General features: G+C 34.6%; 2 protein-coding genes across 5 annotated transcripts; both read left to right on the top strand.

The window, feature by feature from the left end:
• The first annotated feature begins 4,382 nt into the window (after nucleotides 1-4,382).
• Nucleotides 4,383-8,518, top strand: LOC128180721 (IgGFc-binding protein-like). Its single transcript, XM_052848859.1, has 9 exons — nucleotides 4,383-4,459; nucleotides 4,575-4,625; nucleotides 5,063-6,336; nucleotides 6,477-6,570; nucleotides 6,846-6,896; nucleotides 6,994-7,191; nucleotides 7,281-7,480; nucleotides 7,638-7,815; nucleotides 8,013-8,518. Exons 1-9 carry the CDS (start codon nucleotides 4,450-4,452, stop codon nucleotides 8,081-8,083), a joined length of 2,127 nt encoding a protein of 708 aa, XP_052704819.1. The 5' UTR covers nucleotides 4,383-4,449; the 3' UTR covers nucleotides 8,084-8,518.
• A 16,567-nt stretch (nucleotides 8,519-25,085) lies between these two features.
• On the top strand, nucleotides 25,086-45,791 carry LOC128180718 (uncharacterized). 4 transcript variants are annotated; one of them, XM_052848850.1, is made up of 12 exons: nucleotides 25,086-25,451; nucleotides 32,970-35,862; nucleotides 36,507-36,572; nucleotides 37,307-37,373; nucleotides 38,292-38,399; nucleotides 39,605-40,113; nucleotides 40,202-40,345; nucleotides 41,184-41,350; nucleotides 41,461-41,606; nucleotides 42,122-42,196; nucleotides 43,611-43,743; nucleotides 43,927-45,791. In XM_052848850.1, the coding sequence occupies exons 2-12, from the start codon at nucleotides 33,010-33,012 to the stop codon at nucleotides 44,648-44,650; spliced, it is 4,992 nt and encodes a 1,663-aa protein (XP_052704810.1). In that variant the 5' UTR covers nucleotides 25,086-25,451; nucleotides 32,970-33,009; the 3' UTR covers nucleotides 44,651-45,791. The 4 variants fall into 4 exon arrangements, with proteins under 4 accessions (XP_052704810.1, XP_052704814.1, XP_052704811.1 ...); XM_052848851.1 differs by lacking the exon at nucleotides 25,086-25,451 and adding an exon at nucleotides 25,504-26,396; XM_052848853.1 differs by lacking the exon at nucleotides 25,086-25,451 and adding an exon at nucleotides 31,583-31,773.
• The last annotated feature ends 6,479 nt before the right edge of the window (nucleotides 45,792-52,270 follow it).

Genomic DNA, 52,270 nt, shown 5'->3' with positions numbered 1-52,270 from the left:
TTTTTGTAGTGACACAATAACTACATATGATGTATATAGTGTTTTTTTATATATTGATTTGTAGGTTTATCTAGATTTCAAAATACATGTACATCAGCTTTTTCCCTAAATTGTTAATTTCTACAATACAATTGAGTTATTTTGAATTTACTTGGTCTTTCACAGTAGTTTTCAAAGAACTTATATCTCATGTCAACGGAAAAAATGGACAAATTAATAAAAGAATGACACTCACCTTAAAGCCTATTACGGTTACATAAATAACAATTTTTTTTTTAAAACTTCTTAGTAAATTGCCATAGCTCCCGGTTTCATTTTAAATTATGTTAAGAGAGATAAACATAATTAAGTAAAATTTAAAGTTCAACACTAAAATGCTTTCTTTTGCGATTCATGCGTGATATGAAGGTTGCGATATTGCAGAAAAAATTATGTAACCCGCGTTATTCGTAATACGTGTTGAACCACAAGATGATCGACAGATTCCTTACTTTAAAATCATTAAAATTGTACCAGTTTATGATTGTAAATGATAGATTATTTTGAAACCCAAATGGGAAGGGGTGATTTTGATTTTAATAAAAAATTAACTTGCAACAACCACAAAATTATATCTATATTTAACCTGCAAATTTATACAATGGTATATAATTTCAGTGTTGTGAGGAGAATTAAGATTTCCGGTCGTTTTACAACCAAAGAAATGAAATAATAAAAATCTTGAAATTAATGAGAATGGAAAATTGGAAATACACATTATCTATAAAGATTTTTGGTCCCTTTTCTTGTTTTGCTTTTGGATTCAGGAATACCGATTCCATGCATGGCTTAGTCAAACAGCACGGTTACATCCCTCAAATCTGTACTCCAATTATTTTTTCTTTATCGAATTAAGAAGAAAGTCGATTTAAACATGTTTACTTGATGAAATATTCCATGGTGTGAAAAAATAAAATAACTTGAGCAAACAGATCTGTCAACGATCGAATCTATCTAGCCATGGGTACACTATTAAAAGACTTCAATGGTTTTCACTTGGTGTCAATTTAAAGTTAAAGAAAATCTCATTTTGTAAAATAAGTTTATTAAAAGTGGACATTTAAACAAGCGAAATACATTTTTGATTTATATTAATCGCTTGTGGTAAGAACTAGGGGTACGTGTCAACAAGTACTCGAGTACTCGACCATCGCTCGATTACTAGAATTTACCGATAATCGGCTAATTCTTTTATAGTCGATCACTCTTCATTAAGTTATTTTGCAAAATTGGAAACATTTTATTTATTTCTTTTTATTGTAGTTCAAGACGTTTTGCACAAAACATTATATCATATGCTTGATTATCATAAATTTTTTTATAGCAATAAACAGTTGATCAGAAATGGGTCAATGAAACCCTTGAAACAAGACAATTTTGAGAGGCCTTTTGCATGAACATGAAGATCTATACGCGAGTATTCAGTGACGGTAATTTATTATTAAGGTGGAATAACACACATGGAAAAGGTCACTCAAATTAACAGTAAATTATTTGATTATGAAAAATATTTTGATAAATAAACTGTACATACGTCAAATAAGCGAAAAATTTGCACTTTGGGGATAAAAAATTAATTTATCAGAGGTACTAGAACACATGTTATATGTTTTGGTTTTATATATTTAAACCTGTAGCCATTGGCTACTATTTATAGCGTATAACCTGTAGAACAGGTATTCAAGTTAAGCACGATTTTCACTCATTCGAACTTTTCTTTGCCGCATTTGCACAATCCCCACGCGCCCACCCACTTATTTAGTGACATTTAAAATCAAGGGCTGTGCACTATGTAAAATGTTTTGTTTAAGTTTGAAGAATCTTTATATGTATTTGTACGTGTAAATAAATGCAGCAAAATAAGCGCTTCCTTCACTAATCATGTGTTTTGTTATTATTGTAAATAATTTATGTTCGGTTGAGTGGAACGAATAAGAACATAAATGAATATCTAAAAAATTCAATTCAGTAAGTCACAGCAAATGGATTCGAACTCGGGATGTACGGATCCCAAGTCCAACACTTTAACCACCCGGCTATGAAGTAGGGTACATTTTGACGTCGATAAAATCCTTTTAATATAACGAAATGTCGTTTCGATCAGAGGTCAGCCATTTTGTGACGATGTGTTATTCCACCTTAAAATAGATATTGAAGTCAAACAAATTTCGTAAAGACATTATACATATTTTTATATATTGTTAGTGACGGTCGTATCATTAGTCTGTTAAGGAAACCAAATACAGTTGAACAACTTCGATATCTCAAACAAACGAATGCAATTGATATGTAGAAGTGATTGTAAGTCCCAACCACTTACTTTTTTAAGTATTTGATATCCTCGGTATCTCGAATACTCAGATATCTCGAAGTTTTAAACAGTCACATTTAGTTCGAGATAACGAAGTTTCACTGTAGTATACAATAAAAGTATAGCATTTAGGCACATGGGCCAAGCCCGTTTTAACATTAATTTCAATGTAACCACACTTTTTTAATGGTTACATTGAAATTAGTGTTAAAACGGGCATGGTCCCTGTGCATTGAGTGTTTCGTCTCGAGAATGCTCTAGGAGAACTGGAATCTTGCTGACTCCCTCAATGCGATACTTGAACTGTGTTATTTCACCGATACAAAAATCAGTCAGAAAAGGTTTAATTTTATATAATTTGATTTTTTTTTATATACACAACAAGTTATAAAGAAATCAATTAAGTTAAATTGCACGCGTGTCTTATTGTGACAAATTATGTTAAACATTACGTAGATGAAATCGTAGAGCCAAACAAAAAAAGGTGTTGCAGTTAAAAACAAAATAGCCATAATTTTATCCAGGATGTTTCGGAACTTTTCCTTGGTTAACAGAAATTATCTAGTGTTCCGAATAGGTGTGTATCAGTTATCAGTTCGTCGAGCTGAAGAACCTTTTGCACGGAGTCAGTCTGTTTCCGTCGATTTTCAGGGAATCAGCGAAACATATCGAATTACTCTTAGAACCATTTTAACAAGACCTTTGACTTTCGATAGGACGTAACTATCTATTTGTTGCGTCAAACCAAGTTTAAATGACGCTGGTTTCAAGGGAAATATACACAGATTTCGTATTCTTAGCTCAAAAGCCAGACAAATCTTGTTGATTTCAGAGAGCCTTGGCTGAGTGGCCAGCGATGAAATAAACAGGCCTACGTCACATTGTTGTTTGACCCAACTACCCAAAGCCCAAGCTCTTGTTAAAATGGTTCTATATAGTGAGGAATTAGTATGGACAAAATAATTTCAAATAAATCAACGAGTATAGGACTATTGCTTGACCAAAACTCCCAAATATCGACTAGACTCCCCGAGTAAAATTGAATCCCTAGTTAGAAACTTTGAATAAAAATCATACCATGTATAAAAATCTAATCAAAATTAGAACTTCCATCTGCTCACCGGTTTCGATACGTCGCGTGGAATATCTTATATGGGATAAGGTAAATAGAGGTTTGGCTGTAGTCAAATTGCTTCTATCAGTTTTTAATGAACATTAAAACATGAAAAATCAACTGAGTTCTCTGTTTTTTGGTGTTCTTTTTTTTGTTTTTTTTTTTAGAAAAGATCATGGTGGAAATTATATAATAAGAACGCTGTTTTTAATTGCAGTTGTAAATATTCTTTGTAAAGATCACATCTTTTTAAAACCACTGACAACCTTCTGTACTAAAATAGGTCTTATCCTTGGACATTTCACACCGATGACAAGTGTTAAATATTTGTAAAAATCTAAAACCAGGTAGCCTTTTTAATGATGGTCGCAAAAGGTCACATATTTAAATTTAAAACATCTTCAAGTAAATATTTGATGTTTCTTACAAACAGGGAACAATACGGACACCTGAGTAATCTGATTAAAACACCATCGGTTGTAAAAACAAAACTTACAGCAGGAGCGCCTTTTCAGTTTCTGTGTCATAAGCCATTTAAACATGCTAGCCCGTGTGCCACATCGCTCGCCTGCTCCATCGAAGCAAATCAAAGGCAAATAGAGACTTATGCGCTTGTACCGGTGTCTCACGGTGTCTCACAAAATTAAATCATCTTCTCAAATATAACAAGTGGCTTACCGTAATTAGTATTTTAAGGGGTAAAATTGGCATTACATGAATAAATTAACGCTCGCTTGTTCTCGAAAATTCACACTAGCTATCATTTTAAGTTTCTTTGGGTCTGGTTGGCTAAAACGGAGATAACAATACTATGACGAAGTAAGAAAAAAATATTGCAGACTCTGGTAAAGAGATAATCTACTAAGAAAACAGTCGAATTCTCTAATTTAATCCTTGTAATATTAAATAAAGGGTGTTAGGAAATACACACGCCAGTTGAAAAGAGTTGCACGAAGGAGAAACACTGTTCTATACTTCTACAATCATGGGAAGGGGTAAGCTAGGCGTCCTACATTGAAACATTCTGAGGTTGTTTGGTGGATAAAAAATAGTTTGTGGTTATCAGTTGTGTTGATTGAGATATCTGTATGATTAATGATTTTTTTACAGGACTATGTTTAGCAGTTTTGATCCTTGGTGTCATGAGCCAATCCATTAATGGTAAGAAAATGAAATTGTCGCAATACTTAACTGATTGGTTTTGTATCTAACATTTATTTTTTATTTTCTGTACGACATATTGAGAACAATTTAGAATAATTCATGTGTTAAAACTGATATCTATATTGTACGTAAAATTAATTCCAATTAGACTGATACCCTGCACCGGTAACAGTTCATGATAAGTGTAAAAAATATATTAGATTTTTTTTTAGTTAAAGTTTTAAGAAAACTTTTTACTCTAATATATTTAAACTGTATATTATCTCTATTATTACTTATTGAAAATTGTTATACAAGACAGACTGAAGGCTCCTGATTTTCCTATATAAAATAATGAAAGAATTATACGACGATAAGCTTGGTTTCATTTCTCTCTTCTTCTATTTTTTTAACTTTATTTATTGCAAATAAATATTTGGAACTCCTTTATAAAGGAGGAGCACCAAACAACCGCGGGAATGAGTTTATCGTTGGTTTCATGGAGAACCAGGGTACCTCTATTGACGTGGAAATCTTCGTCACCACCATGCGAACCGTCACAGTCAACGTCAACGTGACGGCCCCTAGATACTCCTCCTCCATCAACGAACAGTTCAGCGTCAAGGCCGGTGAGGTCAAGCAGCTCTTTTTCCCGCCTGCAATCAGACCAACCGGTACTCAGAAAGTGCCCAACGGCATCCACGTGTTAGCCGACGATGACGTAGTAATATATGCCGTCAATAAAGAAAAGTATTCCAACGATGCATACTTGGGTGTTCCGGTGGATGTTTTGGGGAAAGAATACTACGCAGTCACATATTATCCACCATCCCAGCAATGTGAGCTGTTGATAGTTGGAGTCGAAGATAGCACAACGGTCACGATCAAATTTCCCGCCATAATGCAACAAACAGTCACGTGGAACGGCCAGACGTACGCCGCTGGCAGCACCTTAACTGGGACCGTGGATCGCTTTGATACTTGGCAGCTGACCTCAAAAGGTGACTTAACGGGAGCTTACATCACTTCCGACAAAAATGTCGGCGTTATTTCTGGCAACAAAAAGACAAAGATTGGATTAGGAGGCTCTTCCGATCATTTATGCGAAATGATGATCCCAGTCGGTCGGTGGGGAAAAAATTTCATCTCCGTACCCATTCCAGACAGAACCGTCGGGGACATTTTCAGATTCATCGCTAGTGAAGCTAGTACCACTGTCACTATTACAGGAGGCCATACCGAGACCTTCACCATCGCTAACGCTGGAGACATGGCCGAGAAAGAGATTCCCTCTGGATCCTACTGCTCCATCAAGTCAGACAAAGCTGTAATGGTCGTACAGTTAGTTCTCAGTCAGCAGTCCAGCGCAGAGCCCTCTGATCCTGCCATGATGGTGCTTCCACCTATCGAACAGTTTGCGGCTGACTACACCTTCACCACGCCTAAGTACTCACTCCCTCCTGCGACATACACTAGTTATTTCATGTTTGTAATCAAGGATTCCGACAAAGATGGCCTCAAGATCGGCGGAACTCCTTTCTCCACCACCTATAACACCGTCACGCACAATGGCGTCGACTACGCAGCAGGCTACATCCACGTCTCCGAGGGAACACACACCGTCCGTCATGACTCACCAATCAAAGTGTTCGGTGGATACCTCTACGGAAGAGCGAATTACGAAACTTACGCTTTTACGACCGGAACTCGACTTGCTCCCATCAACGAAGTAAGTTACCATGGTAACGGTCATCTCGTCTTGTTAATATTTAACTATGTTAAACGCTTTGTTTGTTGTGAAGTAACAAAGTGACACTGAAAAGAAAAAAGTGATAATATTTGTCTTATAAATTAGTCTTTTTTTACCAGCCTTGTACACCTACGGCATCAGCAGTGGGAGATGGTATTGACAATGACTGTGACGGTTTGATAGACGAGGAAGCTTGCTGGGACAGCAACACAGGTGAGGAGGGGAGAATCAAAATAAAGAACAATACCCCTATGACAAGAGATAACCCTTGCTTTGTAAAAAAAAAATTTTAAATGTCATGTTAATGAATCATAAATCGATATCAAGTTGATGGTGTAATTGTAAAATATAAGTGGTATCATAGATGAAATTATGACAATAAAAGCGGGAGTATTATATTTTATCCAAAAGTTGCAATAAAAAAAAAATACATCGCTACGTTTACCAAAGGAATGACTCAACTTAATTGCACTTATGTCATTGTTTAGATGATGATGGAGATTCCAGACAAGATGAAGATTGCGCCACTCCCCCGCCAGGTGAGAGATACATGTACATTGTTTACGTATTACCTTACAAATTCGACATTTTAAAAATCAGGAACTTCCTTCTAAACAATCGCACTGTTTATCACAGTTGACGGACAATGGGCGGACTGGGCGCAGTGGACGGCGTGCTCCGTGACCTGTTTTTCTACCACTGGCGCCAGCAACAACGGATCTCGTTCTCGCGAGAGGACTTGCACAAATCCCGCCCCCGCATACGATGGAAAGCAGTGTGTTGGCGACCCCACCGAGGTCGAGGCTTGTTCTATCACCAACGTGTTCTGTCCAGGTAATTAATGTATAGATAGATACTAATAATCGATTTTCAATTTTGATTGCGTGGTGATAAACGTAAGCTATGATGTCATTACTCAACAGTTGACGGGGCTTGGACGTCTTGGGAAAATTGGGGCAGTTGCACCGTTACTTGTGGAAGCGGATCTCAGTCACGCGCACGCACGTGCACTGATCCCTCCCCTCAATATGGCGGAGCAGACTGTGCTGGAGACACAAGCGAGTTCAAACAAGGGTGTAACCCATCGGTGTGTCCCACCGCCAGCGTCAACAATTACGTTCAGGTATGACATTACAATTCAGTGACACTGAATTTTTCCAATAGTATCAAAGTATACTGTATGCTAAATTTTTATTACTTCTTAATGATTCTGTAACTGAATTCCAAGTTTTTTGTACATCGCGTAGCTATGTTTCATTGGTAATTTTTTTCAAACACAGCACTGTATATCCGGGTATTTTACCTGTCTGAATTCCACAAACAAATGCATCGAAGAATCCAAAAAGTGCGACTGCAACCCAGATTGTTCGGACGGCAGCGATGAACTGGCCAGCTACGCGGGGTGTGCCCAGGCCACTCTGGACTACTGTCTGGCCAGCTTGCCAGCAGGTGCTCAAGGTACGTTGATTTGATATGTGTCCAAACATTTGTTTCCTATTTTAATATTTATTTTAACATTCATTTACAGCCTTCAACAATAAACGATAGTTGATGCAGCATTTTTATGATAATTTTTCTGCCATCTTTAACAAGTAAGATCTGAAGGAGATTGTTGTTTCTCTGAGTTTTGACTGTAAGTGTTTTGTACATTGTAGGTGTGGCATTCAGCAGTGCTATGGTTGCCTTCTCTGCTTTCCTGGCCCTATTCTTGCGCCTCCTTAACTAACCAGGACAAACAACGACTGATGAAAGATGACTTACACTGTAATCAGTATAAAACAACAACCATCATAATTCGTAGGCATTCATTTTATGATTAAACGTTTGTTAAAAAAAACCCCTCCAAAACAACATAAAAAAAACCAGAGATGAAAGTCCAATTGTGACAAATAAATGTCTCCAGATTCCAACGTGCCACGAACATTGATGTGCTTGCTCGTATTCTAACTTTTTGTATATTCAAGTTTTATGACATCATTTATTTATTTATTTATTTATTTATTTAGAGTATTTGTCTGTCAATATATTTATTCCTTTACTGAGTAATAATTTATTTGTTGATATGTTCGTTAATCTTTTTTTATTGAAACAATTTTTAATTTGTTAATTTTATTTATTTATTTGTTATTTTTCTTAATTGGTGAATAAATTAATCAATTTTTTTGGCTTCATTTAATGTGTTATTTCCAATAATAATTCTTGAAACGTATTTAGTGCACCTATTGATTTATTTTGTATTTGTTAGTGCTATTTTGTTATATTTGATGATTTTAGAACTTAGCCATCATTGTTAATTATATTTCATTTAGTACTTTGTTGTTTCATGTCAACTTTGTTGTTGTCTGCATTAAATCCTCAAAAAAAATTATTTCAACGTTTCCTATGTATTAACTTAGATTTTTGTTAATGCGCATGTTGCATAGGCGGATATAGATTATTTTAGAAGGGGGGGGGATGTCGACGGCCTTTTTCGGAAAATTGTGAATTTGATAAATTTTGTTCGGACCCCTCCCCCCCCCCCCCCTCTTTTTTTTTAGCTTATCTGAAGAAAAAAGCTCAACATCACTCACCATTTCTTTAAAATAAACCTGTTAAGATTAGATTTATTTCAGTTAGTCTTACTTCACTTGAAACAAACAAAAAATAAATAAATAAATAAAATGTTCGAGCCAAACTGTTACAAAAAATGTCAAATTACTCAGCTTAGTTCTCAACTTAAACCTTTAAGAGAAAAGTGCAAAAATTTACGTTATTAACTCAGATTTGAGGCTGAGGAAGGATGGTGAGGGTGGAGCCAGGCATATATTTTTTTTTATCTCACTCTCTTCTACATGTTTTCTTATGCAAGAAAAATGTATGTCCAAAGATATTTATGCAGCACAATTAGATGATTTTAAATAAAATGCAGAAGAACAATTGAAATATAATCATTGACCTACTATCATTACTCGGTAAAATTCCCATGAACGAAAACAAATTTCTTGCAGGAGATTTAGTAACATATATCGAAAATTCTAATACAATAATATGAAGCATGCATCGGTTTTCCAAAAGTAAAATCATATTTCAAAAGAGACACAGTCCATCTTACGTAAATGTTTGTGATAAGGTGGTCTTATATTGTTGATGTTTATGGATTGAAGGGAGATAACTTGATTAATTCTGTTATAACCGTCCACCAAGCCGATTGTCTCTTTCTGCCAGCATTTAAACAGGTGTATAGAAGGTATGACATGCACTGTGGCAGAGCACTTTGAAAAAATTACGCACTTTCAATAAATTCTTTTTTCAAAGTGCGTAATTTTTTCAATTTGCGTTGTAACAATGCACAGTCCCGAGTTTTCTCACATTCAATAATAGATATGAAAATTGAACATGATTGAGCGTATTTGATGCGCTTTCGGCGCATATGGAAGTGAAAATAATTTCACCGAATCATAATATTCTAAATCCTAATCTAGCTCATGGGAAAGAAAATAATTGATATTATTGATTAGCTTTGAAAAAGCAATGGAGTAAAGCGGAACATATTTGTGCAACAAATAATTTTTTTACACCTTTTTTTTGGTATGTTTTATTTTTTGCTTGTTTGGAGTTTTTTTTTGGTCATTGCTTCACATAGTTTAACGTATTAATGACCACAAATCAAACACAATGTATGAAAAAATAAACAATTTATAGAATATGTACTTTTTAAAATCTTTAGTTTCGCCTATGATTTGAGTTATACTCTGTACAAACAACATTTTTTCACTTCATGATCAGATTGAAAACAAAATCGAACAAAAAAATTAAAAGATACTATAATGGGAATACCGGTATGGGGTCAAAGGGTAGGCAAATGGAGATTATCACGATTCAAATGTGGTCTTATTAAACATGTAATTTTCAATTATCATATATGTTAACTTTAAGATAGTACATCTTATTAATTCTGACGAGTTTAATTCTCTAAAACTTGCATCAACTGAATAGCTTTTACGTGGGGAGGGGGCATTGCTTAATTAGGCTGTCTTGAATATAGCAATGCTAAAGTTTGGTGATGGAAACATTGATATAAAAACTATTTATCAATAAAATTATACATACAAATCATATGTTGGCGTTCATTACTTAAATATGTATAAAAACAAAACTATATCAAGTGCATGCTTCTTTTGATGCCCTGTCAATTTGTACATTGTAAGTAAAAAATACACGTTTAACTTCGATATGCAAGAGTTTTATATACATCCTCGGTTTCTTGTATAGTACATACAATACCAAAAAACGATGCTGACTTTAAAAGCGCTATCTAAGCATTTTACGCGATTCATGTCATAAAAAAAAATCACACTTGAATGTTACGGATAATGTTCATTTTGATTAAAAACACAATTCTTAGAAAGAACTGCGAACGCTAACGCCCGTTTCCCGCCTAAATTTTACATCCAAATATTTTGGAATTCCTGTCAGATATTCAAAAACTAAGTTTTCTACTAAAAAGTATAATCAAATCCTAATCAATTTATATCAAAATAAAATTTGTAATCAAATTATTCATTTTCAAACAAAAGTTTTGCTAACACGGGGTCTAAAAAAATTTCATTGAAATCAGTCTGTATGAGTGAGGAAAATATTATTTAGCGGCCAATATGTACATAAAAACTTAATAATAACATATTTACGATCGATATTAAAGTAAAATTTCATATTAATTCCTATCTGTTAGTTTTCAAAAATTTACAAAGCAAAATTCTTTTTTGGAATGTATTGCAGTCTGTAGACATATGTCCCCCCCATGAAACAACAAACCCTTTGGTAAAAATATGCTACATAACAATAATTAAAACCCCTCAAAAGGAATTTTTGTTTCACGGGGGGGGGGGGGGGGGGGGGGAGGGGAGATGTTTTAAAAAACATTTCCGTTTCCCGTTATTTTCTTTTATGAAATGAACTATTTTAACCCAAAATACAAAGTTATCTCTCTTTGTTTGACCAAATCATTTATAAATATTAAATGAAAATATACATAAATGTTTACATTATTATAAAAAATTAACTTTAATTAGACAACTTTCAAAAGGTGAATTTTAGTTAGGCGGCTAGACAATGCTATCGTTCGCAGTCCTTTATTCTTTGCACCAACGGCAGATGTGTGTTTTACTAATTAACAATTTTTAATAATGACTAAGTCATGGACTGATCACTGACAGTTAAAAATTGTTAATTAGTAAAGGCAGGTGTGGGCAAAGTCGCGCGCACTCGATGTATACTCGGGTCTTTACCCTCTTCGGTGGTGGACCAAAATATAGGCGATGTTAAAGTTGGACTTATGACGTGTTTAAAAAGTCTTTAAAAGTGTTACTATGGGAGCGGGGAAAATGTCGAGGAAAGCGCACGTCTTATGTAGCTATAGTCTGCAACACCAATAATTTTGCGTAACAGTACATGTGTTGTTGAAAACAATACCATATCCATAACAATTAAAACGAAGGTGCTGTTTTAATTTAAGCCTTGGTGTCTATTAGCCATCGCCTGATACCTGGCGTATTTGATAATGAAAAGTCTAGACTGGCTCACATGTGAAGATAAATTCGTCCACAAAACAACACAGGTACAGTTGAACTCTTTAAAACTAGTGACTATGTAGGATTTGTCAAAATAAAGCACTTAATAATATATTCAGGTACATTCTAAATATTTGTTTATTCTACAGTCGACTTTTCTTTATTATAAGATATATGAAAACACTTCAAACGAATTTACACTGATAACATACTAGTATCAGTTCGTTTATAGATCGAATAGTTTTAACAACTTAAAGATTAAACAAATTAATCACACGTGTTCATTGTGGAAGAAAATTACATTGCTTGGTATTGCAGGTTGTGTATTTTCTCTTCAGGGCCCGCTCTCTATTCCCAGGTGAAGCACCAAATAAAACATTTGATTGCTTAACTGTGCATAATATTTATGAACAAATTTTTTACTGACCATGCAGCAGATGATGGTCTTACATGTAAATTTAAGGCACGGATGCAAACGTTTTCATTACTGAATATATATACAAAATTTTAAGAGCTTATCTTTAGTTACAACAAAGGAATGATTGGTTTTATAAAATGTGCAGAGAAAAATAGACAGGTGAACAGACCAACAGGTAGAACAAAAGGAAAGTCCGGGATCTTAAGGACGCGGAAATGTACAAGTTAGAACAATTGTGCATTCATTTCATATTGTTATTCTACATAGCAAGGGGTTATAGTTCAATAAACACCTAAACTTTTCTTGACATCGTATTTTATATTCCCTACGACTGTATGCTATTGTGGATACACGTATCTGAAAAAAAACAAAACATAACCAAATAAAACACCTAAAAGCCAAAAACATAACCCCCCCCCCCAAAAAAAAAAAAGAAAGAAAGAAAACATCCCAAAACAAAAACTAAAAGCACGAGAGTTAAAGACAATTTGGGATGCTTCATTTTCACATTTAAAGGACATTGACGGCAAACTTCAGATGACGAAAATTGCTTTAAAACAACAAAATAAATTAACAGAGGGACCGGGACAATTCGTTTCAGTTTACATCATTCGGTGGTTTCTTGCGTAAATAAAATCTTGGGGAAAAACTCTGATCTTACAGATCATACGTGGTACACCTTCCTGTAATAAAAAAAATGGCGTCTTTTAATTAAAAGAAATCAATACACACGCGCCAACATACAGCGTGAACCTAAATGTACACAGGGTATGATTTATGATGATTTCTTTTGTCTCGTATAGTTAGGGTATCTTTCAAACAGCTGCGAAGCATATTCCTAAGAAAGCGGTATTGTAAAAAAAAATACTTTGTCATCCAGCATTTTATTCTGCAAACCCCTGGCATTAATCGAATAAAGGTAACCCAATAAACCAAAGCTATATTTGGTCAATGCCCCAATATAACCCCGTGCATTTAGTTCAGATGTATTGTGTAGTCATCTGTCTTGGCACCATGGCTCTAAATGCAGATATACAACATAATTTGTTTATAAAAGCTCGTTTGAGGAGTAAAATTTGATATTATGTTGCAGGATAAACAAAATACATAACTGTCTTGAAAACTGTCTCGTCCAAATATACCTTATATTTCAAAACAGTAACCATGTATTTTATATGTATACACTGATACTGTCATGTCGTAATTTCATAAACTACAATTCTGTAATTTAATCTAGATGAAAGCCTACTGATAATGACACTACTAGAACTGCAGATTTTTTTCGTTCATCAATTTTTCATCCATTGAAAATAATTTTAAGTTCTTTGTCTTAAGAATACCTATTGACAACTCGACGATAGAAACAGGTAGTAATTAGTTCATATTGTTGTACTTTTTGTATGTAAATGTATATGAAAACTGGCATTATTGCTACTATCTTTTAAACTAAGCCTATATAACTTCAATTGTTACAGCACATAAAGTTTTGTACTTTCATTCATTGTATTTCAATTTCAATTTCAATCACCATTGTACAATGGTACACAGAGATTATAATGATACAATATGTGGTATTTCTTACTAATTAACAATGCATGAGAGAGAGAGAGAGAGAGAGAGAGAGAGAGAGAAACATATACAAGATCAACTCTGACTCGTTAATACAAATGTGAAGTATAGGGGTTCTAACCTGGGGAGTATTTTTTATTCATTTTTCTAATCAAAGCACACAATTTGTAAAATGTCATCATACATGTATTCTACACAATTGCTCAAAACAAATAACCGACAATTTGTTAGCATATTTCCAGTTGCAATTATTTACAGCTATGAAGAACCCTATTTAAAGATTGCATCTTGAAATATCTATGTATAGAAATTTTGAGTAGTAGGTACATGTGTATGTTCATGTAGGTGTGTAACATAAGCACGTTTGTACAATTTATTTTTCCTTAAAAACAAAAATGATGAAAACCTGATTATCATAATTAACAACCTTGATCAGTTCCGAACGGTATTAAATCGTGAGTCATTGTTTTGCAGAGATATTAAGGTCTCTCGGCGGAAGCCAAGCCCTAGAACTAATATTTCTACATTGTGACTACTATGCAGAGTTGCTTTGTTTCAAGATTTTTTTTCTAGAAAAGGTCGACAACGACTACTTGATTCAAGCAAATGATTTGATATAAGCTTAAAATGCCCTCTATTTGTAGCATTTTTAAAAAATTATTCACGTATATTCAATTTCTTCCTTATTATTTTTTTTTGAAATAGTCACTGGCAACATATGACGCCAGAAGTGGTGCAATTTTTTAAAATTCTATCAAAATTGGTCAAAGATTAACATTTTTATTATTTCTTTATGAATGGGTATTATATAGAACGACGCTTTGAATATGACCAATTTTTATGCCACTAAGAAGGTTTGGATAAGCACATCTTTGATGAAAATATTTTGTCTGTTCATGCAATCGCTCAATTTTTTCTGAAAGTAAAACTGCTCGAAAACAAACTATTTCATGCTAAAAATGCAAATAAATGTGGTGAAAGGTTTACCTTATGATGTCATATTTCAAAATTGTTGCCAATTTGGATCAAAAATGAAAATAATGAAAAAAAACTTCACATGTATATCTATACAAAGAAAGGAAAGGACTACAGTATGTATGTATGGCGATGTATATTTTAGGGGACCACATAAGACCCATATCATTTATAGTCCTTTGATCAGGAAATTTAAGTTCAATGGAGTTTACATGTATATCTTAGCTTAAGATCAACCCATCTGTTAAAGGAAAGGGCTCAAATAGGCAGATTGCCTGCTGCCCAATCCAATTATGTAACATTTTTTACATAATAAAATATTGTTTAAAAAATAACCCGTTTGGTTTTTCGATCACCTGGTGTTGAGACCGTGCGACAAGAGCGCTATTTAATTCTTACTACTAATGAACACATGGTTACACAACAAGAACACCAATATAGCCTTTCGTATTTTTTCATCTAAATATTTTTTATAAATGCTAGACGTCATGAACTATTTAGAAATTTCGTACGTTGTATACTCATACTAGTATATCTGTTATGAAAGTCACTCACTTCTATGGGGAGAAGAATCATGTAAACATGTTGACATTTAACAACATATTTTTTTCCTACGCTCATAAGTTCATAAGAGATCCTGGAAGGTTTACTGTAATTACTACTTACCAACGTGGCTTATTTAAATATTTGACCTTTGATTTATGTATATAGGCATTCATTTTTTAAATTAACTCTTGTTATTGTGAAATATTATGTTTATATATGTATCAAAGACACATATATTGTAAACAAGGTGAGAATTCGAAAATTGAAAGAACTTAAAGAAAAAAAACACTTTTGTATCATAAGTATCTATACAATAAAATATGTTCAGAACTCATCACTTTCTACTTCTGCACAAACAAAATGTGGTAGTTTTTACAAAGCTTCATTAATTTTCTTTATTTATGATCTTAAAAACCAAAATTCACAAAATCTACAAATCTAAATAAAGCATAAGATAATAAGACATTTTAAGCCAATCCTTGCATAATTTCGTACTAATTTTAACATGATGGCGGCATATGCTTTTATTGATAAATAATATCTGCAGAGAAGGTGTTTACAGAAACGTAACTGTATATCCCTTATTTTACGCTAGTACTTAATTCTGCGATTCACTCTTTTTGCATAAAATCGCGAACGCCGATTAATGTTCAAAAAGGGGCGACATTTAAAAATCCGCGAAATGTGCTTGTCGCAATATTCCGTGGATGTATATTCTTCGCGTTAAATTAGGATTTAACAGTGTATAGGAGGGCACAGATATCAAGGGCGATTTTTTTTATAGTGGCAATGGAATTATAAATACGTGGATCTATGAAAAATTAAAGCTCTATCATCTCGTACACATCTTATAAGACAATGCTACATGTAATCAAAGGTCATCTTTGAAAACTTTACTTTGTCTTCTTCTTCTTTTACATATGTCGTGTGTACCATGATTGAAATCGTTGGTTGAATAACTTGAATTAGTAAGTCACTCAAATGTTGATTCTATGGGAAAATCAAATCGAAGTATATTTTGATAAAAAAAAAAAAGGAGAAACAGCTCTGGAAATATGTACATGCAAATAGATTGCTGACTTAAATAAAATGTTGTTGCTATATATTATGCCTCTGTGAATAATGTCTTTGTAAAATTACAAAGTATAAACTTGCTATTCTATCTAAACTACCTATGGTGAATATTTTTTTCGGTATAGTGAAATACTTATTTACTAACTATTGGACGATAGCATGCTTATTGGTCCCCCTTGACAGCAGTTATTTTCCACAGCTTCCCCTCGTGAAATGGTTGTTGCGTCGGGGGACAATAAACTTGCTATCGTCCTCATAGCCAGTAAATAAAAATGTATTATAACGTTTTGATATAAATCTTCCCGCAAAATATTCCATTCGCAATCTGACTTCTACATCTATTTCATCTTTTTTGTTGTTGATTTATTGGCCGGATGAGAAAATTAAAAACAGTTACAAAAACAGAAAAAAACCGTTGACGGAAATATGATAAGCACGTGACCGTTGACTTATATTATACAATATAAAAATGGAGACATGAAACACGTGCACGAAGCTTAATTACACAAATAAGAACATATTTTTTCGTTAATCCTTCGATGGACTTGCCAGATTTGATCAACAGGTAGTAAAAAATTGTTTTATAATTGTAAAAGCTGACAACTATATAGATAAATACTAGTATTTCTATTACGTCTAAAAGTTGGATATTAAATTGAACTGCTTGTACATGTAATGTGATTCAAACAATGAACTATGTACTAGTACACGCAACAACTTTAATCAGTAGATTAACCAAAGCGCTATGCAATAACTAAATGGTTAAAGGCAATAGATGTCATTACATGCACTTGTCAAACAAGTATGCATGAAAATGATTATGAGATCTTAACAGGTCCAGTACAATATTTAGTTTAGCTAAATAGCTTGATTCATTGTTTTTTTTAATGTATACATAACGGTTTTCCTACAAAATATAAGAGTTCACATTTATACATGTTTTAAAAAACCCTGAATTTCCATTCATTCATATAAAACAAGTCATAAATATACAGACACATGACATACAACACATATCATGTACGTGTCACACAGTCACATGTAAGTCATGTACAGTCATGTTGATGCACAGGAAAATATTCGCCCTCGTTTTATTTTCGCCCCTTTTGCCCTCGTTGTCATCGGACGAATCGACCAGACAAATTTATCTCTCTTTAAACACAAATATGAGTCTGGGCGAATTCAAAACAGAGCGAAACTGTTTGCAAGTGTAGAAGGGCGAAAATAACACAGGGATTTAAAAGTCCCGTATACAGTACATTATTTTGTTCGATTTATAATTTAAGAACAGCGTTTGTTGCAGCATAGAATTTTATATCGTAGTAGAATTTAAGCTAGTCGTATCGCGTTGTAATACCCTTTATTTACTTACCGTAACAACTAAGTAAAAACCCAACAGACGAATCTCATGTACATGGAAGAGTTAGTCTATGATTCAGATTTAATTGTGGTAAAAAGAGAACCATTATCAGTTCTCTACGTAGCCTTGTTTTTTGTTCTTGTTTTTTTTTAGGGGGGGGGGTTAAGAAGGCTAGATGGTCAATTTACCATTTAAGATAAAGTTTTTAGAGAGAAACTATTATTTAGGAAAGAAAAAAATCCAAATATCTAACATTTGACATTGAGTATTATCCAATATTTTTTATCGAGCGCTTTTTCTATAGAAGATCGAAACAGTCTAAAAATGGCTACGACCATCGAGTCCTCATAAATAAAACAGTGTTAAGATACCACCTGGAAACGTGACAAACAGGCATGTGGCGGCAATTCATTGCCTCGCGTTCTATTAATTATTTTTAAATTTTCAAGTAAATTAATGACATTTATGGAATTGTTGATACCTAAATTAATTTTGATAGTATCTAAATTTCGGTATCAACAATTTCATAAATGTCATTAATTTACCTTCTAACATTTGAACATTTTCTGTCTTTCCGTAGATTTTTCGTAATTTTATAGCATGTCTTATTACTTGCAGATCAATCATCGTATATAAAAGGCTAAAAAACCAAGAAACAAACAAGGTCAAACAACTAAACAATGCAAGATTATTGATGATGAGTATTAAATCAGATATCGATGAATAATTTCCTTTACAACATGTTTAATAAACAACAATTGATTGTCATACTAGTAACCACTAGTGCTCACTACGCAATAAACTGACGACGTTCAACGACAAAATATACCTATTAATGGGACACCGGTATCAAGATTGAGGACATCGTAGAAAAAACACTAAATCTACGTCGGTAAGTTAATTAACTATCATTATGGTATCTGAAATAAGTGTATTAATTTTATAAATCAACAACATTACATTTTTTTCTATCTTGGTTCCATACTATAGTCTGTCCAAAGTTATTGCTTCCATCAATTTTTGATGATTTTTAATAAAAATACACATACCTGTGAAAGAAATACAATTGAAATCGATGAAAGGGAATATATCCAAGATATCTTCAACGAAGAATTATCCTTTTTCACTCATAAAATTTCACAGGAACGAAAACAATTTTCTTACGGAGATTTCTCCATTCGGAATACACTCGGAATACATCGCGCATTTTTTTAACATTATCATCCGGGCTTATTGATGGCTGATCCAATGCAAAATCTCCGTAGACTATCAATTTTTGGATGTGTATTGAAACCTGAAGCGGTAGAGTGGGTGTTTCAAAACATATAATCTTGACATTTTTCATATTAGTGGATGAACGTAGTTTGAGCTCAAAGGTATTTACTATTATTGAAATATCAAGCAAAAAGTAGTGGAAGCAAAAACTCGGGACAGAGTATAAGGTTAAATTTAATGATGGTTACTGTACATGCGCTAGTAGCTTTTGTCGTTAAAACTGTGTTAAAAAGGTGTTTTCAATATGCAGTGCCATATTTTGAATTTGGACTTTCACAGTTTAAAGTGACTGACGCATTGTAGCAAAGAGTTTTGGAGGTGAAAAGTGTCTTGAATGAATGAATCCCGATAGATTCTGATATAAGAGAAAGTTTGCAAAAAAACATTGTAAGAGCACTCTTGTTGATGTCTTCCTGAAGGCTTAGAGGTGGAAATATGTCTTTGAGAGTTAAGATGTTACCGTACATTATGGTGACAAGTTTTAGTCTTCCGTACAGGAGGCTCTTCATGTGCATTCTCTCTCTCTCTCTTCTCTCTCTCTCTCTTTCTCTCTCTCAATACCACTATTTGGTAGTTTTGATAAAAATCTCGCACACTGTGGCATTATAGTCTTCTAGTATTTGAAGTTGAACAAGTTTCCACCATGACGAAGCATCAATTTAATTTATTGCCTTGATTTCCTTGGCAAAGTTTAATTTATGTGACACCGTTAGCCAACATTTATTTGCAACGACGTTATTTACCGAAGATATACTTGTTCGCAGAAACTATTTTTTGCGAACAAGATGTGGACTATCGGGGAAAAAATATGCCAGAGACATTAAAAGACTGATTTGCGGCGAGAAATATTCCCGACGACGAGTCTTTTGCGAAAATTCCTCCCACGCGAATAAAAGTTGTGTACAGTACTCTGTAAACGATCCAACTCTCACAAAAAATGTTGTTTCCTTCATCCATTCACTGTGTGGTTTATCTGCGCCGATGTTATTAGTCCCCTACCGGTTTTCACCGGAGGGGACTATAGCTTTCCTCTGCGTCCGTCAGTCCGTCCGTCCGTCCGTCCGTCTGTCTGTCCCACTTCAGTTTTCCACACTTTTTTTCTTTATGCGTTTGACAGAGTTCTTGAAATCTTTCGGTCCTGTCGGCAAGACCGATAAAAATAACCAAGGACCGATTACTTGAGGTTGCCTGTCAGTCCAAATGACCGGTAGATATGGACAGAGTAACTTGCGAAAATATAACTAATTTTCATACTCACTGAGGAGATCCGAACGCATACGATAAATCTAGAGGAGTTTTTCGCGGTTTTTTTTCGCTCTCTCTAGACTTATTATACATTTTAGGAACACCTCAGTAATTATTACTTCCGTTGCTTTCGATAAGTTTGGCGAGTATTTCGTACATATTGATACGGTGTGTTTATAATGCAGCTAACAGATGTAGTCAGACAATAGGAATAAGTCTTTCAATCATTTTCCAACCTAGATGTCGTCAGAAATTATGGGAGAAAGTGGAGAACTTGTTTTAAACATAGCGTGAACTGAGGGTCCCCTATAAATCCAAGATGGCGAGTGTTGTCTCGTTACGTTTTTTCAATGTACATTGCATACACAGAAACAGGGTTTTCAGTGAATGTTTTTATTGCAATACACAGAAATACACACAAAAATCCCAATGTAATCATTTATAAATTTTTTCGGGAAATAAGAACTCCGCTATCTGACAACCGAGCCATAGTAACATATGAGATGTGCAGAAAGAGAACGAGAAAGAGAACAAGAAGAAAGTTGATAATGAGAGAGGGAAGGAAATAATAATTAATGAAGTGATAAATAAGAATGTTATCAGGAGCCAGAATGTGAAAGTTAGGAGAAATCAGAATAATTAAGGTAAAAATGAGAGAAACTATAAGGCAAATATACTTGTAGTTTTTCATCTTTCTATTGAAAATGTTTGGACTGATAGAATCAGTCTGGACTGACAAACTTCTGATGGTTGTCAGTCCAAATGACTGACAGTGGAAAAAAGATTTCAAGAACTCTGGTTTGAGGAATAATATGAAATTTGCTTAACAGCTTCAAAATGTCAAACTACAGATAAAGTTTACACTTTTGTAGCGTCTGGTTGACATATTTTCGAGAAAATTATTTTTTTATATTCCAATTTTTTAATGTTCGGGTTCGATATTCTGCTTAACAGTGCATTGTTTTCACAATTTCTACAAACCGGTAGGGGACGTGTATTGCTTATGCAATACTCTCAGAATGCTTGTTATTAATGCCTCTCTCGGTGGTTAATTATATGACTATAATGGTTACCCTGCTCTATAATCTTGCAGAGGACTGGGTTAGAGACAACGTTTAGTGGTTTATGTTTTTCTGCTCTCTCATTTGTGCGTGTGTGTGTGTTTTTTGTTTGTTTTGGTTTTTCTTTTCTTTTGGTAGCCATGAAAGCTGGTGCTTAGGTGTAAGCTGACTTGCCCAGATCAGGAATACTGTCTCTTGTTTTTGGTGATAAGTTCTGATACAAATTAGTTCTTCTGTATCTCTGCCCTCTTTTTTGCGATGAATGAAGTGTACCGCCTTCAAAAAGTGGATATATTCCAGTACCATCATACCCTCCTTCTCATTTCTTTTCTCTGATTTCAGGTCGCTAAAATAAAGCAGAATGGTGTGTTACTAACACGGATTTCTATTCTCTATTGGATGTGTCTACATCTATTTCATTCATCGTGTTTTTGAAATATGTTAGTGTGTGTGCATGTTACGTCTGCTTACTCAAATGTTTCGTATTTACCAAGGCTGGCTGAAGCGTGTGGATGTACATCTACACATGCATAGATGGCATGTGTACTTATGCACTTCCATTTGAACCTAGACTCGAGTGTATTTAATTTAATAGGTGTTGGTGGTTCATGAAACTCCTACGTATTACCATGTTAACAAAAACATGACATGAGCACTGTGCATGTATATCTAACAAAGAGTAATTAGCTTTATGTCTCATTTGTACCAAACGTTATACACATTTAATATTTAATTAGTGCAAAACTTTTAATCAGCCAATAAAAAAGTGGGCTATGTTCACAAAGTAAGTTACATTTAGATCATATGAAGCCCCCTTCTTAAAATCGCATAAAGTTTGCCATATATATGATATAACTATTACATAGTTTAAAAATAAATATACGCGTACTTTTAAGAGTTTTTTTTTTCATATACATATATACATCCATACAGCAGAACTTGGTATGGGGTATTTGTTTATTGTGAGAAAATTTTATAAATTCAGATACTTCTGATTATTTAAATAATAAACAGGAAAACATGATAATTTTATCACATTATTAAAGTACGTTTAAATGCACCAAGGCAAACTTTCTTCAAAAGACCGGATGTACTTAAGTTTTTTGTTCATGCTAGCTATATCGTTTAACAGCAATCGATTTTCCATAGAAATAAAGAAGTAGTTCAACACAGTGACTACACACATTATATAAAATCCATTATTGTAACTGCGCATAATGTTGCAAGTTTCAGAATTTAAATGTTATGAAATTTAGAATCATTTTAACAAGACCTTGGATTTTGAAAAGTTATGTTAAACAGCAATGTGACGTACAGGTCTGTCTATTTCATTGCTGGCCATTAAGCCATGGCTATTTGAAATTAACAAGATTTGTTTGGCTTTTGAGCTACAGGTAAGACAACGCAATTTGTGTATATTTCACGTAATCTCAGTGTCAATTTATAAAACTTGTTTTGATGCAAGAAATAGATAGTTACATCTTAACGATTTTAAAAAGGCCTTGGACTTTAAGTAGGACGTAACCACATGTATCTATTTTTTGCGTCAACACAAGTTCAAAATGACGGTGGTTTCAAGCGAAATATACACCAATTGCGTAGTCTTAACTCAAAAACCAGACAAATTTTGTTGATTTCAAAGAGCCATGACTGAATGACCAGCAATGAAATAGACAGGCCTACGTCACAACGCTGTTTGATACAACTACCAAAAGTCCAAGCTCTTGTTAAAATGGTTACATTGCCTGTAAATATTTGAATATTTTGATATCGAATAAGTATTTCTCCTGCTATTTCTTACGATAATCGAGTGTTATACATACATCAATGACAAAACAGAAATCTACGTGATCCTGCAGTGAAACAACTATGCTGTCGGCGTAAGAATGTACATGTACACTGTACGCATTCTAAACTGCTATCATATGCTCCTATTTTTTTTCCAAAAGAGGAGGGGATTCTTCAAGAGGAGAGGGGGCACATGTTCAAGGCATATTTCGGTAGTTTAATTATGTAAATTTAAGAAATTTGATTTTTCTTGCCCCCCCCCTTCCGCGCATGCATAGTTTTCTTTGGTGTCTTTAAACTTGTTTGTATTTATGTTGTTGACTTTTGCGTGGGCTATTTCTTGATCGATCGAATTTAGAGCACTGAGAGCACGAACTGCACGGATTTGCACGGACTGCCCTCGGACTTTTAAGGAGTTGTTACCTCATACGGAAAATTGGTTGTTTCGTCAATGATAATAATTTTACGTACATTTAGTCACTTTGTGAATACGTTATTAAATAATATTGAAAAATAGTTATAACATAAACAAAAAAATCTTTCTTTGTTACTTTCGGTCTATGAAGGTAGCTAGCATTGCAGAAAAAAATATGTTTAGGTTAAGCAACATCAAAATAAAACAACAGCAAAAATCTGTTTTGTTATATTTTGAATGTACACTGTAATTAAAATTTAAATTCATCGGGGAAAAAAATAATTGTTTCAGAATTAAAATTTCAAATAATAGATTTTTCTTTTCTTTAAAAACCAGCTTTAGAATAAAATATAAATGTCGGAAATCAATTACTTGTCTTATACAATAGCTGAGAGTCGAGTACATGTCAATATTCAGAAGAAAAAAAACCCCAACCCAGCATTGTTCAGTTATACAATCAATTTGATTGATTATTCACATTAAGGAGATTGGATGGTCAACAAATTAATCTCTCTCTCTCTCTCTCTCTCTCTCTCTCTCATATTAAATATTTCTTATCGAACTCCCGGCTGATTACATGTAATTTTGCTGTTGGTTTATGCGTGGGCAGTAAAACCATTTACAATCACTTTTTCAGAAGTGTTTAAAAGTATACATAACAAATATTTTTCCATCATAATAATTTCTCCAAACTCCATATCACTCTGTAAGTTGGCCTTAATTAACTAGGGTCATAAAACAGAAAAAAAATTAGGATACACACTCCCAACAATAGTTACTTTAAAATATATAACATCTGAATAACTACATTTGTATGCAAAACGAAATGCATTCTCGATGTCTGGGCAGAATTCTTCGATATTTTTCCGTTGTTTTTTTTTTATTTCTTTTCTTCTTTAAGTACGTCGCAGTGACTTTGTTAATTAATACATGAACGAGTTACTTTGAATCAAATCAGGTAGTATTCTCATACATGTATTTTTAAAAAAATAAAATAAGAGAGCATGCAGGTTTTGAGTTCATGTTAAACATCATGTTAGGTACAATCATTTTCTGGAACCAATTCACCATATATGATAGAAAAAAAATAAATAAAAAATGGCATCATGCAGTCAATATTTAATTTTAACCGCTAAATTAGATACGTGTATTTAGCGTTGTCGTATGTATAATGTACACAATACTGGTCTAATATAGGCGAATGTACACAAATGAATTGATTATGAGCGATAAAAAAAGGGATCGTGACAGTGAAATCAAAGACGCAAATAACTGAAATACACGAGTCTTTAAACTTTAAACTACATCAAGTGACACGTGCACATACATGCAAACCTCCCCCCATCCCCTATCATAAAAGCAAACTTCCGTTAAAATCGGTCCCATATCTGTGTTGTGAACTAAAATAATCTTTACGCTACGGCAAGCCAACGACCTTCGCCTTAGTTGAATGCGTGACGTCAGCACAATTCCCCGATTTGTTTGCATATTCGTAGTTTTTCCTTCCCAACTGATGGATTTTTTAACTGACGTGCAGTATGTGAGAAGTATGGTGTACAGATAAAATGCTGTCTGTTTTAGATCATGGATGCTTACTAGATATATTCGCTACCAACCTTTGTATTTCGGCCACGTTTTTCAGAATATACATAAACACCACACGATCGCAAAAAATGGGGTCAGGACTGTGGTGAATTCCCAACGTAGAAATCGTTCAAGCTCACGTGTGAACAATGGTGGCCGATAGAAACAATTAGACTTGATCATATATCGAATGATGGAATTAATTACTTCGGAAGATATCAAAGAATTGTTCTAGGTATGTATTATCGGTGTGAAGAATGTGTTTACAAATGTGTGTCTGGGGTATCGACTTTTGATATCCTGTTGTGTATTAGAGGGAGCAGTGTATACATGATTGCACTCAGAGCTTTGATACTTTGGACGGGTAATCATTACTTCTCTATAAGATAATGTGTTTTTCCATTGACAAAGTATACAAAATCATATTAATATTTTATTCGTATATATAACGGTTTTTTAGGGGAGCGTGTCAAGATCAACTAATTGTTAATATCGAACAAAAGGCCTATAGAGATTTGTTTTTATTTACCGTGTTTTCGTAAGTAGAACATGTATGCCGAAAATAAGTAATGTACGTGTACACATTGTTATTTAATCATTTTAGAAAATTGTGTTAGCCAATATATGTGATAAATATATTTTACTCAAACGAGGAAGGAAGTAATTCAAGGTATTAAAAAATCACGCGTATTTGAGGAAACTTTACACTAAATGGGCTATCAGTATCTGGAATGAAATAAGTCAGTGATTGTATTACACGAAACAGAAATTATTTGAAACCACAGTATTTATGTAAATGATGTAATCTAACCAGCAAACATGGCCAGCCTTTTATACACTACGTTTGGATCTGTATTCATATCGTCGCGTTAGAATCGTTTCTTTTTCACCACCAGTCGTCAAAACAAGTTAACCACCAAAAGCTATCAGTTAAATCCTATTTGGGTACGTGGAGTCAAATTTCACCTTCATCGAAGGAGCTTAGTATGGATTTAGCCTGAGATATTTACATGTTAATCCCGTGAGATAGGACGTCAGTGAATGAGGACAATACACGCGTGGTGCTGGCTGGTCTGTCGATGACCGCAGTGACACGGGCACCTGTCCCGGAGCAGACGATCAGGTCTGTCCAACTGTATATAGCCAAAACAATTCTTGATAACGACGTGCTACGGAACAGGTAACCATCTTTTAACTATTTAACTAATAAGTGAGGAAAGAATCGGAGGAATAATACACATGCATACACAAGTACACGAAAAACAGTATACACACTCACAAATGTATTGTAAGTGACTGTACAAGTCTTCATCTTTCTCTCTTCACTCTTGAAGGGAAAAAACCCTAACAATATGCAGTGTATACACATGACAAATCTCACTACGGCACTCGACAGGAAATTAGTTACAACGTAATTTTAATTGGGGGGGGGGGGGGGGGGGTGTGTAACAATATTCATGATCAGAAAATGCATAAAACGAGGAATAAAAAATATCACGAAAATTGATAAAAGCTATTTGATATAAATAATAGACTAAATGATGCGTATTTTTATACATGTGCATATTAGATTGGTGGGGTTTGATTTGTCTGTTAAGCGAGCGAGGCAAAAGTTCGGGTCATGAACCCGGATAAGATGTCGACGGTGCGAACGGGAAGATGAATTGCTATTATGTAACCATACTAGATGTACATGTAGATGTTAGCTTATGGAACCCTGTTATGAATATTATGTAGTTTCACAGCAGACATTATGAAATTATATAGATACATCAAATATAGCTATTATTTAGTTATTAATTATAGATGTATTATGTTACGGAACTAAAAATGGTTATGGTGGTATTATTTATAACAAAATCAATATAAAATAGATATAGATGAAAGTCACGCATCACACATGTATGTACATAGTACATATATACGCTAAGAAGGAAAAAAAATATGTTTTAATATATACATGTAATCTATAAAGGACATTGGCTGCCAACAGAAACTCATGAAATCAAAAAAGAAATTCGTGATATAATTAATATGAAGTGGATCTCGGATTTTTCTGTGTAATACACTATCAACCTATAAAAACATTTATATATATACACGTGTAGACGGTAAGATTATTGTTGCACGTACGCTTTTGTTGACCGAGAAACTCAACAGCTGGCAGCAATATTTGTTACATTTTACCGGGTACATGTACGTAAACCATTGGTGTTTATTCAAAATCTACTTCTAGTGACTTATCAGTTATTAACCTAAACGGAGCAATGGTGTACCTGTTTATTTCCTTTAAAGCAGACAGCAATATTTACCATCAAATGTACAGCTAAATATTTTATGCATTCTTTTCGTATACTGCAAAATCTCTCTCTCTCTCTCTCTCTCTCTCTCTCTCTCTCTCTCTCTCTCTCTCTCTCTCTCTCTCTCTCTCTCTCTATTTCTCTCTCTCTCTCTCTCTCTCTCTCTCTCTCTCTCTCTCTCTCTCTCTCAAATACCTATATTCTCAAAATATTCGATAATCGAAGGGATGGATATTTTTATATCTTAATTTTGAACTGAAGGATTTCTTTTTCTGCCTCTGGAAATCTCTACTCTTAGTGACACTGTATGGACTGCATGGTTTTAAGTACATGTCGGTCAATGGATTATGAGCTTCGTTAATACCTGTACATTTATCAATGACTACTTAGTCAGTAGTCTTGAGTACTGACTGAAATACGGTCAAATATTTTACTAACATTTAATGCTTCAAATGGTATGACGGTCACTATGACCCGATTTAAGATTTAAGACACGTAATTCAAATATTTCTACTGTGAATGCCTGTTGCCAATCGATCTGTATGACATGAATATTTGGTCAGAATAGATGACATTCATTTACATGGTTTCCAATCAGAACCCCCCCCCCCCCCCCCACGGACATCGACACAGTGTCTTTACATGATGATAATTCCATCAATTATAGGACATTATATGGTATGTAATTTAGGGATTTTTCGGAAAAATACAGGCATATACATACATGTATATGTTTACTGAAACGTTTTTTGTCGCTTTTGATCGCTAGCCTAGGCATACAGTGTATGACATATGTTGCATAAAAGTTTTAAAATTCATGTACATGTAGTTTAAACTATTCCCCTATCGACCAATTTCCCAAAACATTCACAGGAAGTGAAAAGTTGTGTTAGAAAAATACGATCTAGCAGTTATCGCCATGTCAGATCGTGATGAATTAAAGTAATGAGTATAGGGTACACTGTATCACAATCCTTAATAAATTCTGATCAAAAATGGTGGAAACAAGCAATTGTTATTCAATAATAATGTTTATTTTTAGATGAAGAAAGGAGAAAAAGGCGCTTTATCTAAATGTTCATGAAACAAGATTTTGATTTATCACGCGACACTCCCATATTCCATGTCAGACATAAAGTGCACATACGATTGTAATCTTGACCAACATATTGATTATAGCGCAGGAAGATTTTATATGGTATACAATCATCCCCCCCCCGGACCCCCCCCCCCCCCCCCCGAACTCCTACCCCCCTCCCCCAAACCGCATTATTTTATAAATTGTCAAAATCTTATTATTATTTTATGAATTATTTTAATATTGGTTGAAAATAACATTCAAAATTGATCATCGACGAATAATCGCAAACTTTTTACATGTATCGATGTATTGTGGTTTTTTATACTCTGTAAGAATGATAGAAGATACGTACTCCCGGAATATGAAAAAAAACCTGATCAATAAGACGAAATGCAACTAATTGAACGCACACGTGTCATTTACCCACCGATCATACTGGTTGGAACCAATCAAAATCACAGGTGTTTGTCCTGTCTGCACCACAAACCAGCCTGAAGGAGTGGATCATTTATCAATACATTTACGCTTTATAGGATCTACCGTACATGGCTATGTATATTAATAATCATATTTTATTTTTGTGCATTATGTCTGAATATATCTGAAAAAGATTTATTTTCATATAGGACGCCAGCAGGTTAAATAAAATAAAAAAAGTCGTATTACAAGGCGAAGCAGTATAATGCACCAAGTTCAGTGCTTGTTCGGTTGAAATACGTATAATATTACATATATACCTGTTCTGTGGGGTTGGCTATTCAACTGTTACTCACAACTCATTACGAAAAAAACTGTTTAAAACTTAACTGAATTGTTATAAAAGTCGTACATGTAGTTAAATGTACAACCGTTTTTAAAAAGGATTAGCTCACCGCTGTTGGTGTGATATATTAGATCTAGTAGGCGTGTAGTTTCATTAGAAAAAATATAGTACACTATAAAGATTTTGCAAAATCTTCATTACGCCAACTAACCAATTCAAGTTCATTTTTGAAGAGCGATGACTTCATGTAGATATGGCCACAGGAAACAAAAAAAACATTTAAGCTGTATAATTTAGTTCTTTTTTATTATTTTTTTAATTCCAAAAAATCATCAAGAAAAGTGTAGAGTAGTTTTTTTTGGTTTTTGAATTACTTTATATATATCTACACTCAGACCTAGACAGGTGCAACGGCATTTACAACTTCATTACTCTACGAATGTCGGCTAGAATCAAGTGAGACATTCAAAATTCAAAATACTAAGACGATAACCCCCCTCCACCAAACTTTAGACGATAACATCCCAAGAGAGAGAGAGAGAGAGAGAGAGAGAGAGAGAGAGAGAGAGAGAGAGAGAGAGAGAGAGAGAGAACGTATAGTGTCATTTACATGCTCTTTTTAAAATATACCCCTCCCCCTTTTTTTGGAGACATTGATATTTTGTTTTACTGTTATTTTTCATAATACATGTATATCTTATCCAATATATGTATATAAATGGATGTAATTAATTAAGTCTTCTGTATAATAAACAGGGGAAATGTAATTTTCAGGGAGACTGTTTTTCAAAAGGCGTTAATGAATCACGTCATCTGTAGTCCTTTATATAAACTCGAGACATCTAACTCCATAAGCCATTTCTGCCTTCATCTCAGTTGCGCTGCTATTTTAAAATTTGTGTCGACTAATTAATTTTTTTTACAATGGAGAAAAAGGTAGGTTGCATAGTTACGTTAGGTTTTTCTGCAGTAGATTATTTTTTGTTGTTTTCGAATATTCGAAAGCCCTTTTTGTAAGCTGATATGATTTTCAACCCGTGAGTTCTGGGAGCGTTATTATGCATTGTAATACAGATCGTGATTGCGGCGCATCGCCTAATTTAAAAATAAGGCGTGAAGATACGTAATAGTGAGGTTTTTGCATATACGAAAATAATCTCGAAAATTGATTCCTGTTGTGTTTTTACAGCAGTAACGTTTTAAAACATGACACATTTGTGTACTTTTTCGGATCGTTGGAAATTGATCCGACAAATTTTCCTTAAGTAAGCAGACGAAGGGTTTTGTTTTGTTTTTAAAGTGCGGTTTTTAAGTGCGTTGGGCTCTTGTTGTTTCATAAAAGCACCATTATATTAGCTCCTTTATGTAATCTTATTTACAGCTTCATCAGTATACTGTCAAATTGTCGCGAACCAAAATCAGGAATCACATGCAATCTAATTGGAAAGCATTGCAGAGCTGTCCTCTGCTGCCTGGCCGAGATTTGTGCAACGTGCACTTTTACAGTCACGAACATATTATATGACAGTGCGGAAATGGTTGCTTCTTTTTGGAATGAGTTGTTACTAATTCAATATAAGTTAATTAATGTGGTTTATTTGTTTCATGACCTTAAGCTCATGTGCGTAAAATAGGTTTTTGTAATAGTCAAATGTGCGCTTTTTTAGTTAAACCCAACCCATGCCAATAGGTATAGACCTATCAAAAGATTGGATATCGTTTGAGAATATATACTAATTCCTTTTTTATTTACGTTTATTCGACCTTTTCGTGTGTCACTTGACAGAAAATTTTACAAATTTTCTTAAAATGACGACGCAGTAAACAAAAGTAGCATAAGGTGGTAAGAGACACTTCCATGTTGTGACGTACTGTTAATCAAAATAAACAGTAAAATCAAGTATAATTCTATAAATGTCTCTTTCCAAATATTGTCATCTAACAGCGTGGTGCAGTGGGTTAGATGGTTCTCTACGAATCTGTAAGTCATGAGTTCGAATCCCGCTGAGCATTTTAAAATTTTAACCTTTTCAAAAGAATTTAAAAAATGTATTTTTTGGTAAAATATTGTAAAACTTGAAAATTGTAAACCGGTGAAAGTATTTAAAAGATAATGTACTTTAATCAATATTAATATGAACAGATGTCCCATACAACCATAAGTTAAAGTAGATATCAGTGACGCCAAGTTAGAATCATTATGCAGTTGGTACATGTATATATATAACGATTTCGTAGCCGCGACACGAGAGTTTTAATTTCTATACCTCTTCTGCACTGCCACACGAGCGGAAAACTAAAGCTTAACACAATCAATATCGTTCAAAGACCCCTTACTAGACTTTGTTCTTCAGTGGGTTTTTCTGAAAGTACGGACGTAAATTCCAATACAAATGATCTAGAGCGTGCACAGGTAGGTTGTTATTAACGGATTGATCTTCTTTTCGTGATACCTAGTAAAATATGGGTGCATAAGGACTGTTTTTCAGACATTGACCTTGTACAAAAGTGAGTGGGAGATTTTTAAAAACTAATTTGCAATTTTTAATTGCCATTTGCATGGAAATTAAAAACCCCTTCTGAATTCGGCCGATGACTTGCTCGGTTTTTTTGTTCGTACGACTTCATTAGATTTTGTAAACCTTGTGCATCGTAGATCATGAGATTCTTCACGATTGTTCAAAAGCCTTCAGCGCTAATTTAACCGCTAGCCATGAAATTCCGCCGTAGAAAAATGTATGTCAACTAATACCTATTTACAGCTATTTCTGTGTACATTTAATTAATGTGACGTGTTTGTCTTGACAAAGCTATTGCGATCATAGAGAACTGTAAAGCGACATAGCCGAGAGACGACCTGATGGTATAGCTATTCCAGTATCGCATTGCGGAAGTTGTTACGGAATCGTGCATTATGAATGAGGGGCTTCAATCTTCAGGCACGCCGTTTTCTGGTTTTTATTCAGATTTAATCATCGTTGTCCTGTCCTTGTTCAAAAATCGACAATTTTAGATCGCCTTTGCTTCATTATCATTGCGTACCGTTTGATTGTTTCTCATATATCGGATATAATACCGGATAGATCCTTATATTAAGCTTGTTAATACTCACACCAAGGTAGCTTTAACACAATTATGTCACGTTTCGAGTATATAGACCTACATATATACAGTGTGTTTGTGGTTTTTAATACGAGATATTATTGGACTATCTGGTTTGGTTCATACAATATGCGGATGGTAGACCCCACCAAAGCCGATGACAGTATATCGAGATCGTCTGCTAGATTAGTGAAACGTAATTCTATTTTAGGACTGTAATCGATTTATCAGAGTTTCTTGACGAATGTGAATAAGTATTAAACGGTTTGGCATTTATTTTACCATTTACGTATATCCATGTGCACTCTAAATCTGGGCAAAGGGGTTTTATTTTAGTACGCTGTTTTTAATGGTCTAGCCGAATGTAACAGTCGCTATACACGATATCGCAGGCTTGTACAGTGTATATATCGATCACAATTGCTATATTATGGTGTTTTGCGTCAGTATCTTTAATAACCGACCGAATGAACTACCGTCTTTAACACCACATCTTTTGATTTTCAGATACCCTTGAGGGAATACATTGGAAAGCGTAACAGTCAAAATGTATTGGCCAGTACAGGACGACAGCATTATAGATGCGTCTGGTAACAAAATTGAGCAGACGGCGAGTTCAGTCAGCCGAGAACGGACCAAAGAAAGAAACCCTCCCTCTACCCCACTGGATCTCTCGGGCCCTGTTAGTGATTCACTTAAACCGCGAGAAGGAGAAATTCCGCTAGATTTATCCGTAAAATCAAACAAACGCCCGATAGAATTAACAGAATCGTCGAGAGAAATGTATCTCCATCAGATGTTCTCGTTGGGAAAGATGCCTACTACAAATACGACACAAAATCAAATGCAACTGAAATTCCAGCAGACACCACCAGTTATACCAACACCAAACGGTTATGTTGAACAAAGACAAATGGAAAGACATGTGCCGTACCATAGACAATACATGGAACAGAAAAAACTCTTGGAATGTAATCAACAAATGCTTGAACAGAGGCACGCGATGGAACAAAGACAAGCCCTTGAACAAAGACAAATTTTGGAGCACAGACAGGTTCTTGGTCACAGACAGATTCTTGAACAAAGACAAGCGATGGAAGAGAGACAGCGTCAGGTCATGGAGGAAAGACAGAGGCGTATTTTAGAGGAGAGGAAGAGACAGGCCATGGAGGAAAGACATCATCCCCAAGGATATAGTGACATCCCTTACAAGAACAAACAACTGCCAACGGGGTACCAAGAAATACAAGACATGTTGCACGGAAACTCTGGCCAAACTGATTCGTCTATGATGAAACACAGCTTGGGATCACCTTGGCAAAATCAGCAGGTTCTCCAAAGTAAATCATTACCTCACGACCACTATAGAAGAACGTCACACATTCGTTACTCAAACAGAATCAAAACAAATCCGAGTTCTGATGAACAATACTACGCCATGCTACAAACTATTCAGAAACAAAACGCTGCAAAGAAACATCAGATGGAGCAGGAACGTCTTCTGACAGAAAGAGCAGTCAGAATGCAAGAAACGATGCCACCAACACAGCCCAAAATCATATCTAAAACAAGCACAATGTCCAACCCTAGTGCTTACTTAGAAAAGCCTGCGCAGGCTTATTCACAGAAGCTGTCGACGAGCAACGATGTTAAGTATACTCAGCACATGTGGAAAGGAGGATACTCTGATACAGCGCAGCAACACTTGATTGCTGAATCGGCCCAACCGCATCTGAGTGTGGAAAATCCCAAAGCTAGCATTGTAAAACAGAGAGGCATGATACCAGCATATAACATGAAACAAGAACACATGAGCCCTGTGTCAGCAAGCGGAGTGTACAAACATCCGTTCGGTAGTGATGTGCCTGCTCACTTGGAACAGAGACCGCAATACCATAGTCCATCTCCACATATTGTACATTCCTCTACTCCACACAAAGGAGAATTAATGGCGTCTAGTCGTCCTCGTCCAGTCAAACATACTCGAGTCTCTGGGACGCCGTTACCTAAAGAAACTCATTCCACTAAGATGTCCCAACAGTCAGAAAGGTCAATAATTAAGGGGACAAGTGGTGCACATTGTATAAATGGAGTACAAGACCCGTCCACTTTTCGAGACACTAAAAAACAGTTTTCATCTCCAGTAAATATTAATAAACATAGCAGCGAATGTTATAAATCTTGCGATGGACACGATGTTTTAATTTCTAGTCAGAAAACATCAGTTTTGGACGTGTATTCAAAACAATTGCAAATTCAGAAACAAACTTTGGCAGAACAAGAAAAACGTAAAAAGAAAGAACAGGACGACTCTTTGAATGACAATAGGTTAGTGACACAACTTTTTAGAGGACTCATCAAACAAGGGGAATCCCCTTTACCCAGTGCAAGAAAGTTTGACGATGGAGTCAAAGTACCGCGTGAAGGTACAAAGACTTCATCACCTGTGTCTCAACCAGAAGCGGTCGTCGAGCGTCTGTCGTCACCCCTTTCCATCTCAATACCGAACGCTTCGACCAGATGTAAACCAGAAGAAAAGCCAGAGAGTAAGCCAAGACCGTTCTCCAAAAAGCAGTTGATTATGAACGCCGTCAATAGAGACGAAGATCTTCGTAAAATAGTCAGCAATATGGAGAAACCCAAAACAGTTATCTTTTCCAATCCTGATCTCAAAAGATCTCAAACTACATCCCCTGTTGGTCCAGAGTCCCCCAAAATGCCGACGTTGAGTCCCCAGCAAAAACTCCAGCCTTCTTTGTCTCATCAAGGGACAGAACCCCCGACTCTTCATATTGATGGTTCCGATAAACAGGACGCCATTTTACGGACGGGTCCCTCCATTTCCTACTATCAGGACAAAAGACCACGACTCCTGTCTTCCCTTCCTAGAAAGCCACAGCCTGTGGTGGAAGACGAGGAGGAAGATGACGATTCTGGAGAAATCCAACACGAAGTTTCAATCCAGGACAACAGCGTCTTTGCGAAACGACCTTTCCTACATTACAAAAAAATTCCAATCGCAAACGTTGCTCCTATGATTCACGAAAATTCTTTAGAAGGACAAAAGGAGACTGCTCCTTGCTCATCTGATCAAAGTATCGGCCAGAAACGAAAACTCGACGAAACATTCGACAAACACATTACTTCGTCAATCAAAACTTATCTGAATGAGAGCAACGACACCCCACTCATTTTATCAGCAGAGAACAAATCTTTACTCGACAAGATTAAATATGAGGACGAGGAACCACTAGTAAAAAGCAGACGATTGTCGGACTCCGACTGCCTAATCAAATCTACTGCTAGTTGTGATCGGAATTACAAACCTCTAAAAGTAGAGAGACGCCATAAATCTTTGATTCAGGAGTCAAGTTCAAGCAGACGAATTAAACACGATGTGGTAAGTATGTCATTTTTAAAATTAAAATTTATCTTTAATAATAACTTATAGCTTTAATGATTAATAAGTTCCCAAACATTTCACTTAAGACATGAAGAAAAACAAGATAAATTTTCAGATTGAAGAAGCAACGAATCATGCAATTTCACATCCTAGTAAGGACATGTACCCGTATGCGTTTTTGTAATTGGTTTGGACAATTTTTTATTCAAATACAAACTTTAATAGAACCGGGCAGCAAACATAGCCTCATCACTCCCCACAGACAAAGGTCAAATATTATTAAGATTGTATGCCAAAAAAAAAAAATGCTGAGTCATTTTCAATTTATTGGTTAACAACCCCTTCTAAATCATAATAATGGTCTGCAATCTTCAGGTAGCCGGTTCTTTGACCTTATACTCAAAGTTCAACCCCTTCCGATCAATACCTGCCCTCATTATTTACTACGTTTTCTTTTCATTTAGAAGGGGGGGAGGGGTTGTTAGCTGACATGTTATTAACCAACTGGGTTTTTTTTGCTGGGATTTATGTTGCATATTTTCTAAGGATTTACATTTTTTTGGTAAATTAAAAAAAAAAATTTACAAACGTTTGCTAGTTTTAATGTACGGGTTATAAACAATTCTTTCCTGATATTCTAGGTTACGGCCGCTGATAGGATTCCTATACTCAATAGAATCGGCCCTCCGTCAAAGACACAAAAGAAGGTATTTAACTGATTAGTGATTAATAAACAATTACATCTACATTATGCGCAGTACACAGGCACCTGACGCTTAAAATATTTGTCTTTATAGTCCGATTATTTCCTCAAGTGAGTATAGACCAATAACAATGTATGCGGTACTGCTCTCTTGGCTAAGGTTTTGTTGGTATACAAATAATTTTAAAAAGATGACATGCAGATTTAACAATTGACTGCCTCATTTTGCACTATAAAATCTATATCAGAGATCTATACTATTATAATTAGTACCATAAAAAGTTTGTCAGCTGTCTGTGGGCAGTATTTTATAAATAATGCCTGTTTAGGAGGGTAACTGTTGAAATTGACCACCCGAGAAAACCATTGTCAACCGACGCGAAGCGAAGGTTGACAATGGTATTCTCGGGGTGTCAATTTCAAGTTACCCTCCCAAACAGGCACTATTTATTTTATTATACTGAATGTCTTATTTTTAAAGAAAATTTTACTGCTTTTATATAGAAATGAAGTGAATTCTACGGCGAACCGTACGCGCATAATTTACGCGCATGTAACAATTTGTTGTGTTACCCGTTGCCAGGTGTGTTGCTAACGCTGAGGGTTATAGAACGGATACCCAACTGTGTCTAAAGCAATCAGATTTCAGTTTTTAACATGAAAGTATAATAATACTAATTATCATATAAATGGATGTTCAAACTACATGTATTCTCATGTAAGTTTTCTTACTTTTAGGCAGACGACATTCGTCGCCGTGCGCGGGAACGTCATCAACATCGTCATAGACACAAAAGAATTCAGGGTAAGTAAAATGATAAAATTGAGCTTTCGCACGCTGACAATGAACATTTATTTGAAAAATGAAGAAAAAAGAAATGGAACGATGTGAAAGGGTTCAATGCCTGTTTGGTATTACGGCCTAAGAGTTGTTTATCCTTGTAATAATAGTGGGCGTTTGTGGTGAACTCTGGGCGCCCATTGGGATTCGTCTGTCAGTTTGTTGTGTTGTACCGTTATTGTGATGGTGTCTGATGGCAAACGACTCTAGCAGCTAAGGTTATGACGAGGAGTTCAATGTAACATTTATGCTCTCTGTACGAGTAGACTTAAGTTAGTGTTCACTACATGTAGCCTAGATGCAACGAAGCATAATGGTAGTTATTATCATAATGATATAAAGAAGGGTATGATTGTATGATTAAACTCTAAAGAAAAAATATATATTAGTTTTGGAATTGTTATATAGATAGAAACAATTTTTAGTTTTGGAGTACCATAATTTTAATCGAGTAGACATTATGTTTTTTTTTGCCACTGATTTTATCCAGTTGTAGTTGTCAAATATCACTAATACTTTTGCCCTCATTTGTATATTCAACAACCTTAAAATGCTTCAAGATGAAGGCCAAAGACCGAGAAATCCTTAGCTAGCTTAATGATGGTTGACACATAAAAAAATAAGTTCTCGTTGGGCGCTCTAATCACAATTATTTATTTCAAGGTCTGCAATAATACTTCTTTGAAAGATTTGTTTTTGCTTTAGGGAAATTTTATGTCTTCTACTCTGTTATATGTTTATTTGTGTAGGTTAATTATAAACATTAATTTTGTGTTCCGCAGATATGAGAGAGAGAGAGAGGAGAGAGAGAGTTATTGTATTTTCTTTGTCTTCAGTTGCTTAAAAAACATGTTGATTGTAAATTTCTTCCTCTTTTCCCAGAAAATCAATCTCTATATATCAAAAGCAGACGACACAGTCGGGATAAAGCGCGAGGATTTATCGATTTTAAACCGGAAGTTCTCGTCAATCGAACCCGAACTAGAACTTGTAAGTCTGGAATTTTATTCATTTTGATTACAACTGTACATCAGCTGTCCTTAGCTAAGCTTCCTTGTGGTTTGGTTGATTCTTTTTTTGTTCCAGGCGATTTATTTATTCTCTTTGAGGTCAATTTTGAGAGTTTTCCTCCCACTGGAGAAACATGCAGTTCCACATTGGAACTGCATGTATCTTAAATAAAGAATGATCATATTTAATACATCAAAAATTCCGTTCAATTGATTTTTCTCGTAATCAGTACTATAAAAACTCGCCCAGCGCTATTTACATGGAATGTTATGTTAATCAAGTCACATACATCCAATACATATGTACATACATCTGTTAATTTTTCTTTTACCTTTAACATTTTGCTATGTGTGTATATATAAACAGGAGCCTGTCCTTTAGGGTTGTCTAACTCGTAAATGAAAGTTTAATTGCTAACTGCCAGCTTCTTTATACTTCTTTTTTACTATAAAATGTTTTTATGTTGGGGGGGGGGGGTACTCACTACTCAGGAAATTACATATGTTGAAAGATAGAAGACACGTTGAGTAGTCACGATAATGATTAAAATGTTATTTGATATGTCACGATAGATCACACGATGTTTCTGGAGTCCTGGCGATATTAAAAATTATTTGAAATCGATAGCGCGTTATTATTTCAAATTAACGCCAACTGTGAAATGACGCATCCGACAAAAGACAAATTAAAGTATTCATGACAATATGAAACGATATGATATATTTTAAACCTAAATCGATTTCATTCGTAGAATAGCTTATAGATAAAGAACCCCATTAATTAATGATTTCATTGTTTGTTCTAAACAGTTTATTTTTATAATAGAATGCACGGACATTTAAACACAGTATTTGATATCTTTAGAATCGTTTCTATTCCGGTCGTTCTAAAATATGGATTTTCAATAAATTTAAAGAGTCGCTCATGATCATGAGCACGAAGGTTTCATCAATTCTTTTACCGAGTGCAAAGTAATCGAAAAGGTTATGCCTTGCTTATCTCCGTGCTCCCATAATTCCTGTATCAAACTGTAATATTGTATTGAGAAAGAAGTAAACAATTATATAATATTTTTTTGTGTACTTTTATTGAAAGTCTTCATTTTGAATGCCATTAGTTGTTAATTATCGAGTTTGCTACGAGAAAAAATCAAGCTAAGAACTTGATACAATGTACTTTTGCAGATAAAAATGAAATTTTATCGGACTCTGATGCTAAAACGGAGGAGGAGGAGGATATCAAAGTCGTCAAACGTCGTGTGTACAAGAAGTCAAGGCAGCGAAAAAATGCCAAAGACGCTTTGCAAAAAGCAACCGAAAGAAGTAAAGAAACTAAAGGGAGCTCGGATGGTTCCATATCACTGAAAATTGCTTCCGTGCCATTGACAGACTGCATCAGTAAAAACGTTCTAGAGACCAAGTCTGAAAATACAAATATAAAAGATGAAACGAGTCAGACAGTGGAGGTTAACGAAAAAAATGGCACATCCGCGCAACCGGAAGAAAACGTTGATGTGACTTTGCCGATACGTCCTCGACAGAAGCGCAGATTCCGGAGGAGATCAAGTACGAAGAGAATCGGAAAATGTCGCAGGCGAAGGACAAAGTTCCGGAAAAAGCAAATAATTGCAAAGAAGAATTTCATACCTTTGACTTTTCATGGTGATGTTGAGGACGATGTTTTTGCCAATAATGTAAGATGTTGTTTTGAGTGAATTTTATGAATAATCTAACTCTCTTAGTATATGCGGACAAATGTTTAATGAGGTGTTTTATTTGTAGGATGACTTTGTGCCATTTGATTCTTGCGATTTGCCCCAGAGCAGTGGGACTTCATCACAAACAGCACAGGAAATCAAGAAACTGGTTGTTTGCAAAGACACTGGGGAGACGATGCTGCACAGGGCGGCCCGGCTTGGTCACCTGGTGAGTATAGTCAAATACCGGACTCGGCAATATACCGAAACGTGGGGTGAGAACACATAATATCCTCTAAACTAATTTTTTCACATCCTGCTGGGAGATTGCAAAATGATTGAAAAACGAGATATCACTCCGCCAGAAGTACGATCACATTACATATTGACATCCTACGAGTTTGTAATCCGGAACTGTGCAGGGGACATTTATATTGACGTCACCCGAAGACGATAAAACCGGGCTTTGCCAGTTCGTTTGTTGAGATGTAAGTGCCTCTAACGATGAAATATCGAGCATATTAGAAGGGATTTAAAACCACTCATCATCGCCACATTAAAACATGACAGTTTTAAATGGAGCAATATATTCGAGCAACGTATATTTATTGATGCAGAATGCAATGCTATTCTCATATTGCCTTGGGTCTGAAATTATCCAAAAAGCCAGAATACGAAAAATCATCAATTAAGTTTAAAGGTGTCAAATTAAATCGGTTTGACGTTCACTTATTAAAGTACTCGTTTATGTTTGGAAAACACTATGGTCTGTGTTTACACAAACTTAGATCATGTAATTTTGTTCACAGCTCTGGGATTTAAAATTCATCAATCACTGTTGTCTAAAAATAATCATGCATCTAAAAGTTTGAGTTTAAGTCCGATTCCATATCTTTATAACATGTCACCTAAAGGTACATTTTTATTAAAGATTGAACGATTGTGTTTGCCATGACTATACTGTCCCATGTATACAATGTATCATATGTGTATGGAAATCATTAAAGGATTTCCAAGATGAGGATTTCTATAAATTTGCAATCATTGTTGATACACTGTTGTTGCAGGATGTTGTCGTTTACTGCCTCCAGTCAGGGGATGTTGATGTCAACACCAAGGACAACGCAGGCTACACGCCCCTGCACGAGTGCTGCGTCAGCGGAAACCTGGAAATCGCGCGCTTGCTGCTGTCACGTGGTGCAAATGTCAACTGCGCGTCGCAAGATGGCATCAGGTACCGAAAACTAGAGAGTAATACATCCAATTTAATTTGCTTGAGAAGTTTTTTAAATATTTGAGGCACATATAGTACTAATTACTAAATGTCAACATGTTGATTTTTAGACCTATTCATGATGCTGTTGAAAATGACAACATCGAAATGGTTCGTCTGCTCATTGTGTACGGGGCTGATCCAACTCTGGCGACATATGGTGGTCTGTCGCCCGAAAAAATCGCACACAGTGATAAAATGAGATCACTTATCACTGGTAATGTTGCAAAACGTGTTTATTAAATAATTCGCTCCTTTATTGTTTAATGCAAACTCCAATGGAAGTAATGTCTGACTTTTTTTTTCATCTGCGTGAATTGCGTTTTTATGAAATGCACATGCATACAACAAGATAAGAATGTAAACGAAACAAATTGGTTACTATCGTAATCTACGAGAAATCTGACGAGACATCTTTAAAAAAAAATTATAAAAGGGGGATCATTAACATCACACGCTAGTTCCACAGGCATTCACTCATCTTGTAAAATCACTTGTAGGCGTTTCATAAATATTTTCAAGGTGACGATTTCTTTTTTAGATACATGTAATTCATTTGATTTACAATTTACATTGGCATGTTGAAATGTTTGGCACCATATACACATGTAGAAAGGTTTACATCAAAGCTTTTTTGAAATGCAGATGTGGATGCAATATTGATGTATGAATAATGATCTTACAAAATGATACATGTACTTGTAGTCGCTTAACACAATTGTTTACTTGTAGGTTACCTAGGTGATTTAAACGGCTTTCCCGAAGGTGTAGTGTCGACCAGGTGGGAGTTTGGTCTCTATAGATCAGGTAAACATATTTAAATACTTTCACGTTCATTATTTAGAACAAAGATAGAAGTGAGTTTTGTGAAGGGCCCATTCCATGACGGAATCTGAAGCATGTTCTACACGACTTGCACGTCTATTGATCCCCTCCGCTACAAACTTCAAAAGATTTTTTTGTCAGATAAGAATGTACTTTTTCATTGGGCCGTTGCGTGCAGTTGTAAGGGATTATTACTGCAGTTTGAGTTCAAATAAATAGCTAGATAATGCACCCCTTGACATTAGGTTTAGTACAGTTGTGTTAATGTTTATGTATTCCAAGCATAGGGAATTCACCGACTATTAAAAGGCTCGGTTAATTAAGACAATTGCTAACAGAGAAACGGAGAAAATATGATGAATATATTAATAACCACCGGAATATAAAGCCATGCGTGTAGCAGTTTAGGAATTCGCTCAAGAAATCTTCTAGTAAATCGATTCCTCCAGGCAAAAACATTTGCAAAGAATGGAACGACGTCAACAAATTTTCAAAAATTCATGATGTGCTGAAATGTCATATTCCTCGACCCAAATATGGCTTCATTGACCCAGATTTTCCCTTAAAGTACATTTGACTTTAATCGTGAGTCATTAGATTCAAAATCACGTTTTTTTAACAATTGTTTTGTGAAAAACTGTCATGTCACTAATGATTTTATTATTTGCAAGTAATTAATTTTTTCCTATGTAATTAAAATACCACAGCATTTATTTTTCATTAGCAAAAATTGTTAGTTTATTTCCTTATTTATTTTACTCGCAATGAAACTTGATCATTATAGTTGCTAACAGGAAGGAATCGATATTTTGTTTTTTAAAAATGAATTGCATCTTATGGATTTTTATATTTATTGACCAACCTTTTAGTTAGGAAACGCTAACATGTAATCAACACGTTTTAATCAATTTTAGTTATTTTTCCTTTTTTTTTGGGGGGGGGGGGGGGGGTCTCTAGGGAGAAATAACAAATTAAAACACCAAAATAAACTTATAATTTTGACGCAAAATAAAAATTGCTATTATCAAGGTGGATTGATAATGATAACCATTACACTGAAAGTAAACTAAATTATGTGCAGAGAACTTTTACTTTTTACAGTAAGTGTTCAGACCTTCACCCAAGGCCGCATACGGCCTGAAAGTAATTCTCCACTTCATGAAAATCAGAACCATTTGTACAAGGTCAAAATCATTTGATGACAAGTCTTTATTGCGTGGAATATAAATCTGTTGCCTAAAGCTAAGGCATGTCGTTTTTTGAAATAAGAATATATTTAACTAAAGATTCAAGGCCTTTGCCTAATTGATCCTATTTTTCTTTTAGTTTATAGTTTTTGAAAGCTACATTGTATTTCATGTACTTCCATATCAGCATTCTTTTATTTCTTCACAAGGCTGTTTGCCAGAGACCGAGGTCTTTGCTGATATTCCAGATGATCCACCGATAGAATCCAAAGAACAATACATAGCGGAGTCCGGAAATCCTCTCTTTCCAGTGTTCAAAATCCAAAATGGCGACAGTGATAGGTGTGTTGCTATTTTAATTTTTTCTAACGAAGGAATGATCGGCAATTTGAACGAATTTAAGTAATAATATCAAATGAAATTAATTTTAAGTTTCATCAATTTGATTAAAATAAGCTGTTCCAATACGATACCGCTCTCGAAAAGTTTCATAATGTTTGTCATGTTGACCTTTTTTCCTTGCAGGGTTGAATCATTGGTGTTGGTTAGAGATGTTTGCGAGTTCTACAGATTAAAGCCGTCCGAAGTGGTAAAAAACCACGAAAATCTAAAGATCAGGGAGATATTGAAAAGCGATATAATGCAGAACACGGAAAATTCCCTTCTGTTTCAAAAGTTGTCCATGTTAACGGTAACGGAACTTCCTGCCATTAGGGAAGAAAGTGTGAAAGATCTCATGCAAATCTGTCTGAAATTGTCAAACGCCGTTGAATCTGATGGTAAAGAAATGTCATTGAAAAATACGCAGAAAGAATCACAAGGACCTACACTTGACAATAAATCAAACTACAGACAAAGCCCTAGTAAACAAAAACACTCACCGACAAAGTCCTATAAACATTCAATGAAAGATAATTTCAAAGACAAGCTGTCTGAACAAAAATATTCTTTGAAAAACTGTGAACAAAAAGTTGCGTCAAAGAATTTGGTCTGGAAGAAGTCTTTCTCAGAGGAAAGTACTTCCAATAAGCCTTCTACAAGTGGTTTAAGTAGGGACAAAGTTCGACCGGCGGATGGGGGCGGAAAACCGCCCCGCGGTGTGTTTGATCTGACGTCAGACGACGACTCGACTGATATCGAGTTTCCTGCCTGGGAACCCAGTTCTGATCTCAATGTTGTCAAATATCGTCACGACAATATCGAATTGGTTTCCAAGTCCTCTGCATCAAAGATGAAACGTAAGATGTGATGGAAGCTTCGGAGTGTGTGTAGTGAAACTATTGTATGACAAACGATATATACAAATTTGTAATTACAATATTTCGTCTATCATTAGGAGCCAGTGAGGGCATATAGTGTTGTCCAAAGGACATTAAATTGCGTCATAACTTCTAAAGTGACGGCGTGGTCATAGAATTTTTTTTAAAATTTCATCAAATTTGTTGGGTGCTATGGGAACATAAGTCAAGATTATGCATGACATAATCATACGTTTTATCGATCACGTGACATTGTATCATGTTTTCATTGGTCAGAATTTTGGTGCTTTGTTGTTTGTTCTTTCTTTGGTCTTTCATGTATCTGTATCCTTGTTGTTGCATTTTGACGAATTTCAGATTATGTTGATTTGAATTGATTGAATATGATACAAACTTTACAGTGCGAATATAACGTTACATCTTATAAGTAAAAATAGCATGCCTAGGTTCTCGGAAGAAGTTATCTAAAAGATTTTATTCAAGAAGTATAAATGGCAATGGTGATTCGTTTTTATTCTTGTAATTTTTAAAGACTAAACAGTATTTTTACAACGACTGAATTGTTTTACAGTTAGACTTTGTGTGTTGAATTTGACATGTTTCATTTTTTTATTTGTTGGATTTCAAATAGTTTATCAATAATCATTAATTGTTCCAATTGTTAACAAATTTTTATTAATTTTAACAATTTTAGTCATTGAAACTGTTGGTTATATTACTGATGTTAAATGCGTGTGGTTTGAAACGGGTTCTTATGAAGTCAGAGATCTCTTATATGAGTAACATTTAAACTGATATAGTACCTTCACATTTCAAAAATGTGAATTTCCTATTCCATTTGTATATTACCTAGTTTTTAATCAAGACCAACAAAGTTGGGATTTTTAACAGCGATGTACATGTATAATTTTCAGAATTTTTAATCACTTTTAAGTTTTGTTCAAACGCTTCATGTACCTGAATATATAGAAAATCATGTGTTACAAATAAATACATGACCTTTTTGTGTTCCTGAAATAATCTGAACATGTTCGTATGACAGAATCTAATTGGTTCATTAAATATTGTTCCTTCTGAAATTCCAGTCGATTTTAAAGTATTGTGAAATTCTCTATTAAATGATTAATGGCTTGTGGTTTTCCTTCTTATTTTTTTTCTTTTTACGTGAAACATATATTCTTGGAATTAGGCCGAGAATATCTGATACGGATCGGAATGCAAAGGTTTTTTTTTCTTTTTGAATACATTTTTTTTAAATATTTCGTTGGCAAGTATGAATAATGAAGTATTTACCTGCAAACCGTGATAGCAACATGCAGAAAAACACAGTTATTTCATTAGTATACAAAACCACATGTACAATATAGTTTCCTACAGTGGGAATCTAGCTATAGTGTTTGTTTTGTCTGACTTGGGGATATAATGATGCACTTTTCTGAGGTAGTTCTAGTACAATGTTGATGTTCCAGTATCGGAAATTACGCCAAAATTACCAATAAGCATTGATAACGCGGATATAATAAGACCAACCACTTCCATATATAGAAATACTCTGCTATATATGTTGCCAGTCGACAAAATCGAAAACATCATAAAATCAATCCCCATCTGTTTTTAAAAAAGATGCGTGTCGAAAGCCATTAGAGCAACCCTCGTCAATCTGTGGTATCGTGTTGCACTGTATCTGTCACCTGATCATCTTGACACACGTGTCTTTACACGTGTTTATCTCAAAATCTGGGATTACGTAATAAATAGATCTCGGTAAAGAAATCAATATAAGTATGGCCTATATATCTTTTTAAAAATGCAACGTAAAAAATAAAAAGGTGACAATTCTGAGTTTAATCAAAGGGACTTGAAAGAGTTTTTGAACGAAAGAGGCGCGGTTCTGAAATAGCTAAAGAAAGCAGGCTACCGAAAAGCTCGCAATGACTTATAACACAAAATATTACAGATCTATTTGTTAAAAAAACATCGCGCTATTTGCGCTTGTATTTTTATGTATTAAAAAAGTTCTTGAATTAAACATGAGTTCGTGAAACTCTTTAAATAGTATCGATGGATTTTGTTACAAAAGCAATTTCACAAAGAACTGAATGACTGGCATTTGCAATTATTTCGCATTCAGTTTGGAATACATGATCAAGATTGTGTTAAAGTCGTGACATCAGGGCGATATAATGGCTCCACTTTCATCAGGCACAAAGAGTGGAAGATAAATCATATGAAGTCATAGTACAGGAGGAAATACCTTTTAAATGTTTAACAGTTACATGTAAGTGTAATGTAAGACACACAAAAAGTACTTTTAAAATATGAGAAAACTAACAAACAGATACATGATTAACACCAATCCATGCACCTTAAACGATTACATAAGTATGACACATGTTTTGCATCTTTCTGGAACGTTAGCCATGTTAGATATGTTAATTACATGCAATGTTTTAAATACACAATTAATTATAGGTATTTCTGTATGGCAATATATCACCCCAAATATTTACACGGTGTGCAAAGTCATAAATCTTGTTTGTTGAGATTTTTATGCAAATGGTTTATGTAAGTGATTCCCCGCAACAAATCAGCTGACTGAAATAAAATGTTTCCTTTGGTAGTTCAGAGTATAAAAAGATAGCGGCCATTGAAAGAATCAAAGTACTGATAGTACTGAAAAGCGCTATAACCCAGCTTCTGTATGTATATAACAGATATAACTATGTATATAATATTTCAGCTTCTGTATTCACACTACATTTCCTCATACTGCATGGCAGTCCCTGCAATGATGTATGTAAGCCCCGTACATTAAATTCACAATAGCCCGTGCAGTTATGTGCATAAACCCCTGAAACTGGTCCCTAACCAGTTTAAATGATGTATACTTCTGCTCATAAAGGGCGGTTATTCGATGCACCGGAAGTAGAAGTTAAACGACAATAAAGCGCTGAGCTATGTCTAGCGCTTTAAAAATACATTACCTGCGTATTTTTTTTTCGGTAAAGATTGCTGCCTTCATCATATGTTGCGTATGAGCACCATCTAATGCATATCACTGTTTATCTACAATGTAATTACCGGTACTTCTCTAATGATATTCACGTAAAATAAGTAAAAAGACCATGCAAATGATACTACATGTATTTTTACGAACAGGAGTTACGCAGACGGAACAACTACCAAAAGGTATGTCGTCAGTCCGTGCTGTCTATTGTGTTCAATGTTGCTTTAACTTCGTCGTTCGAAACCCATGCTAATTCACGCAATAAAAAAATAAAATAAAATTGAAAAGTACATGTATGGCTATGAATAAAACCAACGAAGCAACTCAAGGCTTTATATAGCAATATCAACATTCTATCATAAATTTTTAATTTTAAGTAAAAGCATACTTTGGAATGGGATTTTACGTATTTCTTATTTATGTAGGTTTATTTAAATTGAGCTTCGGCGATTCAGTCTTTTATTCATATGCGATCAAATTGCACTTTTTAGTTAGATCAGGTTGACATCTGAAATGTTCCTTCGTCTGTTAAATGTTAAGGAGGCTAAATGTTCTGGTCTGCCTTATATTTTAAACATGATGGTTGTTTTTTTTTACCATAAACAATATTAGGTAAAAAACAACAAATCAAATATTTTTAATTTTAAATTAGAATATTTACAGAGCTTTTCGTCTAAAGGAGATTTTAAACAGTCTAAAATGAATGTGTTGTTTACATAAATTACAAATTTTACAATGTATTAAAGAAAGTAGTTATGTTTTTAAATAAATGGCCCCAGGCGGATAATTAGTCTCCTGCGGAGCTGTGTAGATAGACTGACATTGGTCCACATTTTGTACATTCTGTGTGTAGGCAATACATGTTAACAACCCTGCCGCTTTAAACCATACATTTAATTATAACACCGTCTTGTGGTTTCATTCAAACGATTTCATTCTTTCTCGTGTCTGTGGTGTGTTTGGCCCCCGCAATCATGCAAGATTTATAACATGCCACTAATTACTCTTAACCGTTTTCCTTGCCGAATTCGTGTATTGAAAGAAAACATTTTAAAACTGCATGCATAACAACACCCATAAAGTGGATGTTAAAAGATTGCTATGAATTAATAAATGTTGACTCTGACAAACCGATAAGACCATATCAAATGGATCTAATTGTTGTTTCGGCACATGAAATATTCATTACTTACATTGAGTGATCGGCGGTAAATTAGGTACTTCAAATGCTATTGACAACTGTGGTCATGATTTATACATATTTCCAATGACAAATCGAAAACACAATGATAAAGGTTAAATATTGGTTTGTTTTGATGATTTTTGCACTCTTTCTGTAAATTTGACAGACCCTTGCACAGGCAATGTGAAGTACAAAGTATGCAATTTAATATCATCTTGGAATAAAAATTTGAACTCTCAAGTTTAATATTTTCTCTTGGAATCTGAAAAAATTCTTTCATTAGTTCATGAGTTTATTTAGACAAAGAATGTAGATGTAGTTAATTTTCAGTATTATTGTATTTTTGTTTCAACAGCTTTGTTGAATTTGAATCCTCTGATAACGAGAAAAGTTTTATGAGTTGACCCGCAGTCAGTAAGTGTATGCAAAGCTAACCATATATACTCTCTCAAATTTAATGAAATTTGAAGGAAACCATTAAATATGGAAAAAAAAATTCACATTTTTATATGTTTCAGGATGTCTCACTGTTTCTTAAAAAATTCAATTTTTTTTTAATTACAGATTAAACTGTGCGTCAAATTAAAATATCAATTACTACGAAACTAAAATACTCAACGATTTAATTGTTTTCCAAACGAAACACTTCCATTTGTAGAAAAAATCCATCTGTGACAGGTGATCATTGTGGTCTCATTTCGATGCGTCTAATTTTAGATCAACACACTGAATATTAAATTCATTAATCGCAAAAAAGTTGCCTCGAAACATTCTAAATTGGTTCTTTCGAAGAATGAGAAATTAATTAAAATCATGCGAGGATATCAAGTCTTCCTGTTGAAATTAAACTACCAACTGCCTGAAAAAGTTACCACGTCGAGGAAGTAAAACTAGTAAAGTTTTGGTGATTTTAGTCGATGAAGAAAGAGAGTGTGATTTATACTATTGTGTTCTAAGAATTGCTTTTTTTCCTCGTGACCTATCAATAGTTACATGTATAGCAACCACCTTGTCTACATATACATCGATTTAATATGATCCTACCTCTATCTATTTGGAGGTCCGTGTTGCTCTGCTTTGAATTTGTTTTTCGTTTTATGAATTTTTGAGATGGTTCACAGTTTGTTATTGTCATTTTTTCATTGAGGCGCATATGGTCCTCATTGAATAAGAGTCCTCAAGGAAAGTGCTGGATCGAAACATCCAGTGTGGATACGTCCATGCTCCTCGATTTAAACAAATTTAAATCTCTTGTATACAAAAATACATATGATGTTATGTACAAACGCAACATAAACATACTTATATACATGTACATATAATCATTTCATATCAATGTTTGTGACGTTTTTTCGCAGATTTTCTTTGCTCAAGGATGGAGGAAATTCGCGTTGTATTGTAATATTTCGCACTAAAGACCCGCAGTTGAATACCAAAACTCGTTTCCAATATAATTATAAAAAACCACCAAACATAACTAACTATTTATCATATGACCAGTGAATATTTAGGCCAACAACAGTGTAAAGATTCGGCTACTTTATAGGTAAGAAAAAGACAGTTGTGAGAGCAACAAACAGAATTTATACCCTTTGGATCAACAAAAAGGTGTGGTTAAGAACAAAGAAGTGTCAAACACGATTGATCATGATGAAATAAGGAACAGACGATGGAAGCGGACAGGGCATGCAAGTACAGTTCACCATTGAAGCCATATTGCAGCATCATTATCATGCAATTCACTGCCATAGGAACCCACAAGGAATAGATTAAGAATGGGATGCCTTTAAAATACATGGAGAACGAATGACATACATGTATGACCTAGCTATATGAAACAAACGGCTTAGAATGGAGGGATGTGGGGAAGGGGGGGGGTGTAGGAATCTTATTGACGGTAAGCTTTTAACAATAGAGTTGCAGCGGAAAGCGGATGTATTAAAGCATTGAACAAGTTCTCCCTTTTCAAAAGTGAAGGTCGAAAAAATTTTGTGTAAAATAATTTCTTTTCTTCCTTAGCCCTGTAAGGCTAAACTTAAACCAGTACTTTAACAGTACCATGGGTAAATGATATTCAGTGACCTTAAAATATTTTTCTTTCCTCAAGGTCATTGTCCAAAAAAACTCTATGTAAAATTCTTGTCCGGAGGATAAAATTCCACCGTGTCCAAATTGGGTTTAACTTCAGCGATAAAGCGTCTGTGTCTATATAGCTGTATAATTAACCTTGAACTAATTTTCAAGACCAAAGGTCAAAGTCAAATAACATTTCTTCAAAATTAACTTATCCAATCATAACATCATTTCTGTCGCAGTATGATTTTTTTTTTAGACATTTATCCTGGTTTCAAATAAATGTTACATGAAATAATCTTCTTTCAAAAGAGCGTGACATAATATATATAAACTTGATTCCCATTCACTTATTCTATCAGTACATCGTGCGAGGTTTGATTGAAATTGGCCGACAGGATTCATCAAAATAATGCGATTAAAAATTGTTTGAAAATTATTTTTCTACGTAATTCAGCAATTTTAATGTTGTAATGTGATGCAAGCCTCTTTGTACTTGACCGCGGAAAAATGTGCTTATCAAGTCAACATTAAGCATGTTAAACTGTTGTATCAACTGAAATTTGCATTCTCTGCGTGTTATGATAATAAAAAAACAATAGAGCATAAAATTGGCTGTATAGCAAGCACAAAGCAATTTCTTAGTACATCGTATTCCCCCGAGCATAATGATTCAGTTACAAAGGGTTTATTTAGAACGTTGAAGTCTATACTCTATTGATCCGGGTTCTAAATGCGCACTACTTGCATCTTTTGAATAGTCGGTCAATGCTTCCCCTTTGCGTATATCTCTAATTTTACATCACGACGCTCTTTGTAACCTTGTCATATCTGCAGCAATACCGTCAAAACGCCAGGACCAATGGTGATTCGACATGTATCGTTCGCCGGTCGCCGGTTTCAAGTTCATCGAAGAAGTATCTTCTTTTTCCTGAATAACACCAGCAATGCCATGCTAATGTCATCATGTAAAAAAGAAACTTTGATGTTAAAACCAATTAGAGGGATTATTATTTAAGAAAATCGATATACACATAGTGATTTATTAAGAAAAGGGGTTCAGATGCAGTTACTAGCGGAAAATACTTAGGTGTAACAAGCTAGATGAAACCCAACGTGCATCGATCAGGGGCTCTCTATACAATCCTACATCATTATACTAACGGGAGCAATGGGGAATTTGAAGATCAAACGATTAAAGAAGAATCGAATGCAAACAAACCCACCCAAAACACCCCCTCCCTCCTAAAAAGAAAATAACCCCAACAACAATAACAAAAAAGAAAAGAAAATGAACGAACAAAACACACAAAAAAAACCAACAAAAACATTCCCTCTAACTTTTAC

This window comes from Crassostrea angulata, chromosome 4 (assembly GCF_025612915.1).
Source record: "Crassostrea angulata isolate pt1a10 chromosome 4, ASM2561291v2, whole genome shotgun sequence".
NCBI classification, from domain to species: Eukaryota; Metazoa; Mollusca; class Bivalvia; order Ostreida; family Ostreidae; genus Magallana; species Magallana angulata.
The sequence above is the reverse complement of the archived record's forward strand: the minus strand, read 5'-3'. Positions and strand labels throughout refer to the sequence as shown.

Excerpts from the sequence above, each read along its gene's own strand:
- LOC128180718 (XM_052848850.1), top strand. The coding sequence starts at position 33,010 with ATGTATTGGCCAGTACAGGACGACAGCATTATAGATGCGTCTGGTAAC. Across the intron at positions 40,346-41,183 it reads CGGCCCGGCTTGGTCACCTG|GATGTTGTCGTTTACTGCCT; the intron begins GTGAGTATAGTC and ends CTGTTGTTGCAG. Across the intron at positions 43,744-43,926 it reads CAAAATGGCGACAGTGATAG|GGTTGAATCATTGGTGTTGG; the intron begins GTGTGTTGCTAT and ends TTTTCCTTGCAG.
- LOC128180721 (XM_052848859.1), top strand. Across the intron at positions 6,897-6,993 it reads TTGCGCCACTCCCCCGCCAG|TTGACGGACAATGGGCGGAC; the intron begins GTGAGAGATACA and ends TGTTTATCACAG. Across the intron at positions 7,192-7,280 it reads CACCAACGTGTTCTGTCCAG|TTGACGGGGCTTGGACGTCT; the intron begins GTAATTAATGTA and ends ATTACTCAACAG.